Source organism: Colletotrichum scovillei (genome assembly GCF_011075155.1).
Source record: "Colletotrichum scovillei strain TJNH1 chromosome Unknown Contig00005, whole genome shotgun sequence".
Taxonomy (NCBI): domain Eukaryota; kingdom Fungi; phylum Ascomycota; class Sordariomycetes; order Glomerellales; family Glomerellaceae; genus Colletotrichum; species Colletotrichum scovillei.
In genome coordinates, this window is record NW_023336263.1 from 3134588 (window position 1) to 3202653 (window position 68066).

General features: G+C 53.2%; 9 protein-coding genes across 9 annotated transcripts in view; 5 read left to right on the plus strand and 4 right to left on the minus strand.

Annotated features, from left to right (window-relative positions):
* Window positions 1-986: 986 nt before the first annotated feature.
* On the plus strand, window positions 987-6261 carry HER10_EVM0007126 (CDC24 Calponin). Its single transcript, XM_035476692.1, has 4 exons — window positions 987-2863; window positions 2964-3749; window positions 3809-3995; window positions 4051-6261. The coding sequence occupies exons 1-4, from the start codon at window positions 2285-2287 to the stop codon at window positions 5538-5540; spliced, it is 3042 nt and encodes a 1013-aa protein (XP_035334097.1). The 5' UTR covers window positions 987-2284; the 3' UTR covers window positions 5541-6261.
* Window positions 6262-8358: 2097 nt separating this feature from the next.
* Window positions 8359-9279, minus strand: HER10_EVM0010943 (CHCH domain-containing protein). Its single transcript, XM_035480387.1, has 2 exons — window positions 9006-9279; window positions 8359-8838 (listed from the first exon to the last, which is right to left on the minus strand). Exons 1-2 carry the CDS (start codon window positions 9109-9111, stop codon window positions 8672-8674), a joined length of 273 nt encoding a protein of 90 aa, XP_035334380.1. The 5' UTR covers window positions 9112-9279; the 3' UTR covers window positions 8359-8671.
* A 434-nt stretch (window positions 9280-9713) lies between these two features.
* HER10_EVM0003510 (uncharacterized protein) lies at window positions 9714-13890 on the plus strand (the record flags this gene model as incomplete). Its single annotated transcript, XM_035473185.1, has 2 exons — window positions 9714-10943; window positions 10998-13890. Exons 1-2 carry the CDS (start codon window positions 10156-10158, stop codon window positions 13888-13890), a joined length of 3681 nt encoding a protein of 1226 aa, XP_035333852.1. The 5' UTR covers window positions 9714-10155.
* Window positions 13891-14943: 1053 nt separating this feature from the next.
* HER10_EVM0002857 (methyltransferase) lies at window positions 14944-16633 on the plus strand (the record flags this gene model as incomplete). The annotated part of the gene is made up of 9 exons (XM_035472551.1): window positions 14944-15105; window positions 15171-15202; window positions 15275-15360; window positions 15441-15593; window positions 15659-15696; window positions 15752-15789; window positions 15859-15996; window positions 16062-16484; window positions 16579-16633. 9 exons carry the CDS (start codon window positions 14944-14946, stop codon window positions 16631-16633), a joined length of 1125 nt encoding a protein of 374 aa, XP_035333816.1.
* Window positions 16634-17311: 678 nt separating this feature from the next.
* HER10_EVM0003673 (WW domain-containing protein) lies at window positions 17312-19409 on the plus strand. The gene is made up of 3 exons (XM_035473339.1): window positions 17312-17571; window positions 17710-18753; window positions 18826-19409. Exons 1-3 carry the CDS (start codon window positions 17481-17483, stop codon window positions 18972-18974), a joined length of 1284 nt encoding a protein of 427 aa, XP_035333865.1. The 5' UTR covers window positions 17312-17480; the 3' UTR covers window positions 18975-19409.
* A 7610-nt stretch (window positions 19410-27019) lies between these two features.
* On the minus strand, window positions 27020-28565 carry HER10_EVM0007525 (hydantoinase/carbamoylase family amidase; the record flags this gene model as incomplete). Its single annotated transcript, XM_035477079.1, has 4 exons — window positions 27020-27092; window positions 27154-27969; window positions 28037-28354; window positions 28408-28565. The coding sequence occupies 4 exons, from the start codon at window positions 28563-28565 to the stop codon at window positions 27020-27022; spliced, it is 1365 nt and encodes a 454-aa protein (XP_035334124.1).
* A 1390-nt stretch (window positions 28566-29955) lies between these two features.
* Window positions 29956-31890, plus strand: HER10_EVM0000698 (uncharacterized protein). Its single transcript, XM_035470468.1, has 2 exons — window positions 29956-30610; window positions 31084-31890. Exons 1-2 carry the CDS (start codon window positions 30033-30035, stop codon window positions 31340-31342), a joined length of 837 nt encoding a protein of 278 aa, XP_035333666.1. The 5' UTR covers window positions 29956-30032; the 3' UTR covers window positions 31343-31890.
* Window positions 31891-56826: 24936 nt separating this feature from the next.
* Window positions 56827-60350, minus strand: HER10_EVM0007434 (fungal cellulose binding domain-containing protein; the record flags this gene model as incomplete). Its single annotated transcript, XM_035476989.1, has 5 exons — window positions 60043-60350; window positions 59800-59980; window positions 59273-59739; window positions 58818-59147; window positions 56827-56831 (listed from the first exon to the last, which is right to left on the minus strand). Exons 1-5 carry the CDS (start codon window positions 60197-60199, stop codon window positions 56827-56829), a joined length of 1140 nt encoding a protein of 379 aa, XP_035334115.1. The 5' UTR covers window positions 60200-60350.
* Window positions 60351-61087: 737 nt separating this feature from the next.
* The window catches only part of HER10_EVM0002828 (beta-ketoacyl synthase domain-containing protein), an 8405-nt gene continuing 1426 nt past the window's right edge, over window positions 61088-68066 (minus strand). The window contains exons 1-2 of the mRNA XM_035472522.1: window positions 61703-68066; window positions 61088-61641 (exon numbers count right to left, since the gene is read on the minus strand). The exon at window positions 61703-68066 is cut by the window's right edge and continues 1426 nt beyond it. Coding sequence (XP_035333815.1) covers window positions 61592-61641; window positions 61703-68066 — 6414 coding nt within the window. The 3' untranslated portion in view covers window positions 61088-61591. The remainder of the gene's footprint in view (window positions 61642-61702) is intronic.

The following is a 68066-nucleotide window of genomic DNA, read 5'->3' on the forward strand; positions in this document are numbered from 1 at the left end:
GCAGGATGCGGGACACGGGACGGGCAGAATGGAGGATCTGCTCAAGACAGTAGGTAATCAACAATCCACCTCAATCCATATAGTTTGGATAGTGAGTTTTCAGAAAATTGTGTATCGTCGAGTCTGCTTGTGCTGGACTCTGCCCCCCGGTCTATCCGTACCCTCCATTACAAGTTTCCCCTATCTTTGTTCCATCAACCTTCTCGAACAATGCAGTGCCGGCCAAGTAGATGTACGGATGTGTCTAGGTCTTGTGTTCCTCTGCCTCGTGCTCGATAACCCCCCTCCTCTTTGTCAGTCCGAGTGCCCTCCTTCTTGTATGCCTCAAGACTTGTCCACTCCTTGTCTCCAAGGATCTACGGTGTAGACGGTCGCTCTGTCCGTAATAGAGATCTCGATATTCCTCTGTGATGCTGGAGAGTTGTTGAGAGCACAGATGCTGATTCCTGATAGAGGTCTTCCTGGCCAGTGACGCACTCAAAATGTCCCCATTCCTATTCTGATCATTTGTTCCTTCCTTCCCCGTCGAGGCTTGCCCTGCAATACGTATGTACGTACTCTTGCGCCTGAAGGCTGATGGAAGGCTGATGGGATCGCAATACGTACCGGGCGCGCACCACGAGGGCAGGTTCAATCAATAGGAGACGTGGATCTGTCCACTGCGACGGGAGACCAAGCCCAATGTAGACTAGCGCAATCAACCGCTAATTTGAAACGCCCAAAACCTCCATCAGATCAATGCGGCCAACCTGAGGCCGCCTCTCCACCACAGTACCGCGCAGTTGTACCTCTGCTCCCACCTGTGCCTCTTTCTCTCTCTCTCTCTTTTCGCTGGGCCTCTCTCTGCCTTTCCTTCACAGCGGAAGGCTCAAAGGCTCAAAGGACGTGGATCCGAATCTGTCATCCTCACACCTCTCAGCCCAACCAACCCATTCCCACTCACACAACATCCGCCCTCCACTATCCCACCATCCGTACCCATCACCCACCCACCCCCTTGCTCCTGCTGCCAATACCTTACTCTAGGGGCCCAGGCAATAAGCAGAGCACGGGCGACGAGACACTGCACCACATTGGACCGCAACAGCAACTGGAGCTGGGAACTGGGGACTGGAAACCCGACCTGGCTGGCCTGACCTGACCTTTCCCAAGCACCCAAGCAAGTGTTGAAGCAACCACAGAGACTCAGGCGCTTCCACACTCTGTATCCTTAGATCCTAAAGGTACGAATAGTCTCCCCCCCTCTGTCTTTGCCTTTGCGGCTTGCCTGTGCCTGTGCCTCTCGCCTTACCCCCTAAACCTTTGCTTTACTTTCCCCCATGCTGCCGTTCACTACCTAGTACCTAACCCAGCCCCCCTCCAGGTTGAATCAAGACACACCCTCATGCACGCCAACTGCATCAGCCTGCGTCCTGCAACAGCGTCCCCAAATCCAGCGAAAACTCCAACCTCGACTTGCAAATCTCTGTCGGCAACCTAGCACTCCTCAACCGACACTGCCAAACGACGTCCATTTCGCAATACCTCTTGGCCCACGAGGGCTTGTTCGAGATACACGCTATCGCCCACCACTAGTGACACCTAATAGGAGGATCAAGGACCGGACAGGGGTCGAAAAGGCAACTTGTTTCGCCCCGATAGCCCGCATCGCTCCGCACCGCTCCGCAACTTCGACTCGTCGACTCGAAAAACAGACCCGCCCGACCAGCCCAACCTCCCTCCTCCACCGACTCTCGGCGCCGGCACTTCTGTCTCACACACACATACTGCCTTCTATCTCTCTCTCGCACACGCACACGCAAACCCCGTACACGAAGACGTCCCTATTCCTCCTCGTTATCCGCCTGTTCCAAGCCCGGCAAAACACATAGAGGGGGCCCTATTCGATCACCACAAGGGGGGGAAATACTAGAGTCCGAACGCCCATCGCTCAAACCCCTTGTTCTCATTTTCGCCCTCCAAGAACAAACATACCCTTCTCCCGACGACGCCCATCGCCCACGAGAACCTTCCCCGACGCCCACCGCTACATTGTCGCTGCTCCGCCCAAGCACCGATATCCTGAACCCGAGTCCACTCGACCAGACCGACTCTCGAGAACCCCGGTGCCGAATGACGTGACCCTGTCTTCGACATTGGACCACGAACCGCTTCATCGATCCTCCACCGCCTCCCCCCTCGGTCCTCGCACGATTCCCGATCCTCTTCGTTGCCGTCGTCGTTGTAGTCAATCGTCGTGTCCTTACATCCTCTCCCCTCCATTCACCGGATGGGTTAGGACGTCATGGCTCATGCTCCTCTCCTTAGAACAAACACGGCTCCTGTATTCCAGCAATCCAACGGAATTGGCGGCCTACCCAATACCATGAGTAATGCGCCCCGCGCCAGCCAGCTTTCCGGCTCGACAGCGTACACATCCTCTGGCTCTCTCGCCTCCTTCAACAGCGCATCCACGGTGACGCCCCCGCAAAATGGAGGTCCCGTTCAGGCTACGGCCAACATCATCAACCAAAAGGCCGATGCCTCGCGGTCCCTCTACCAGATTTGCATGTCCTTGAAGCAGCGATTATCACAGGTACCCGGCTTCGACCCCTATCTCCAAGAGCTCGACCCCAACGACCCTGTCGAATCACTGTGGGCCCTGTTCCGCACCGGTTATCCGCTACTCGACATTTACAACGCCCTGCAGCCAGAGAAGCCCCTCGAGATCGAAGGCGCAAACGCCAGTGCCAGCGACAGCAAAAAGGCAAAAATTGCCCTCTTCAAATTCATTCAGGCGTGTCTAAAGGATTTGGGTATACCCTCGGCGGAATGCTTCGTCATCAGCGACGTACTAGGAAATGACACGACTGGTTTTGTCAAGGTATGCGAAACGACTGATGGCTCTCCTCCACGGTGACCTTTGCCTCAAGATCACCATCAACCATGTAAATTGAGAATGACCAAGTCTGACCTCGTCCTAGACCACTCAAGTCGTCAACTACGTTCTCGACATCGCTGAGCAACGGGGTCTCCTGCTGCAACTCCAGCCTTATCCCGAAGACGACCTTCCTATGGAACCAGGCTCCAAGCTGAGCTACCGCGATCATATCGTGAAGGAACTGGTAGACACAGAGCGAAAATACGTCCAAGATTTGGAGAACCTCTACGACCTGAAAAGTAGCTTGGAGACTAAGGGAATCATCACTGGCGACACCATTCATCAGATTTTCCTCAACATCAACGCTATCCTGGATTTCCAGCGCCGATTCCTGATCCGTGTCGAGACGACAAACTCCATGCCCAAGACTGTACAGCATTGGGGTGCTCCATTTGTCACCTACGAAGATGCATTCGACATCTACCGTCCCTTCATCGCCAATCAGCGCAAAGCAGCCCAAGTCGCCAATCAGGTCTTTGACCAGATCAAAGCTAGCGGGCATCCCGTGGCCGCAGACTTCAACACCTTGGATGGCTTCCTCCTCAAGCCCATGCAGCGTCTCGTCAAGTACCCTCTGTTGTTGAAGGACTTGATGAAAAAGAGCGAGGACGAGGATATTAAGGCCGATCTGGCAGGCGGCATCGAGTCCGCAGAAAGAGTTCTGTCAAAGGCCAACGAAGAAGTCAACCGAGATCTGTTGGACGAGGCTTTGGACGACTTGCGAAACCGCGTCGACGACTGGAAGAATCATCGCGTGGAGCAGTTTGGCAGGCTACTGATGCATGGTGTTTACACGGTCGTCACAGGGAAGAGCGAGCAAGAAAAGGACGTAAGTATTGCTCTACAAATTTGCTATCCCCAACCAAAAACAAACACTGATTTTCGTAGTACGAAATTTATCTCTTCGAATGCATACTACTTTGCTGCAAGGAAATTTCGGCGAACAAGAGCAGGGACAAGAAGGATAAGACTAGGTCTACCGGGCCCAAGATCAGGAACAAGAACGCGAGACTTCAGTTGAAGGGCAGGATCTTCATGACGAATGTTACTGACATCGTCTCCCTCGCAAAGCCTGGTATGGAAAGGAATCAACCCTAGTCCTCAACGCTCCATTGCTAACCAATCCACAGGATCCTACATTGTCCAAATCTGGTGGAAAGGTGATCCCGGCGTGGAGAACTTCATGATCAAGTACACCAACGAGGAGCAGATGAAGAAATGGGCAGTCGCCTTAGAGGCGCAACGTAAGGAGAATACGCCCAGTAAATCTGCTACGAGTCCCGATTCGGCGGCACCCGACTTTGCCTGGACACGCGAAAACGCTGGCAAGCTCGAGAACCCGTATCTTAACCAGCAAGACGATGACGATGACGAGGAACTGTGGCCACCCGCCTCTGCCCCTGCCCAGTTTCCCATGCCGACTCAGTCTACAGGAGGCAGCATGTTGCCTCGCAACGCATCGAGCACAAGCCTGCGGCAACGCGCCGCAACTAATGAGAGCCTTGCCGGTATGGTGAGGGCTCCGCCTCCTAGATTCCCTCTCCCGCAACCACCGGCGCCTCTCAGTCTTTCGACTCAGGTGCCTGCTCCTGGTGCCTCTTCACCTGGTGCCCGCGGCGGCGACTCGTACTTTTCACCCGTAGCCGATTCACCTGTTTCCTCACGCACGAGCACCGCCAGCAATATGTTCCCTAATCCAGCATACCAATTCCCCAAGTCGCTGACCCCTCAGCCTGGGTGGGAAGATCCCAATCAGAGATACACGGCCCCCGCAATGCCTCGAGCTCCTTCGAGAGACGGTTCTTCGCAGCACAGGAATCCTCGCGGACCGTCTTTGCCGGCAATGGCTTCCAACAGCCAGACTGCAGCACAGCAGCAGCGCAGCAGATCGTACAGCACTCCTGATATCAACGCCCCCGGGAATATTCGTCGCACTCAAGGGGGCACTCCTGTCCCGGCGGTGCCTGGCATCCCGGCGCATCTACACCCTGCCCACGACCAGAATATCCCACGGTCGCAGACCGGCTCGCCCCGGGTGAATGACGTTCCCATCAGGTCAAACACGCAGAGCCCAGGCGCTCAGCGAGAACGCCAGTACGGCCACCAGCAGTCTGGAAGTTACGGTGGCACCATGTCACAGTTCCCCGCTCAGCCAATCTATCCCCGCCAGGGAACGCCAAACTCTGTCCATGACCGGCAGCTCAGCATCGATGCGGCTGCGTCTATGAATGCGATGTTGTCTCCTCCCCTTGGCACCGGCGGGATCATCGGATCTCAGTCAAACCCCCTTGCCAGCCCCGACCTACCGATTCCCACGCAGTTGAAGGTCAAGGTGAACTTTGTCGACAGCGGCAACTACGTCACCCTGGTTGTTGCATTCAACATCACATACCAGTCCTTGATTGACCGCATCGACGCCAAACTTGCGCGGTTCACCAACAGCAGTATCAGTAAGGGCATGCTTAAGCTCCGATACCAGGACGAGGATGGCGACTTCGTCACTATTGCCAGTGACGATGACATTCAGATCGCCTTTATCGAATGGCGCGAGGGAGCCCGCGCCACTGCACCGGGAGGGGTAGGCGAGATTGAGCTGTTCTGCGTTGGAGAAACGGCCTAAGCGCCTCATTTCTATGTCGAAGTAGGTCTTTTGGGAGAACATTGGGACTTTCCCAGGCGCATCATACCCATATACCCACCGGGGGGCATTTCTTTGCATACATGGCGTCCGGAGCAGATTGTTTCACCTCATTTTTATACCTCTCAGCATCGCATCAACAAGCACGTGGCTGCTAGACTACCATACATCACGGGGTTCGTAGCGGCAGCCATTTGCGGTTAAGAAGCATTCGGACTCGCGCACGAGAATTTAGACGGTTCCATCATGACCATACGTTTCCTTGCCCTCAAGGACACGGTCCCCTATGCGGGGATTGTATCCCAAGGCACTCATTCATCGGATCGCTCCTTTTCTTCTTTTTGGAAATACTTGACATCAAACTACCATGGGCGACTCTGGATGTCTCTATGGGGTTCTTCGATATCGAACTCTTCAGGGGCAGATACATCCAGAGCTCCCATCATTTCACTTTCACTTCTTCTCTTGGTTGACTACTCTTTCTGGGATGACTAACCTACTTTCGATCGTTACGACTTTGATGATGGAGGACGAATTTTGATATCTGGCTCTGCCTAAATGGTTGGGTGCGGTTTGGCTGGGTGGCAACTGAGCTGCCATCAGCCAGGAGGGAACGAGAATGTCTGCCACGTCGCTCGCTACAGTTTGGGGATCGGGTTCTTGGCTGGCGCTAGCTAAAGGTTATTCGAACAATGAACAGGCGTTACTGTTCCTTCATGACGATGTCGAGCCTCCCTTGCATGGTGATGTTTGTTTGCTTGTCTTTCTTTTGCACTTCAACTAGGTGCTGAAATCTATGAGATCTGTGATTTTTGACGTGTGATTTGATATATTTCAGAGACGATGATGATCCCAGCTTGTGTGGTATACACAAATTAGCGACGCTCGAGACGAGCTATCTACCTGCTTCTGTAGTGATTGTTGATGTTTGGCTCGATTGCTTTTACTTCTTCTCCCGATTGTGATGGCTTGCCAGTAGAATAGTCTTTGTCTGCGTGTCCTTGTCACGCAAGAAAACTTGGTGGACCCCTGGTCCCTCGGATTGCGGGAATCTATAGATTCTAGTGCCCTGTTGTGATTCATGATGGACTGGTCGATTATTTTCTCAGGGGCGTGACATGTACTGAGAAGAAGAGGACCCCGGAAGGGATGGCAGCATTATCCCCATTTTCTTTTCTCTCGTCTTGTTTGCTTGGGATGATGGAAATAAGATGTTTTCTGCGATTGCCTCCTACCATCCGCGTCGTGACTTAATTAAGTCTGCATAAGATCCGTGCATGTTAACATGATGTCTAGTGACGGGGGCGAAGGCCACGTAACCCAAATACCCTGATCTGTAGGTATATCAGGTTTCTCGAGAGTACGGCGAGGAGGCAAGGAGAATGGGGAGACGGATTCATACTTCTTTGAGAAATCGAGCCAAAGATGAACGTCAGGTAGCTTGAGGAAAGTTAGGGTTCCGCCTTGCGGCCGCCCCTTTCACGATGGAAGTCCACCACATACCTAAGCAAACAATGATAACAGGAAAGAAGCTGAAAACTGACCGCCCCTGCTAGGAACCGCACAGTACGCCCTTCAGCCAATCCGAACATCTGCATAGGTGAAAGACTACTTGGCTGCTTCCTCCTCGTTCCTGTCACTCAAGTGATTCAGGTAAGTTGGCCGAGGGGTTCTTGGGGGAAGACCCGAGTGTGGATCTCAGTCCCCTTGGCTACTGATCTGACACTTAAGTTTTTTGTCCGATTCCCCGTGGAGGACTTTTTTTCTTTTGTATCCTTTGGGGCTTCACTAACGGCCACCCCGACCTCACCTAAAGGTGTGGCACGGAGGATACGTCCCTCGGGTTTCCTCTTCTATCCCTCCTTTCGCCAAACCGTTCGATAGAAGGCGCCCCTTCACGACTTCTGGTCACCTGGCCGTCCTTTGTCTGCCGTAGATGAATGATGTGCCTGTTACCACCACAACAGCGCCTGTTGGGATTGGATCAGACAGTCTGCGATGTGGCTGAGTGGTTGATGCACCAAATAAGTCAGCGAATCCCGCAGGCGTATCGAATACATTGAAGTTTGGTGCTTTGATTAGCTAGCTTGGATGTTTTCTCCTCATGCTTTGGGAACTTCCCATGGTAGCACGCGTGTAATGTCAAGGTTTAGTGTTTATGGAATGAATTAATCGCCCTCGCCATTTGGTTAAGCAATTGCATATTAGCCTTATGACGGTGGTACCTACTTAATGAACTCCCTCTAGAGAGTGCTCTGATCAAACTACCTTCGCGTGTCCAAAGGCCTTTGGTATCTGAGTGCTTCATGAATGAAGTCGCAGCAGGTGACGGCGCTCCTTGTTGCGTTATGAAGGACACTGGTGTCGAAAGCGAGGCTGTGACGATATACTCGGGACTCTGATGCGGGTATGCTTTGGACAGAGGTATGAAGGCCCTCGTTATACGCGTTCCTATGTATTGCGAGAGATTTGAGGGGGAGAGACGGGAATGCAGGTTCTTGGTTTGATGGATATCCGTAAATGTCTTTCCACACCGATTTACTGGATTGGGTACCTTCAAAAACCTCTGGCAAAAATTGGTACGTCTCGGAGATTCAAGTCACGAGGATTATGAAACTGATGAACAGCTGCTCCGGCTATATATCAGGTTAGGTCATGATCCGTGGCTGGTCTTCGAGTCAATTCTACCCGGCGAGATGAAGTAAGAATGGCTGAAGACCGTCGATTCATCAGATCAGATCACAGATGAAGGGAGTCTGCAGGAAAAACATGATGGTAGCGAGTATTCTTTTCTATCCGCCTCGTATGGTACATAGTATACAACGTCGATCCTCTTGAACGCCAAATTCCGTGTGTAATAGTGTGGTTGTACATCTCATATGCCTCAAGCTGTGCCCGATTCACCACTTCCAGACGGATCAAATAACCGTCATCGGCCGAATCCGCCTCTGCTGCTGCCATGGTCGGTTCAGCTGTCGTGAACGTAGCGCCATTGCCCTCGCGATCTCTCCCGGAGTATGCCATTCGGGGAGGACCTCCATCTCCCTATGGTCGGCCCCCCATATTTGCAATAAGTTCGGTGTATGAGCTCTGTCCCCGCCGCGCGACCTGCTTTACTTGCCCTTGGAGTGGGGAATCATCTTGTCGTACATACGGCCGAGGTGGTAGTTGACGGTGGACGAAGGCTCCTTGGGCTTCTTGGGCTGATCCATGCAGCCGCGCAGGGCGTTCTCGAGAGCGGCGCAGCCAGAGGTGTTGTAGCCTGCTGAGGCCCAGCATGCTGTGGAAGAAGGAGTGTCAGTCCATGTAGCGCGAGGGGTTTGATGATGAAGACACTGCGATGTCGTCCAGGGGGCGCTCATCTAGCGACTGGGGTAAGGCAACTCCGTTGATAGGAGAAGATGCCAGAGAGGGGAGTTTAGGAGGGACCATGGTAGGTAGACTTACCAAGAACTGAGGTCATGACCTGCATGCAAGGCTGCTCAACCTTGCCGTTGGGGTTACGAACACGGAGGACCTTGACAGGCGGCAGGCGCATCGGTTTTTGCGGCATGATGGGCAATGTTCGTGTATTTTAACCGGTCAATTATGTCGTCGGGTCGTTTTGAAAGCTGTGCAAGCTATGCGCTTGTCGTTGAACCGTCGGATTCGGTTGTCGAGTGGTGGATCTTTGCGTCCGTCGTCATACACCTCTACCAGGAAAGCTCCCCGTTGCTTCGCAAATGGACGCTATCGCGAAAGCTTTGATGCGGAGCCCCCCAGGAACTTTTTTTCACCAATCACGTGTCTTCAGCCTCGTCGATCCCTTGTAAGATTGTTGATTGGTCAAAAACGCGGTGTGGCGTCTGGATGGTGGGGTAGAACACAGTAGCAGACAGCCGCGCCACCGTGCACAGCGCGCCTGGGATGCCCCCAGAGCTGCGACTGCAAGCGGCACTTGAGGTGTGTGATGGTGTGTGAGAGCCTCGGGTGCTCCCGATTGGCTGCCTTGCCTCGAATGTAAACAAAGAGTGACCTCGAAAGCGTCAAGCGTCCCTTTCCTGCGTTGCCCGTTGCCAGCCCACCACACCGATTTTCACTTAATGGTCCCCTTCCTGCGCAATATCTGCCCTCCTACTCCCCCTTCCCGGTTCTCGATTTAGAAACCTGGAGGTACCTTGAACCTTTTTTCTTCTTTCCCCAATCCATCCTCCAATTTCCGCGCCCAGGAACCACAACCCAATCGCGACACAAGCCGATACCTCACCCAATTCAAGGTATCGTACTTTAACAATCCACGACACAGTCAACACTGCACTACAATCGTCAATCGGTTTCTTTTGAGCCGTTTCCTGGCTTTTCAATCCGGTGGTTGTTCTGCATCCCATCTTCCTCCCACCCCCTGCGCAGTCGCGCTTTGTTTATCTTCTTTTTTCCGCCCCCAAATCGCATCGCGCCTCCGCGGCCACTTTTCCCACGATCACGTCCGAGAGCCTTCCTCCGCGCCGCGTCGCATTGAAGCCATAGCTCCCGCGCTAGATCCCTCCAACACACTTTAACCTCGTCATCCGGTCATCTGGTCAATGTCTCGCAGTCGCCGCCACTATACGGATACGCGATGAATTTTCCAAAGTTGACCTTTAACCCGCCCTCGGGCAACCTCACACCCTCCCCTACCGCGCGCTCCTCCCGCGACCGCACTGCTAGCCCTAAGAGGGCGCCGGCCTGTTTCTCGAACCTTGAGCCCACCCAGGGCCGTACCGCTAATGTCGATATGGCCTTCTCTAACTTCGACTTCACCACGCCAACCAAGGGAGGCGCCGCGCCCATTTCCGCGGCCACAACACAGCCCGCAAGATTCGCTCCGATGTCTTTCACTTCGCCAGTCAAGAAGTTCAGCACAGCTGAGACCCCGAGACTGAAGGCCGGCGCTGCAAGACTTTCAACGACAACGCCGCTGGATGCCCCGACCAAGACCCCATCCCCGAAGAAGGTGTCGTTTGCCGACGCCAGTTTCCAATCCTTGACTGCGTCGACTCCAAAGCTCGCTCGCAATCTCTCTCCGAAGTCGAGTCCTTCGAAGCCTGCCGTCTCCGATTACTCAGTCATGTCAATTACCTCTCCGACAGCATCCCTCGTCTCCAACGATCGGTCCCCGCGCAGCGATTCCGATTCGAATCAACAGCAGGCCGAGTCCGCGGCAGAGGAGGAGGGACATGAAGACGACGATGAGGAGGAGTCTCAAAGAGGTGTAGAGGAGGCTGGCGGGTTCGAGTCCCCTTCAAAGCTCGACATCACCATGGCCGATATCACCATGGTCTCAGACTTCGCCCCGTCGCCCAAGAAGTCTCAGCAGCCGTACACGTTCGCCACTATCGAACTTTCGGAAGCCGCGAAGGAGTTTTCGTATGCCTACCACCTTCCCATTTGTATACCCCCTCACTGACTTGTCCCTTCTAGTACCCCCTTCGCCCCCGAGAGCTACGCCGACTTCGATGTTACGACTGCGCTGGCCCCAGTGCCCAGCTTTGCCCGGCAACGGGCCCGTATTCCCCGCACAAAGCAACGGAAGCCCAGGGGCATTGTGTTCGAGAAGGCCATCGCAAGACAAGTTGCCGAGTCCCTCGCCATGGAAGAGCTCGAGGCCGCCGCCAGCTTCCGGCACATTGCCATGAAGGGCGGTCTGGCGTATGCCCTCTGTCCTCGCAAGAGGCAGAGGGTGGCCGAGCCCACGGCAGAGGACGACTCGGAGCCGTACTGGCTGGAGGACGTGGACGAAAGCGGCGTGATTAACATGATCGAAGCTCGCCGCGTCCTGCGCAACGACCTGAAGGCGCTCCCCGCCGGCCCCTCTGTTCACGAACAGCGCCGCCAATACCATCAGGAGGTGGAGAAGTATGGCGAGCCCATCGTGCCGACCTGTGGGAAGAGAAACTATGACGGTGAGAAGAAGCGAGCCTATAACAATGGCTTGCTGACTCACACCATCATGGCGCCTCTTCTTGCGTTCCCGATGCCAGAGCTGAGCTTCGACTGGGTGCTTGAGACTGCCATTCGCGAATCCAATAGGGTTCATGGTCGCGAGCAGCCCAAGCATCGCAACGTCAGGCAGCCCATTGCCATCTTTGGAGAGTCTGACTTCTCGGTCATTGAAGAAGAGGAGGAGCCTCAAAGCCCGACCGCCAAGCTCCCTCACTTCCCGTCGACGGCGACACACCACTCAAGTTCAAGCCGAAAGACCAGGCTCGCTAGAGGCGCTGCCAATCTGGAGGCTAAGCTTGCCACGCTCCAATCTGTTGTTGAAGAAAGGTCGCCTTCACCTCTGTCGTCCCCCATTCGACCCGGCTTCACCTTTGCGATGCCCTCATTTGCATCGACTCTCGAGGTCACCGAGACGGACCACGAGACAACTGAGGTTGAACACGAGGATGAGCCCGCTGCCGTCGAAGTCGCGAGTCCAATGGTGTTCTTTAAGAACCGCACCGAGACTTCGCCCTTCAAGAAGCGCAAGTCACTGCCCGCTGCACGTCGCCTTTCCTTTTCCGCCCCTCTCCGCCGAGCATCTCTCCCTGCTGCCGGCTCCGCCCAGCTTCCCGTGGTGCAGGATCTTCAAGATCCAGCATCCGGGTCGCTGGTGGGTGCTCCCGATTCGTCGGTTGAGCTCCACGCGGTGCAGAGTCCCCTCGAGGTTGATTCAGCATCTGCGGCGGCTGCCCAAGCTACTCCGGAGAGAACCCCGTCACCGTCTCCTTCGCCAGTCGTTGTCGATGCCAGAGAGAACCCGGACATCTTTGGCTCCTTCCAGGACCACTCTGGATCCCCGATCCAGGCGCTTGCATCTCTCGCTCGCGTGTTTGAGGAGGCCAAGAAAACGGATATGGATGGAAAGGTTGTTGTCAGCAGAGAGGGAGGCCGTCTGATTGTCCGATTTAAGGTTTCGGACGAACATGTTGCCCTCTTCGCCCAAGAGCAAGAACCCGTCGAAGAGCTTGTCGACGCGATTGACTCTGCCACCGAGCCGGCCATTGCTACCGCGTTGTCGCCTATTCGCCTGACCACTGAGGCAGAGGATGAGAAGAAGACAGCAGACGAAGCCAAGATCGAAGCGGAGGAAGAGGAGGTGGCGCATGTGCCCTCACAGACGCCCGCCCCGGTTGAGGAAGACGATGATTCTATGGTCTTACTTAGAGGGTTTTTGACCAGACACAACGCCAGGAAAGCTGCTATGGCTACTCTCCCCGCGCCCGTCGAGCCCGCCGAACCCGCGGTTCTTTCTCCCACTCCAGCGGTTGAACCTATTGCTGCACACTCTTCGCCCGACCCTCTTGCATCCGCTCCCATCCTCATGGCTGCAACTCCAGAGCGCAATCAAAGCATCTGGGCCGATACACCGGCGTTCTCCATCACGTCATCGGCAGATCGATCTCGTTCTGCGAGAAGGGCATCTCCAGCTGTGTCGACCGGACGCCAGCCTCTTGGATCTCTCGATGTTAACAGCCCGAGCCCCAAGAAAGCCAAGCGCAAGGCTGACGAGGTTGACGAACGAGAGGCCTCGCCAGAGAAGCCGCAGCCGAAGCGCCAGCGCAGAGCCAAGGCCGACATTCCAGACGCGAAGAAGGCCACAGGCAAGGCCAGCGACAAGTCCGCCGATGAGGATGAAGTTGCTCCCGTCACGAATGTGCGCACTAGACGTCAGCTTGCCGTCGCGCGTGGAGAGGCTCCGGCAGTTACCAAGATCCCGGTTAGAAACAAGGGAATGAGTAACATTAGAGCTGGAGAGAAGGACCTCGCGGCTTTGACTCGCCAGAATACCCGCAACAATAAGGGAGATGCGATTTCTGCTGAGGAAATGCTCGAGGCGATCAAGACCGCGCCGCCCAAGATAGAGACTCGGGCGGCCGCTGCTGCTGCCAAGAAGAACAATAAGAGTGTTCAGTGGGCAGCTCAGTTGGCTAGAAGCCAGTCCGAAGACCCGTCTACGGCTCCAATTGATTCTGACGAGGCAAGGTCCAGCTCAGCTGAGCTTAGTCCCGACGAGGAGAAGCAGGTCGGAAAGGCGAGAAAGGCCAGGACTTCTACGAGCAAGATCGCTACGACCAAGGCTTCAACCGCCAAAGCTTCGACCTCAAAGGCTGCGACTCCAAAGGCTGCGTCGACCAAGACCGCGCCTGCCAAAGCGACCGCAGCCAAGGCAACAAAGGCAAGCCAGTCCAAGTTGGCTACTGCCCCCAAGACGGAGGGCGCGAAGGTCGCGAAGACTGTGAAGAAGCCCACTGCCGCAGCGAAGAAGGAGCTGGGCCTGAGTGCCAACGGTACACCCGCCAAGCGCAGCGCTCGCACGGCAAAGAAGTGAAGATCTGTCGAGTGAAGATCATTGGCTTCGCTGTTTGAAGGAAGGAATCATGGACGGAGGAATTGCATGGAAGGGGAGGAACGAACAGCATTCGCATCGCATGGGGGACTTTAAAAGAAAAAGCATAGCTATGGGCGTTTGGGATTGTTTGATAGTTTTTGTTGGTTTTTTCTTGACCTTTATTTGCATCATGGCCGCCCGGCGAGGCGAGTGTTTCGATTCTTGTTCTACACCTGTTCTATACCCTATTGCTTCGTTGCGGACAGAGGCGGATGGGACTTTTATTATTATGAATGATGATGACGAACTTGAAATAACTTTCGGATCATTCGTGTTGTGTATTTATGTAATGCGCATTTGGGTGTTTACTGACACACCGCATGTCGCCTTGACTCCGAATGTGGTGTCTGCTCTGCGATACCGTCGACCGGGAACTCGGATCAGGGCCCAAAACGGGTCAAGACCCTTATTCACAGTACAGGGGAAAAAAGAGGGGTAACAACGCCGAACATGCATGGCAATGCCGGTCCCAAGTTCCATTGGACTGGATTCTACGCATTCTGCTGGAAACGCTGGGTGATCTCGGCGGATGTCCTGCAACTCGATGTGAGCGGTGGGAAAACGGGATGCGGACCAGCGAATCCCATCGGGAGGACGTTTGACTCTTCTGCATCCGGTGGCTTTGTCGGTCTATAAGACTGGCTGCGGTCCATTTGGGCCTGCCACGCTTGTCGTTTGGTCCAAGTACGGATAAGGTTCCCTACTGTAAGATGAACCCCTCAGCAAGCCACACACATTGGCAGAGACATGGAAGGGAAGGGGGACCTGGAAACGGGCAGATACAAAAACTGGAGCTCCCCTACCTTACCTTTCAGACGGAGGAAGCCCAGTCTGGTTGATCTTGCGCGTAGTCACGATTTACCTGCCTTGCTTAGAACAGCGATTTCGCAAAACACGGGAGACTACAGCAGCGGCGCGATTCATTAGTGTTAATCTCACGTTTTAACATAGCTACACTCATTTCTTACCCGTGAGACGAAAAAGGCGCACAGCATGGCTGAAGCACCAGGCACACCGCCTCCCACAACCGCACCCGCAGCCGGTGTCGCGTCCCCGGACCCGGCACCGACGACGAGTCCATCGCGAGTCATCCCGGCGGTGGCTATTGAACCAGCCCAGCAGGATGATCCCGTCGAAGCTGATGAGGGGTTTGCGGTGCGTCGCAGCTCAGTCTCCCTTCTTGTAGATTGAGCTGCGGTTTGCTAATTCTCCCGGTGTAGAGCGATAACGACTCTTCGATTGATGATAGAATGTAATGGCTTTCTGGGAATTCCACCACTCCATCTCACCCTTAAAATCTTTTTAACACAAACGAATGAGATAGCTCGAGTTACACCGCGTCCCTATCATCCAGCGTCATCGACTACCCGGAAGAATATGGCCGTCGCTATCATGCATTCAGACCGGGCTGTGAGTCTTCCTTTCTTGCAGCATTATGATGGATATGGAGGGAGACGGACAATATCCAGTCTGCTGACGGGTTTATGTAGCGTATTCTTTCCCGAACGACGAGGTCGAGATGGAGCGCCTCGACATGGCTCATGCCATGATGGTGAGGGCGATTGGAAGCAAGCTCTGGCTGGCGCCGCTGGCCAAGGAGAAGGTCCATCGTATCCTGGATATCGGCACGGGTACTGGAATCTGTACGTCTCCGCGCAAGTTTACGACCATGAAAGCCATGCGTTACTGATAACTTGCGGGGCCGTAGGGGCTGTTGAGATTGGTGACATTTTTGAGAATGCCGAGGTAAGTTTGTGATGAGTTTGATTGGTGATGGCATACTTTGCTAGAAGATGGGCAGGTTATTGGAAACGATCTGAGTGCTATCCAACCAGAGTGGTGCGTCAAGTCTCAACGTGATTCTCCCTCCGATGATTCCAATGCTCACGCTTCTTCTCTGGACTATAGGGTACCCCCGAACGTCAAATTTGAAATTGACGACGTCGAGAGCGAATGGGTCGGCGTCAAGAAGTACGACTTCATCATGTGCCGATACATGGCCGCCTCAATCCAGGACTGGCCGAAGCTGATTGCCAACATTTACGAGTACGTAACCCTCTCCTCTTTCACTCTGACCGAACTCATCCTCATTCTAATGACCCCCTCCACAGCAATCTCAACCCAGGAGGCTGGGCCGAGTTCCAAGACATGAGCACAGAATACTACTCCGACGACGGCAGCTACAAACCCGAACACGCAACCTACGAATGGAACCAGACCTTTGTCGAAACCCTCGACAAGATCGGGCGCGACCCCCGGCCCGGGCCGAAGCTCGAGGGGTGGGTGCGCGGGCACGGCGGGTTCGAGCACGTGGCGCACCACAAGTTCAAGACGCCCATCGGGCCGTGGGCGCGGCACCAGCATTTCAAGGACCAGGGTCTGCTGAACCTGGCGCAGATTCTCGAGGGGCTGGAAGGGTTTTCGTTGAAGTTGCTTTGTGGCGTTTTGGGGAGGAGTAAGGAGGAGGTGTTGGTGCAGCTTGCGGAGGTGAGGAGGGAGTTGAAGACGGGGGTGTTTCATGCTTTGTTGGATTTGTGAGTTGTTATCCTTTCCTTGTTTTCCCTTTCGTTGTTCGATGTGGACGGGGAGTCGAAGATTGTTTGTGGCTAACAAGTTTTGTGCGCGTAGGCATGTGGTGTATGGGCAGAAGCCTGCTCTACCGGCTGCTACGGAGGCGACTTAGTGAGTGTGGAAGTGTCGTCTGAGAGGTTGGGATGTATAGCATCTCTATGTATGGCGTGCAGGCCTGCGAAGTAGACTCTGTTCTTCATGGCTCCTGGTATAGCGACGTAGCATTTTGATGCAAAGGCTTGAATCCTACGCAGATGACGTTGTGTTTGACCTGACTGGCTTCAGCGTGTATTGACTATGCAGGAGCTGGTCCAAGACTAATCTCTCAACCGCTCATCTCATTTCATATCTCAAGAAGCTTACTCTCATTTGAGTTCCTCACAAGTGATCATCGGCTGGGCGAATGAGTGAGCGACTGAGCGCACAGTCTTCAGCCCTATGAGATGAACGGGTGGTCCCGAGTGCCAAGTTCGGACGACGCAATGGAAGCGAGTAAACGTGGAGACCCGAACATGGAATCAAAACATCAGGATGGAACCTGAAAAGAACCTGGAAGCAACCAGAAAAAAGCCCAGAAAAATACCCGCCATCTGCGTTCCGATCTGCCGAAACAAACGGGCAGGAAGCCAATCTGACGTGCAGTCGCACCTGCAGCCCAAGCAATCCCATTACGAATCGCCCGTCACACGGCGCGCACCTTCTTTCCCTTAGGCGCAATTCGATCCCGTCGGGAGGCCCCCTTATTTTCTTACCTCAGCCATTTTCTTTTTTTCTTTTTCTTTTTTTTGCCCCCTACGGCCCAACTCACCTTACCTTACCTTCCTGACCTTGGTCACTTGACCCCGCGACGACACGTCAAGTCCCCCGCCAACCACGTGCGATTCTCTCTCATCCTTCCAACTCCCAACTGTCACTACCGAAAGAAAGAGAAGAAACACAACAGCCTGGAGTGAACAAAAATGTCGCTCTTTGGCAACTTTGACGTCGCGAAGCTGGCATCACAGCTGGGCAACTTCAAGATCCCCGACGACCCAGAGATCATCAACCAAGGTGAGTGAGCGAAATGAGATACTTTGCGACAATCCTCCAACCTCAATCTGCTCTCTGCCCCTCATAAAATCGCAAAACTCCCCACCTTACCTTATCTACAAAAGCACCTCAACAACAAATCCTGACCACACATCACAGGCCACCAGGACTACGGGTACAGCAACTACGGTTCCCACAGCCAAGGCTACGATGGCAGACCACCCGCGGGATATGCCGGTGGTCCGCAGAATGGCGCCGAGGAGTACAAGCGCGAGCACCCCGCCGCCTTCGGCTCCAGTGACCCCACGCGCTCCGCCTACTCCGACCCCGTCTCCGAGGGAAGTGCCATGTCGTCCGTCGCCGCTGGCGTAGCTGCCAGCGCCGCCGCGGGTGCTTACGGTACCGCACCGCAGTATCCCACCCCGCATCCCGGTAGGTATGGTGATTCCACTTCATCTAGCCCGTATCCTCAGCAGCAGCAACAACAGCAAAGCTATGGACGGCCTCCTTCGCCGGGCTATGGAAGGCCCCCTTCACCTAGCTACGGAAGACCGCTTTCGCCGCGACTGCCAGAGGGATGGGTCAAGCGGTTTGACGACAATAGCAGACGATGGTACTACGTCAATCAAGCAACTGGCTCTTCTCAGTGGGAGGCTCCTCCGCCACCGTCGGCCATGTCTCCCCCGCCAATGTCGCCACCAGGCCATGGAGGGTATGGGGAATCATCTCGATATGGAGGACACTCGCCACAGCCGGGATACTCGCCTCAACCTGGCTATGGGGGACATTCACCACAGCCCGGATACGGCGGCCCGCCGCCTCAACCGGGATATGGCGGACCCTCTCCACAACCTGGGTACGGAGGTCACTCTCCACAGCCCGGATACGGAGTTTATGCGGGCAGTGCCGCTGCGGCAGCTGCGGGAGCCGGAGCTGGGTACTATGCAGGACAGCAATACGGACAGAGCCAGCCCCATGGGGGGTACGAGCAGCCTCAACAGTACGGCCAACAGCCACCACAGCAATACGGCCAGCCCTACGGACAGCAGTCTCAACAGCAGTATGGACAGCAGTATGAACAGGGATACGGCAGCGAAGAGAAGAAGAAAAAGAAGAAGAGCGGGAACAGCAACATGTTCCTCGGCGTTGCTGGTGGCCTCGCGGTGGGTGCGCTGGGAGGCGCGCTTATCGCCAATGTTTTGGGTAATGATCAATCACCTCTCCTGGGCCACGGTCGGGACGATTATTAAACGCGAAAACTGACAATTTCAGCAGACTCCGATTCAGACTCTGATCATCACGAGCACCACTACGAGCGTCGTTCTTCGTCTGGGTCCTCGGACCATTATCGCGGTCGTGATGATAGCGATCGGGGGTCTGATAGGGGGGATTATGAGGAGGGCGGCGACTACTATGATGATTAGGTTGATCAAGTACCTCCGTCCGGGCCTCAACCGTCCCTGGAGGAAGACGATGAGCAAGAGGTTCAAGAGCAGACTTACAGGGGTCCAGAGGAGTATCGGGACGATGGCGACGTCGATCATCTCGTGCACACCACCGGGTATGGCGAGGTTGTTTATGATGATATGCAGAGCGCTGAAGATGCCGGCATCGACGTCGACCGTGGTATAATGCACACCACCGGCTATGGCGAGGTTGTCTATGATGATGAGCCGGGCGCTGACGAGGTTCGGAACGACGACAGCTATGCTGGTAACACTTTTGACGACGGATATGGTGATGGTGGCATTTACGACGATGATTATGGCGGCGATGACTATGGCGACGACTATTATGATGATTAGGTTGGTCGAGGATGGATCTTGACTGAGAGCTGCCTTCCATCTAGAAGAATCCTGAGACGTTTGCTACTGAGCATAAATTTTACATTCTTGACTTCAACAGATAGTATGAGAAAAAGTTCCTCCATCTCGCTATGTATGTACATCTCGACCCTGAACAGTGCTAAACTCCATATCAAAATGGGCTTGGTCGGGTGCTATCAGCCAGTCTTCTCTTCCGTGAAAGCCAAGAGATGGCAGAGAGCAACTGACAGCTTGGCAACCTCTTTTCCAGAATTGGAGCATGCCCGGCGGATCAGTCAGTCCTGGGTCCTGGCGCACTCATTTCGTTGCCGTCCTGACTGGGATGTGAATGGCGCACGTTCTCCAAGACGGTCTGCCCTGCCACATCTCGCAAGCATCACGGACCATAGAGCAGCCCTTTACTCAGTAGCGTCGCGAGGCGTAGGTAGTGAGAAAGAGTATCGGCAACCAGTCCCCGACGGAAATATAAGTTCACTGAGGGATGAATCCGAGCCATTAAGTGAGAGTATTTGTACGTCGGAAGGCTCCGTAAATCAGGGCAATGCTCGCAGAGTATCACTCTCGGCGCCGTTGAACCCAAACCGCCGGCAGTTGTAACCTCTGGGGGTGAGCCCTGAAGCCGTGCATCCCGCGGGATCGGACGGCACTGCTTACAGGGCTGTATTGCCTATGCTTATTGTGTAATTGGTATTCGCCCCGTCCGATAACTGTTGCTGGGATGAACTTATCAATTAGAGTTTGAATAACACGTTGAACCGTGAATGTGCCCCCTCCAAGCCTCGCTGCGCGCGACTCAGTACAGAGTTTCCCGTTGTAGCTGGTTTCGGGTACGCGGCTTGTCCGCCGTTGAAGATCGTCACTACGGAGTACTCCGTAATCAGTCTTGATACTTATAGCTGGTCCGAAATCTCTCTGTGGCGCACCTGGTTATTGGAGTATTCCTCAACTGTTGTCAGTCTCTACCTTGCAATCTATATCCTGTCGCAAATACCCTTCCCGCGATTCTTGTACATAATTACCCAAACGGAAACATGAAGTTCCAAGCCGTTCTTTTCGTCAGCTTCCTTCCCTCAGTACTGGGATGGTGGGTATGTTTCAACGTCGAGGGAGTCTGATGACGCACTGTAGCTGACGGATGGGTGTAGAACTGCAGACTTCCTAAGGGTGGTGACCTCGGTACATGCCTTTGGGATGGCGACCTGAAGACGGAGTTGACTTGTGGCCAGGTACAGTTCACTCTATTACTTTTGGACATGATTCTCGCCATCTTTGTCTGGTTTCAATGGGTTGAGTTGCTAACTTTGTGTGATAGGGCCACCCGTGCAAGACACTCGGCAACGGATGTATTCCTATCGGATCGGGAATTGCGAACTGCTCGTAGACAAACAGAGGGTGTGTACTTTTGGGTATGGAACTACCTTAGGTTCAAGAGTTGTTCGAGGTGTTGCTGGGTTCTGGTTTTAGATTAATACGATGATATTGTGGAAAGATTCACTTCCGAGTTCTCACTTGGGCCTCGGCTATGACCATGACTTCATTGATACTTGATCAACAATCCAAATATATGTGCAGACAACAACAAACATGTATATTGCCAGAGTTTTCCAACTCATCTCCAATATCTACGGTATCGGTACACTTCCAAGATCAACCCAGTCATCCCCGCTCAGCATGGCTTCTCTCACCAAACCACCTCTCTGGAAGTAACATCTCGTCTCGCTCAACGCTTGCCCAAGAAGGACCTGGCTTCCATTGGAATCGAAACACGTCGTGGCCATTGTCAGGCACGCAATGTCTGAATCGGAATCGACGGCTTTTAGTGCAGCCGGCTGGGTCAGTTGCCAGCCTGACGCACTGTTGCGAAGAACATTGATGTCGAATGACGCATCGATGAAGAGGATGTAAATGTTCACTCGTTGCAACGCATCGGATTCTCGAGCTATTGAGAAGGCGGCGAACGAACCCCCCTTTGAGATCGTGGGGACTGTGAAACCTACACAAAGATAATAAAACCAGATGTGGTTAGCTTTGTTGTATAGTTGCAAGACTCCTCAGCACCCAGCCGAGACAACAAAAGTCGCAAAACATGTTAATCTGTGACTTGCCTGAAGGCCAAGCGAGAGCATAATTAGCAGCAAGCTCGCTCGAACTGTTGCCGGGAGTGGCAATCGCGAGGCTATTGTTCGAGGCTTGATAAATGATCCCATACGCTCCATGAGCGGCGATCGCACTGAAATTCGAAGACAGCGGAAACAGGGCAAGTTGACTTGTCTCCGCCGCTATAATGCCGAGCTTTCTCACATCCCACGCACTGGCTGGGAAAAAGCCGTCTCCTATCAGGCTGTTCCGAACCTCGAACAAACTTTGATCAGGCCCCTGGTAAGTGATCCAAGGCCAGTATGCGGCCACGCTGCTATTGCTGCCGGTAGAAAGCATCGAGCCTTTGATACTGTCTTCCTCGTAACCGGAGCTAATCGCGTTGTTGATACTCAACCCGAGAAGGCGATTATCGTCATTCGTATAAAACATCTCAACTTGAGGCTAAGAAGAAGCGACACGTTGTTAGTGACAAAAACAGGAAGCGAGTCGCTCGCGGGCCTCGGAGAATTCGATAACCAACGTACCACCGCGCCAGTACCGAACTGGATGATCGTCCCAGCGAGTCGACTTTTACTCGTAGCAAACGAGTTGTATCTCACGGGTGCATGCCAAGAAGTGTTCCCCAGCGTTGACGACGTCGGAACTTCTTCGTATTTCGAGCATCGTACATAGTTGTTGACGTCCTGGTAGAAGAGGAAAATCTCTACCCCGCTGCTTTTCCGCCACCCTGTTACACTTAGTGAAGAGCCCTGCCGTATTGTCTGTGAAGTTGCAATTGGGGAAGGCGAAGGCGAAGCCGAAGCCCCTGTTTGATCCGCTGATGAGGTTTTTGCTGCTCTGCTGCCGAAAACTCCTCCCAGGACGGCGGATAGGATGACAATGAGAAGTGTTACGCCACCCGCTGTAAGCCAAAGACGTCTCCTGCTTCGTTTTGGTTTTGCATCTGGAGGATCCTCGACGTTCGCGATTTGGGTGTATTTCGTCGTCGGGATTGCTTCTTTTCCAGTTTCGTCAAAGGATTGATAGTATGGGTTTCCAGCGACATGGGCATCTGAGTAATTAGTAATGTGTCTTGGCTGCCCGTCCGGTACCAACTCCAGTCCAGGTTGTTCATTGATATCGTTCATACGATCTTGGTCAGTATGTTGATGCTTTTGAGTTATGAGTTAGAAGAAGCCCCCGCTAATACTATTTCGCCTGGGAGAACTCACTGCGGCTGGAAGCATAGTGATATTGTTGACGTCAGAACCGCCACCGGCCGCTGATAATTACAGAAGAGTTTTCAAATAGCAGAAGAAGTCACGATGAAAAGACAAAGGTTGTTATGCACCATATGAAATGGAATCTGTCCGGGTTCCATTACAAAAGCTTACCAGTCTAGGTAGCGGTCAATGACAATCAACTGAAGGCTACAGTGATAAGCACTAGCAGAGCCTAATAAGTGGATGCACTTAGCTATTAGGATATGTTAATCAGGCACAGGAATGTATTTACGTTGTATTCGGGGTTGAGCGAATGATTCGGGGCAGGCATCATGGTTGAATTTGAGTGGGATGCCGGTATGAATGATTTAGATGCCTCATATTTCAAACTCGGGCGGAAGCTCGCGTCAGGCAGAGACATCCATAAGAGCGATGTTAGTGAGTATCTTTGTAGGAACAACCGACAACGTACTTTCAATTCGCGTCGCGCTCAAGGCCGAAGGATCGGGATGCCTGAAAAGCCACTTATACAGGTTCTCACTTTTTCCAAATAGGGACAGTGAAACCTCCTCTGGACTGACTGAAGAGAAGTACGAGTCAGTGTAATGGATACCAAAGGATTATATACCCAGAGTACTCCGTACATGGGACTTGATTTCGCGTAGCCCGTAGAAGCTGCGGGACCGAACAGTATGTCCATGTCGAAATCTCCGCGCGGAGGACCCTCCGGGCGGGATCGCCAAAAGTTCTCGATATTCCCAGTTCCTTTCTACTTCATATGAACCTCCCCGAAGAATTACCATTAAGTGAAATCGGTAAAGCTGAACTATTAAGACTTTCAAGTGAGAATGTTTGCAGGAGTTTGAGTGATAGATTCCGGGTGGAATCAAAACATTGACAGTTCTTGAAGCTTTCTCTATCTCAAAGCGTACTAAATGATAACAATTTCGAGAGGATTCTGCGGTCTCAAGGCGCTGAATTAAAGAAGCAATCAATTAGCAAAGGTAATTCCAGCCTTAAGAAGTGTCGAAACGTAGCCTCCTCTGGAGCCGGCCAGCCAGCCAGATGATACATTACGAGTGAATGGGTCATGTTTAGCCAAGGCCGTAATCGGAAACATGAGCACAGAGTGACCCAGATAAACCACATGAGATCTCCCAGGTTCACAATGGGCAGCTGGAAGCTGACCATACTTATGCTACGCTGCAGCAGCCACCATTGATAGGTCGAATGCCGAGAAATCGGGAGTAGCAGAGGGTGTGCTCGCAATCGGCAAAGAAATGGCGAAACGATGGGAGCTTTTCAGTGGATCAAACGGCATCCTTGCTTACCACTCTCACGAGGACTTGCGTGCTACATGTTTGATTGAACACTATGAAGTCATGATATACTATTGCTGGGAGCAACTACGACTCGCTTTCAAAGTCTATTAACGGTGAATGCGACCCCGCGACGACGAGATTATAGATTATTCTGAATACAACTTTGATCGGCGTTTTCAGAGAGAGACTAGTAGCTTGTCTATAGGGCTCTCTCGAGGGCCATAGAGTTCAGGATGGGTATTGACGAACCCCTAGTACCTAAGCTGTAACTGGTTCATCATGCACTGATCATGCTGCTTCCCCTACATAGTGTTGGGGAAGGTACTTTCCGAGACCGAGTTTGCAGCCACGTTGACAAGCTCACAAGGCGGTTTGTCAGATTCCCCCAGTCATTTTAAATCAACAGCTACTGGTTGGACATGAGTTTATCTTCGCCCACCACCATTTCAAGAGCCCGCTGCTTATTGCAGCTTGGAAATGCCAGCCTGCATGAGCAAAGGCAGCCTTCAACACATCCAGCGTCAGAATCTTCACCTATACTCTCATAATAGACGAACATTCCTGCATTATGATCTCATTGCATGCGGCGCAGGAAGCTGCAGTTTGGCAAGGCAGCCAGTTCGCCTGTGTGCATGGAATGCAGATATATAGACTATTGAGAACCTTCTTGACTTGGTGCCTTACTGCTTGCCCAGGGATATATCGAGAGGCACGCGGACGCAAGATTCTCAGTGCAACTGCCACCTCTTATCTCAAGGCAAAATGGCCCCTTGCACAGAATACGCCGATAAGATGACCGACCCTGATATCATGGGATTCGGCGTAAGCCTGCCTCTCCATATGAACTTGACTCATTGCTTACGCAAAGAAGGTTCTCCTATCCTTCATTTTCCCAGTCTTAGCGTCCCATGTTATCATGAGCATGGCTTATATCACTCGGAAGGCAAACCCAGAGCAATTCACATACATGGATTCTCTGATACACGAAAGACTAGCTGCACACGAATCGAAAATATATCACTTACGTGGCTTGAAATACGAGCAACTTCTCCTCACATTGAGCGATCAGCTTTCAGTTACCAGTCTTGCACTTCTGGTAGCTTTGTACACTCAAATACGCAGCCTATCGTCATTTTCGTTTTCTGTGGGCGTAACGCTTGCCTTCTTGTCGTTTGCGGTTCACACAAATTGCCTTGTTGGTCTGACACCGTATTTGAGATCACGTAAACGACAGGCAAACTTGCGCGTGGGATTCTTGACACTGCTAGTCTTCTGTCTTTTGATTAGCAACATGCTCACTTATTTCGTATCCAATAATTACTGGATCGAAATCCTCGCTTGCGCATTAAGAAACGCAGAGCCCAACGCGTTGTCAGCATACTCTGCGATCGCGTCGGTTTGGTTCTTCATCAAAAACTACTACGATGCTCTTTCGCGCTTTTATGGATTATATCCCGCAGCTGATGGGTTTCTACGCCTTATATGCATCACCAAGGGGTCACGGAATGAATTCAGGAGTCTGCTTCATCACAGGGCGCAGAAAGAATTCAAAAGCCAAGAGAAAATGCTCGAGAAACTATCTGATGAGCACTCAACCCAAGTTAATACACTACTAATAGTGGTCAGAGTCTTATCGGAGGATCTTCTAAGCTCCATATTCTGGAAACTCTTTCAAGATATGGCATTCACAGTGTATTTGCTGTGCAGTTTGATTTCCGCGGTCCGTGATGTTGGAGAAGACGAAAGGAAATCTCTACTGGAACCCAAATTCGGACAGATTTTGCCTCTCATTCTCTTCTCTGTCTTTATCATCAACGTACTTGACGCCAGAGGTGATGTGCCTTCTCTTGAAAACTAGATGGTGCTTGACTAACGCGACCTCAGGAGAAACAGAAAGCGTCGCGATCAATGAGCTTTCCGGAAATTCGCTAGAATTGGCTGAACCACAGAACGCTCTCACTTCCTCGATAACAGAAGGGCCCGCTCCCATCGACGAGTTGTCAAATACTGCTGAATCAACCTGCCTCCAACGCGCTTTGCTTACAGACGGAGAAGCACCCTTGACAAATCGTGTCGTGAGGCGTTGGACGACCGGGCTTAGACAGACGGCCGGCAGAGACCACCTGGGGACGACAGGGCGATTTAGTTTTACCGATCTGCAGAATTTCAGGATATCGACGTCTAACAGGGCAATGACATCTTTGATGGAGTCAGGGGCTGATGTAAGTTGCTTTGGCTTTTATAACGTATTGTATTTTCCCTCCTTTAGGCTTGAGAAATCTCCACGTGAAACACATCGTAGCTGACATGACCATGGTCTGTCTACCTTGAAGCCGACCAATATCGACTTGAACACTGAGGACGAAAATGCTATCAAAGCAAAACTCATGTTACAAAGCATCAGGCTTGAGCTAGCACAAAAGGCAGCAGCAAAATCACCGTGGTGTGCTTGGGTGGTTTTGTGGGCCGCGATAGTCGTACTGGTTGGGTTTTTGGTGCTGTGTGTGTTTTATGGTCCGTGGGTGAGCATGGCGACCTTGGCCATCATTCTCATCTGGTTATTTTGTTACGTTATCTTGGCCCTATGGGATATGCGCAGTATCAGAATCGGAAGAATTACAGCGGGAAATCTTGCAATGGCCAGAGCAAATGCTTCGGAGAGACGACAACATGGGGTGTCATAAAGCCAACATTGAATGGGCCAACATCATAAACACGCTGTCATTGAATCACAACTATATTCTGTATTATTATCATTCCATTTTGGAATACAGATGTGCCACAATATTAAATCAATAAGACTTATATTGTTCTAGTTGTGCTCAACTAACGTATCTGTGACAAGCTTGCTTCATCGTCACGTCCGATTTCGTAACGCGTTCGCTGGTTCAAGACCTGGTTGGTCTTTTGCTAAGTGGGAAGTTAGGTCGTTTGTATTTAACTCATCCATATTCATCGCTCTTTGCTCTTGAGAGCTCGACGCATCGCGCGTTCTGGCTGCAGCTGGCACCGTGGGCATTCATGGAAGCTTCCTTGCTCTCATATTGTCGTAAATGATGACGGAATCGAGGAGAGTCTGGGTCCCCAAAGCACTGGAATGGAAGAGATGATTAGAATAGCGCCTAGCAGCAACGCTTGTAGATCATGACTTACCAATCCTCCGGAGTGCAATATTCCTCTGGATGATGACTGATACCGTCTTTGCAGGGTACAAATATCATCGTTGTTGGACAATGCTTGCTCGTGTTCACACTATCGTGCGTCGCGCCGCTCGTCATACGAAGCCAGCCATCGTGTCCCACGATACCATTCGCTGCTGTCTCGACGGCCCACACGCAGTCCTCATCAAAAGTGGCGGCTGGCGAATCCACATCGATGCTCCAGCTGAGCTCCACGCCATTCTCGCGTGAGATCTCCTGGAAGGAGGCGAGACATTGTTCTTGGACCTCACAGATGGTCTTGTCATCAGGATGGCGAATATCCAGTGTGAACGTTGCCTGTGAAGCAACTGCGTTGATCGATGATCCTGGAGGAACCTTGATGATTCCTGTGGTTACGAAAGCCCCGGATTTCTGGGCCAGCTCGTTCGAGGTCGCAATCATCTTCGCCGCAGCTAGTAGCGGATCTCTTCTTGCCGAATAAGGCGTCGTACCCGAATGTGCAGTCCTACCAACTACGGTAAAAGTGAGCCATCTGCAGGCTTGCGCGCCTCGAACAACTCCAATCTTTCTCCCTCTGGATTCCAACAAAGGACCTTGTTCGATATGTAGTTCGAAGTGCGCCCCTAGCGGGTAACCATGAGTTGCCGAACACGGGGCTTTCCCTAGGTATCCGTGTCTCTCGAGTTCTGACTTCATTGTGATGGAGGGATCTGAAACATCTCTCAGATCCCAAGCCCTTTGTATTGGTATATCTCCTGCCCAGACTTTGGAGGAGACTGTTGTGCCTGGAAACCTTGCGCCTTCCTCACTATGGGGTTAAGTCAGCCAATCTCAAACCATGAGGGGCTCGACGGGCGGAAGCTGTATTTGCGTACTTTGTCCAGTTGATGACCCCAATATCGAACTTAGACTGATAGCCATTCTCTTTCATCGTTCTAAGTGCTTCGATACCGGCAACGACCCCTAGTATGCCATCGTATCTACCGCCTTGGGGTTGGGTATCCAAATGGCTGCCCATTGCAGTAATGGGTAGTTTTGAGCCCAGAGATCCTCTTTGCCTAGCAAAAATGTTGCCCATCTGATCAACTTGAACATCGCAACCCAATCTCTGCGTCTCTTCTATGAACCATCGTCTCGCGGCGGCATCTTCATCTGAGAGAGTCAGCCGGGCCATTCCGGTTTCATTCGGGCCTCTGGTGAGTTGTCAGCAACTTGAGAAGCTTTTTCGTAGAGACTTAAGACTCACCTGCCATATCTATGAGCCGCTCCCCATTGGCAGGTATGGTGAATTGTTTCTTCAAGACGATCGGAGTTGATTTTAAGACCTGACAAGCCTTGGGAAAAGGTTGACGACTGGCGCACGAAACGAAGTGACTGGAGCGCCGATAGCCTTCTTGGGAACATCCTGTCGAGATAAATTGACATGCGTTTTCCATGTGTTCAACTCGGTAGACAAAGCATGCCGTTTTGTGGTTTGGACGACGATCACCGGGCTACCACTCGGGTAAAAGCCGTTATCTCGGAAGCGGTGCCGACAATCTGTGTGAGGGGTAGGTATCACGCCCCCCGGCAGTGGATTTCGGTGACAGCTTCACCGACTGACGCGATAGCAGACATTGGGCAATAACAGAATATATGGGCAGAGTGACCGAGTTCCTTCTCTCAACCCATTTTCGAAAAGTTTATCCAGTCTTGCCGACATAATAGTCTTTGATGACATAGGAAACATGCTAGTTCCTCTTTTTCGTTGACCATTAGTAACCTCAAGTCTGGCCAACCCGTCAAACCGCATCGTGACAAAGGACACGTCCATAATTGAAAATGGTAATTGAAAGGTTCTATAAATATGGTTCTGTATTTGCGTAGTTGCATTGGCGTAAATATTGAGCTTGCGTGCATGCACACAGTTAATCAAGCATCAGCGGAGTATTTGCCTTTAGCCTTGCATATTGATAAGGCTTCCTTATTGGACCGTCTCTTTTCGGTTTCTTCTGGCTGGAATGTCACGATGAAGCCTATTTATTACACGCTTCAACTTGACTTTATACCCATTCTAATGGATACTTCCAGTCCTCTCAACGCAACATCAAACTGCTTCTGGCTTTGATGTAAGCCCGAAACGGCCATTCTGGGCTGCAGGTCTTCAACACACCAACAACAAAGCAAAGCAAATTAAAATAGATGCATAAGCAATCAATGCCAGTTCGCCTGGCTCTCTATCTTCGGCTGAATTGATTATAAAAAACAAAAATTGAATCATCCGCGTGATGCATCCGCCGGTAATCGAAACCGGGTCCCTTGCTAATCCGAACTGGAATGGAAGGCAAGGATGATAACCACTACACTACAGATGCGGATGTGGTGATGATCCACCCGCTACGTTCAGTGTCCATGTACCAACATCGCTTACGATGACCGCCGAAGTGCGTCTCACGAGCGGCTGTATGCTGCAGACGCAATTTTGAATCATTGAATTTTACGAGACTTTCAAGTCTCGCATCGTATCGCGTCAAATTTGGACGCGTTTTGGACGCGTTGGCCCGGTTTTGGCTCTTGAGTGCGCTCTTTGATGAGGTGCCTGAACGAAGGATTACTGAACTATAATTATATTCAGGCCATCATAACACGAAGGCAACAAAAGCATAAGGTGTTCTTCTCAGTTAGTTCATTCAACAGTGGGTGATGGTGCTTGTCGATTCTGCTTACAGAGTATCCTTGGCGCTTAGGCAGACATGTCCGTAACCTCTAGTTGTCGATCGCTTACTATGGTCTGACTTCTCCCCAAACCCAAACCCTATAACAATTTGCAACGAGCACCATCAGTCCGAAGGCACCCAAGTCGGCGCATCTGAGCAGATCACCACCTTTAAAATGGGTCTGACGGACACGCCTCCTCCTCACGTCCCCTCGTGGGTCGTGCCAGCCTCCGGGGCCCTTCTCATCACAGGCGCCATCTTCTGGGATATGTGCTACGTGCTCATGTCAATCCGCTCCCACAGAACAAAATCATACGGCATGCCCCTCTTCGCCCTCGCGCTGAACCTCTCCTGGGAACTTATCTACGCAGTTCGCGTCGCCGAACACCCTTTCGAACGTCTCGGCTTCCTCGTCTGGCTACTTCTTGACGTGCCGCTCGTCTACACGACCCTCAAGAACGCGAAACACGAGTGGCGCCACGCGCCGCTTGTCGCGAACAATATCGGCGCTTTCCTTGCGATCATGGTAGCCCTTGGGTGCGCGGGGAACTATGCCGTCGCCGACTGGTGGCTGTCGGCGCCCGGTACCGGGTACGGAGACAAGAGTGGCAAGTGGTGGGCCGGACGGGAGGGATTCGATTGTACGGAGCTCGCGTTCTGGACGGCTGGTCTGGCGCAGTTCGCCCTTGGGACGGGATGTCTTGCCATGTTGCTCGTCAGGGGTCACTCTGGGGGCGCGAGCTATGCGATCTGGTGAGTGTTTTCCGTTTGTCTGGGCCTCCTTCGCTGTCTTTGCCTCATCCGATCGGGGGGGCGGGTTGGTTTCTCTCGTCTGGTGAGAAAACATCCATGTGTGATGAGGGTCACCGACGTGTTGGGTCAAAACATCTCACTGTATGCCGTTTTTGCGTCGTTTCCCCTGTCACCGGTGTGCGATATTCTCACACCCGCTTACTCTTCTCGTTCATCCTCCAAACGTGTCATCTTGACGCGTGTTGATGCCACCCCAAAAGAGCTATCCGCAGGCCATGGGTTCGAATGCTGTGCCGCTAGAGTTGCTCTGACGTGTGGGGTCTCTTTCCCGGTTCTCGTTTTCATCGTCCCTCTCATTCCGTCGTATTTGAACGGTCATGTTTGTTCAGTCAGAACAAGCACCCGCTGCATTCGGTGAGAGGGGGGTTTGGGTCATATGAGCAGACATCTTATGCTGATCACTTGTTCGACAGGTTCTGTAGGGCACTTGGCACCCTCACCGGTTGGATTGGCTCAACCGGTCTGCTCTGGTGGTATTGGCCAGAGGCCCATGGCTTCTTCGTCAATCCCATGAGCATCTTCCTCATGACGACGTGTTTGGCTTGCGATACCGCGTATCCATTCATTCTCGCAGAAGTGCGGAGAAGTGAGCAGATCCTCTCGGACGGCAGGCTTGTTTCTGGAATACCGGTCAAGAAGTCAGCCGCGCCAATAACGAAGAAAAGGTTATGAGTTCGGGAATAACATGGAGGATCGCGATCCTCGTCGATGAAGTGTTCTTGGCCCGGGTTTCCGGCAAGCAGCATCACTTACTCATCGTCTGCCACTATGCTAGACTGGGACCCTTGATCAAGACAACGATAGAAATTTGGTCGAACCGTAGAAATCTCAAGATGGCTTGCGGGCGTTCGAGACCCTTTGGCACCCGATACAGGTAGCCCCGGCCGCACAGACTCCAGACGCCCGTTATCTGTCACCGATGCAGATCTACTGGCCGGCTTGTAAACCGCGATGAGCACCAACAACATCGTGTGTGCCACGCAACTCAAGACCCGGGGTCCTGGAAACTGGCTCAACCACCATTGGAGGAAACCAAGGTGTGGCGGCTTGGCTGCGAGGAGAAAATGTACAGAAGCTCCAACAGATTGCGGAAACTGTGGGATTTTAGCAGGGGTCTTTGCGTTTTGGTGGCTGCAAAATGATCCATCTCATTGTTGGGCTTTGGATGCTTGCTGTGTTGGTTGTTGGTTGGCGGCACTTACATGAGATGAGCGGGATAATGTCTGTATTAAGACGATGACCGCAGCGGAACGAGGTGACATCGGGGAGTCGGTCATAGGTCCGAACTTTTTTCATACTCAGATGGGAATTTGTTGGATTCCCCAATTTCATGTGCCTCTTGATCGTCAACGATTCCCGTCACCCCTTGATTGTGTCAGCATCCCGATCTCGTCGGAGTATAATTTAGCACATGCATCGAATCAACTGACAGTTCACCTTGCAGACGTGTGCAGGTATGACTCCACATCAACAAAACATGACGGTGTGTTCGTACGATAGATGCAGCAACCTGGACTGCAGACTTGTCAAGCCTGCATAAATGCTAGAGCAAAACAGACGGCGGCTTGCAGCGAACCACCCGCAGAGCACACCTTCTATCACGTCACACAAGCCAGCTATCACAAAATGCATCGAATCAAGTAATGTTGGAGACCAAATTCTGCATGGATCTTCCGGGCTCCTAGCAGCGTGCTCGTCTAGACAGCCAACGGGAGACAGCGCAAGTGAGCTTCACGGCAGTATTCAACGCCAAGTGACCGAGAAGCAAGCGCCCGGCCAGCCAATCTCGTAATGCCATTTCCGCCTTTTTGTAGCTGTTGTCTGGGCTGTATGGGCTGAATTAGCCTGCATATGCTGGGAACGAATGATTCGTATCTTGTTCGCTTCGAATAAACCTCCGTTCTCACAGATTTGTATACTTCCCTGGTCTGAAGACGGGGATATAGCCTAACCAGTGGGGGTGTTAGAATAGAATATGATAACCAATATGAGCTTGCACCTCACAGATAGTCATGGGCGGTCGTCGCAGACAAGAAGCTGGAGAGTAAACCGTCTTCTGTATCTCATAAATGACCGGCATTTTAGATGCCCTAGCAAGTTTGGTGAGAAAGCGGACCCGGCTCGACGTTGTATTGTTTGGCTTATGTCAAATTGACCAAATCTATGGATAGACAAAGCAATGTACGTGTGAAACAGTATCAATACGATGTTGGTCTCGTTCTTGCGCAAAGCCGTGTCCTTTACACTATTTCCCCATTCACGATGCCGTTGGCGGAGCGGGATGTTGTTCCATTTCGGCCCCATGCTATAGGGCTGAGTTCGCCGGTCGGTCCGGCTCATCGCCCGGGCAAAGTTTACTCTTCGGCTACGAGGCCGGCTGCATGACTTGGGTTTCATGGGACTTTCACGCTGGGGAATCGGGATTGTGATTACATTACAGCCGCAGGCCCACGCATTGAAGGAATTGTACCTCACCTGTCGACCCTTTTCCTTCAGGCGGTAGTAAACACATTCCGTAATTGACGGTAAGCCACGTTAAATATCAAAGCCAGCGGAGAGTGAGGTGGAAGCTGATACACCTGATCCTTGTCCAATGTTCCTGAGCACTGTGCAAGTTCACGACATTTGGGCTGTACGGATACTTCGCAAGTATGAATACATGCGTCCTTAGCCAGGGGCGCCTCTATTGCATATCCTTCCGGACGTGTCAAAGATGTGAAGAGTCTGGCAGGGCTGGGAGACCCAGTACGGCCCTTTTCAAAAGCTCCCTTCAATCTGGAAAGTGGAGGACGGGGGCAATGGGCATATCCGTATCCATAGACCAGTGGCGGGATTGACGCCCAAACACCCACCCAAAACGTGCAAACTCTATATGTAGCACCCTGGCCGGAACTCGTCACATGAGCAATGACACCTGCGAGTCGCTCTGCGGAGACAGTTTCTCGAATGCAACGAGGAAACTCGTTGTTTGTCCCCGTTGCATTCGGTGCGGCCTCGACGTTGCGGCCCCCCTAGCAGAGTAGGCAGGATCAGCATATTGGACAGGGTGCTCTGAGCGGGTCGAACGGGGGGTTTGAGTCACATCAGCAATATTCAGGACCCTCCTGACAGCTGCAAGACATCAATTCAGGGCAGACAAGGCCCCTAAAGCGGTTCTTGATGACCGGGGGGAATGGAGGCCATGGCGGTTCAGCAACGAAGAGTAGTGGTCGAGGCCTCGGGGATGAGGGGTTCTATGAAGCAGGATTAGTTACGCTTGGGCGTTGGAGATGAAGAGTGAATGAGGTTGAGCGGGAGTCTCCGACTGTCGAGCGGTCGAGCCCCGGTGGATTGCTGTCAGTTGGAGTCCACTCGTATCGGCTGCCCTGGCGTGCCTGGCTGAGATTCATGTGAGTACTGCGTAGGCTTGCAAAAGTTCCGGCTATGCTATACTCAACTGGACCCGTAGAGTTTGAGGAGATTTGCTCGCTGGGCAGGGATAAGAAACGGCTTGCCTGTAGCAGTGTCAAAGCCTTTGATGCCTGGTGATGGATTGAGGCAGGGCAGACATTGTGAATGTCTGGCTGGACGGCTGATTCATTTGAGGCCCAACGTTGGTGCAAGGAAGCTAGGTGCCATTTATGCATTCTGCTGGGTGCATCTTATGTACTCCGCAGAGCTTCCCTAAGTTGGAGACTTCAATAGGCATTGCACCGCTTTGGTACGGATGGTCTATTCACGCATTCAGTTATACGGTTACTCTCTTCCCATCACCATGAAAAGCATGTTCGGTCTCACCGCCAGCCGGACCATCCTCCTGACCGCCTGAGCGTCAACTTGAAAGGCACGCGGCGGTCGTATTGCTCATTTTCCAAGTTCGACACGTCATCTCCCTCACCGACTACCACCGACTATGTTGCTGGCGGATTGCCGATCTCCATGCCTCTGCTGCTGCTGCGCCATTCCAAGGGTAGAACATCAACCGCAGTATTGGGGGTACTCATGAAGTGGCAGAAGTATGAATGCACAAACGAGATCTTTTATCCGCACGCAGACAGATATGAATACACGGTAATATTAATAACCTTCAGTTGTCATTGTGGAGCAGCGAGACAACAATGCAATGGCCCCTGGCGTTCCCGTTTGTTAATTGAACCGTTTCCTCGCTGCCAGTAGTCGCCGGACGAGCCACCGTGCGCTTGTCAGAATCCTAAATCCTCCCGGAGACCGATCCTTGTTCGGGGAACATGATTGACACTTGCCCGGGACTTAAGGCACTAATTGAGTCGAAGTAACCGAAGTACAGATACATATCACTCGGGCGAGCTCCGGGCACGTGTTTCTGTCTGTTGATGGTTGTTGTAGGGGCACGTTTGCATAACAGAATCAACAGGGTGGCCGAACTATGGCAACATGCGCGGCGACGGCTCCGTGCCCGCTGCGCTCGGTACCAAGGCCTGCCCGTCTCAAATTACCGCGGGATGGACGGGCTACACCAGACAATTCCCTCTCAAAAGAGCTTTGCGTACATGCGGCGTATCGCTCGCCGAAGTTAGGTGACTGAAGATGACAAATGAATGTCGACCATCTGGGGGGTTTGGAACTCGCAGAGCCGCCATCGAACTGTACGGAGTACCTAGGAAGGACATCTTGGGAGGGTGTGCAGAGCTGGGTTCGTTACTCCCGGGATGTTGACGGTCGTACAGTTCAGCGGGCATGAATGAGCGTGGCCGACATTCCCCTAGTTAACATTCACCCGGATCAGTACACCTCGCCTGGCCTCGCTCGTCCAATTTTTGGATGGTTTGGAGTAGCCCGGAGTTAGAGGGATGCCTCGGTGAGCAAGCTTTGCCAGTGGAAACCCTCCATGCTCTCATGCTACCCCTCAACAACGATCCTTCGACAAGTCAGATATCTTAGACCGAAGCGCTGCTAATGTAGACCCCGGTTCTTCGGAGACTCGGTCGGTCGCAAAGTCCCTCTGAAGAAGGTCGGAATGGCCTTACGCCAACCCCCAAGAAGCCAGAGTCCGGGAACAAAATGAAGCTCAGATTCTTTATTTCGTAACTAGCACCTAGGTATCCCATCCTTTCGCATGTGTCGGCAACTAGGGTACTGTGGCCCCCAATAGAGATGGGGCTCCCGGTACGTTTTGAGTGACAACTATCCACTGAACGTTTTGTCTGCAACACCACGCGACGGGGCGTCTCGGGATGTGGATGTCGCTGGCGACATGCGGCTTGTCTGGCTCGTCACCTTGAAATTTGCAGAAATATCCGTTAGTCGGATGACTAGAACCGCATTGCCCACTAACATTTCGGCAACGGTGGAGACCTGGGGTTCGGAGGCAACAGACCGTTGAGGAAGCTCGGCACGACGACAATATGACGAAGGGCCGATCAGCCAGCTCGGGATCGTTCTTCTCCAGTTAGAATATCTGCGGGGGTTTGTGGGCTTGCGGTCTTGGACACTTGGACAGACCGACAGAGCCTTGCCATCTAATAAGCGGTCTACAAAGATGGACCATAGAGATCCCGTCTCGAGTTGGAAACCACCTTGCACCGAACTACATTTCAAATACACAGTGACACAAGTGCTTCAAAGGCCCCGCACCGGTCAATCAAACGAGTGCTCGGGAGAACTTGAGAAGGGGAGGGAGGGGTCGAGAGTGAGGATGAGGGCGAGGGGGGAACGAAGCCCAGGGATGCCGATGAGTGAGTGTCCAGTCCAGGAAGCTTGCCCGTCGCAACCTTTTCGGGGGTGGCTTGCTGGTTTGCACTTCGGCCTAGATGGCGCAGCCAAAGTCAATCAGGTGACGGGCGACCACAAGAATCGTTTCAATGGGGAGGATCCCGCGCAAACCACCAAATGCAGAGACCCGGGACCAGACACGCCGAAACCAGTCGAGGTGCCAAAGGACCATCTCACACTTCCTCTCTTGGCAGGTTGTTATCGCGGCCAGGTCAGAGGAAAGATGCTGTCACGGCACGCCACTCAAGATATCACCAGTGTCATGATATCGACTTTGCCCGGCTAATCTTATCATAATTATCTTCAGCAATTAGGCGCATCCGGAGACGCTCTGTTCATCTGGGGGGGCTTTACCCTTCGAGAAGGTGACAAGAAGGCTGGTGACGGCAGATAAGCAGCCTTCAGATCTACTAGGGGATATGATATGTGACAGGCGCGAAGAGCAAGCAGGCCACCACGGGGGAAGAGGTAGAGAAAGAGGGGGGCAGATGCGACAATCTCGGCCTGTGAGGGTTACCCCTCGAGCTCTACATAGCTTGCACACATGGCTAAGTTGCCATAGGCTATGACTGAGGGACAAACTCTTTCCAACGGCCCAAGCATCCAGATGAAGGACGACATCCCTGAAATTTACGAACAAAACCACTCATCATCCCGAGTCGCTCACTTTGCTTGCGTGCTTGCGAGTTGCGACATGTAAGGTTTTCATTTGCTGAGCCTGTATCCGTACCGGTCAATTTCTGACGACAAGATGACAGTCTCACCCCGGCATCTCATCTTACTTTAACTGCCGTTGCGACGTGAATGTGAGATGGGATGGGATGCAACGGCCCTGTCCGTCCAATGGCCATAGCTCCATGCAGCAGCGCATTCTCAGGGAAGGGTGTGAAGAGCTTCAGCAGTCTGAAAGTCAGTTTCCTCAGCTCAACCGGCGGAAACCGAGCGTCAAGTACGGGAACACAGGTCTAAATAGGTATCTTGAGTTGCACCCTACCCTCCTCTCAACACCACGATATCCGGTAGTGCTTGACTGCTACGTGAGCTCGTGTGCTTGGAAAGACACGAAAAAGTGTATTCTACCCAAGCTTTCGAAGAAGGCGCCACTAGCTTTTGCCCCACAGACGTGCAATGCACTGTTGATCCGGCGCGAATGCAATCAAAATGCGGCCTCAAGAACTGGCCAACAACCATGAATGTACTTTACACGGTCTTACAATATGGCAAACACCCCATTTTTAGCCCACCCTTTCTTTTCGCTCACTCTGGGGGGGCCGATGATGCCTCATGACGACCGAGTTGCAGGACCTAAAAAACCGTTTGCTTGCTGCGACGCGCAGCTTCTTTGACACCCGCATGCTGCTTGACAACGGATTTATCCAGCGTAGCCGGCTTGGCGTCGAATCAATCTGCAAACGATGAAGAGGGTGAGAGACTTCTCCGTACAGAGGGAGGAGACAAGATCCACACCTTCACCGGTCACCCAAGTTGAGCAGGTTGCGATATTGATCGCCCGGCGTGGCAGTTAGAACTTGGGCTAGGCTAGATTGCCATGTTTTTGAGTGCCATGTGGTTCGCCTCTGCGGGCTACGCCGGACGGCGCCGTTGGGCCAACCGATGAAGCCTTTCATTGCCAATGTCGCTTGGCTGAAGACCGTTAGAGTGGCCTGAACCGGCGTGTGCTGCCAGAAGTTCACAACCGAACTTGACAGAGGCCATCTTGAAAGGCCGAGTATTTCGTACAGTCCCGAGAGACTAGACTGGAAATCGGGACGAAGCGTGTGTTAGTGTTGATGCCCCATCGTCATGAGTGGGCATACCGAATGTTTCAATGCTCAGGCTCACTCTCACTCTCAGTCTCATGCTCATACTCATAGTGAGCGAGCTCACATGCACACTTTCCTGTAGAACATACGGACTCTCACCCCTCACCCCCCTAAGCACTTCTCACATATCCCACGCAGACACGCGCGCGCCTCATATGTACCTCGAATAACTGATGTGCCATGCCGACGCCCAAGACATCTTCGAAAGCCCTGCACCAAACGCCCCGCGGCTCACAAGACAACTTAACGAGAGCGCCAGAGACAACATACAGCGTCGCACAGCGCCCAACAGGTACGCCAATGAGGGGCCCGTCGTGCCTGATGGGGTCTCGCATTTGCGTCGCAGCGCATCATCAAATGTATCCGTACATGACGTGTAGCCAGAAATATCGTTATCGTATCTGTGATGCTTCTTCTCTGCTGTACAATTGCGCTGGATGGTGCCCGACCCATTTTCTCCCATCAGCTGAGCTGCGATGCGATGCACGGCATCCCAACTGCCAGCAGCCGCATTCACTTGAATGAGAGGCAGCCCATTGTCCCATGGTCCTGTGTGCCCAACTTGGTCTCTGGCGTGGAATCGTCAATGCCCACTTACACCCCACGACGCAAAACCTCACCTCACACCGTTCATCAATGTCGTCGACGGGGGCCAGCGCGCGGGAGGCACTTCGAAACACCTTCAGATGACCATCTGGTATACCCCGTTGTGCATACTAACTGCCACTAGCCCCCACCCCCTCCCTCTCCCTTCTTGATCCCACGTTCTCCCACGTCGGGCAGGTCGAGCTGTTCCAAGTTCCGAACCACCAAAAGACAGCCACCACGCTACTGCTTGAGAAAAGCGTGGTGGCTTGCGGGACCCTAGATGCCCAAATACGTGCCACGAGCGAACCTGGATTCGGTATCTATAGACGGGGAGGGGAGGTCTTCTTTTCTGTGACGGAATCGACAAATCTGAAGGGTCCCACGAAACCTCCTCTCACCCCACGCCAACAACCCCGTCTGATGCCGTGGGAGTCGCTCCTTCGTCCGGGACCCTGGCACTCCCACTCGTTCTACACCTGATCCCTCACCGAGGACGTCTAGTCTGTAATATCGGTCAGTCCAGAGTGGGCGGCATCGGGCCGCAAAGGGATGGCTGACGGCCATCAGTGTCAAGTATCGTCTGCGTGGTGTGTGTGCGTGTGTGTGTGCCATTGATTCCATCACCGCCCGCTCAAACGAAAACTGCCCGCCGCTTGTTTCTTAGCAACCCAAATTCGACCCGTTTGCTCACGATCAAACGCAAGGCCCGGACAGCGCAACAGAACCCAAAATTGCCCGACATCACCACCTCGCTATCCTGTATCCCCTATCACTTGTCTCATTTCCCACCGGTCCCCTTGTCCATAAGCTCGGTCTGCCTTTCTCACGCTCTGCCCGGCACATCGTAACACGACAACCAACGAGAGGACGGCGGACCACTGCAGTGCAGCTTCACCGGTCAATCCTCCTCGCGCGTACATGCCTCCCCTCCCCTTGCACACACATGTAGACGGACAGACACACACACACACACTCTCTCTCTCTCTCTAAGTCGCTCACTCACACACACCCTCGCTCCTCTCTCCGGTCCCTCCCACACGTTACAGCACTAAGCACATCAAGCACCAACCCTGTGACGTGTGTGTACTTCGTAGTGGTCGAGCTAACCAGAAGAGCCCCTCTCCACTCTTCCCTGTCAAGCTCTGTCGTGTCTCGCCTTGCAATGAATGGTAAATGGCCCATGAGTACCTATTAGTCCAGTCCCACTCGTGAATCATCCCCTCATAATTAGCACGCTTTATTTCACGAACCATGTAACCCTCGTTGCGTGTACCAAAGCGGTGAAATTTGCCCAGCCAGAGTTGCTCGGTACATGGAGACCCTGTTTTGCTCTGGTTCCTCTCGGGCCCGGGCGTGTTTGGCCGTGTCATCTCATGTTCGAGGATGGATTTCGAAGAGGGACGGCCATGGAGAGTCACTGGATGGGCTAGATGGTATGGCGTCGGTTGTGGATGTACTTGTGTGTACTTGCGGAGGCATGTGTGCAAGGCGGTTGAACACTGCAGAATGTCGGCTACTGCACGCACTTTGAACCTTTTCCTGCGCTTTCTTCCGTAGTGTGTAATCCCTCGAAAAGTATCACGGAAACCCACATTCTGCGAGGTACAAAGCCGCGCCTTGGGAAGCATCCGGGGCACATGAACACGAGAGACATGGAGCTTTCGCTAAAAGAGGCAGGGGTTTAATGAGGAGTGAACACGCAAGTAGTGTAAAGTAGGTATCTAAGTTTTCTCAATTCTCTCTTTTTTTCTGGTATCAGCGCTACTGCGCCGTTTGTGCTGTGCTGCCAAAGTGCACCCGTCTGTCTGGTGAAAAATGTGTGACAAGGTATTGGTGGGTATGTAAGTACGGGAAAAGTGTTTGCGCTCTCTTCCCTCTACACCACCATCCGAAATGGTGATGGGTGGAGGGAATTGAAAGAGGCCATAAGCAAAAGTAACTAAAAAGATGTGTATGCAAACTCCCGTTACCCAGTCCGCCATGTGGTAGCAGGATAAACGATGAAAAACATGCTGGTGCCTTATCCCAAAAACTCCAATTCACTTTCCCTTGCTTTCCAATCAGAAACACGCCGAAATCAAGAACGAAATGAAACCATCGCCGGATGAAAATGCTGCCAAGTGTCTGCGATTAAAGACCGTTGAGTGCTTTTGTCGCAGCGCATGTGAGTGAGAGAGTGAGAGTGAGAGTGAGGTAGGTTGTGTGGAGGTGATAAAAGTCGGGAGCCGAGACAAACGCGGGCCACGTCGGCTAATGCACGACCTGACCGACCTTGAGCAGACAGAGGAAAGACTGAGCGAGAGATGCCGTGATGGAGGGTAGACGGTCTCGTCTCGTCATGCTTGACCGGGGAGAGCCGCCGCTAGCCCGGTGCCGTGGTCGGCGTAGGCGCCCGAATAAAGTTGAATAGTCCGCGACGCCGTCTCTTCTTTTGCTTCCCACCCTTGCGGACCTTCCCGTCCAAATAACCCATGGTTCCGCACTCTCTCCGCGTGCTGCTGATCCTCGTGCCCACACAAAGTTGCTGTTGCTGTTGCTGGCTGTGTGTGACGGTCTGTTTTTCTGTGTTGTTTTCCCGCCTGTTGGTGCCCTCTCCTCCTCCTACTGAGAAAAATAAAGGAAATTGTTGAAATGCTCGTTTCCGTGTCAGCGCCGTAACTTCCTGTCCGCAATGCTCGAATTCGCAAACGCCGTGAGTGAGATGCAGGTTTGCACCTTGCTGTGTTTTCTTTTTTCCCGAAAGAATCTCCCTCTTCCCTCCCCTCTTTCAATGATGATAAAATATTCCTCCTCTTACAGCGTGAGCCATGCAAATGTGTTGCTTGGCTCATCATGTGGTATCAGCGTGGTCGAGACCCCTCATCCGTCCCCCTCTTACTGCGTGTATGCAGCCATCATCCCTCCACCGGTCCTGTCGAGGCCATGCAGACGGGAATTCAAATTGGAGACGGCGTCGAATTTCTTGGTAAAAGGGCCCGTCCATTTGGACAAAATGTCGCGGAAGGCTGCCTTAGCGCGATGCAGCATCGTCGATGTGCCCAAGCCAAGGTTGGTGATGGCCCCGGAGCCAAATACACCGGTACCGTGTAATTGTCGTCTCTCGAACCAGGCCGCCGCTCCCTTTGACCAGGGCCATGCTTGGCGGGTTGGTTGTGTGGCTGTGTGACGCGACTCTTCCTCGAGGTTGCCAAGTATCAAAAAATGGTTGAAGATAAAAAAAAAAAAATTGGTATAGGCGAAATTTTTGACGAAATTGTCTTGCACAATCCTTCTCTCATCCCATCTCTTTGGTGTTGTACTTTGTCCCAAGAGGCCGGAGGGACAGAGCCAAAGCGCTCGTAGGAGAATGTGAGATGTGATAAGAGGAGAGGACGTGCCGCAGACTGGATCTGCACCCCGGGCGTGGGCCTTTCTGGATCGGAATGTTGTCTAAAAAATGGTGGATAAAGGGAATGATGAAAAAGGGTCTCGTCGGTTTGGTTCGGCGATGGCCTTATAATCCAACTGGCGCGTTATTGCGTCTGATCATGCTCTCCCACACGATCGGTGCTGAAGGCTTGCATTCGCCTACGATGAGACACATGTTAGCTCCAAAGTCTAGAACGGAAGTGCAGTGTAGTAAGGGCAGAAGGGAAAAGAAAGCTGAGAGAATAACCGCATCAACCGCCACACGGGAGAAGGGTTGCTGCTGCTGCTGTGTCTGTGATCGATGTTTTGGGTTGCTCTGTGATCTCTGGCTCTGAGAGAGGAGGGCGAACAGGGAGATTGGGCGGGCCAAATTTCCTTGCCATGCACCCCCATACCAGTCCCAATTCCAGGTGCTTGGAGTTTGAGTGGAGTTGGAGACACAATCCCATTTCCGTGGCAGCAGACAGACACAGCAGAAGCACGCACCCCTGCCCGGCGTGGATGAATGAGGGATGATCGACTCCAAGAGCAAAGAAAGATGAAGGACGGCGTTGCCGTGGAGAGAGAAGAGGACATACCACAAACTTCATCGCCCCTGTTTTTGATGCACGTCAGTATATTGTCCAAGAGCAGAGTCAGAGAGGAAGGGCGAGGAAGAATGACTCGGTTTCACCCGTCAAGATCTGCAAGAGGGCGCCATGGTGAAGGGAAAAAGAAATGACAGCGGACGTACCTATACTCGAAATGTGTCACGCACGGGGGGCAGCGTCGTTGTGTGCGAGTGTAGACTGGGCACCACCGCGAGACGATCCAGCGGACGTGGCCGCAGTGAAATTCTCTCTGTGAGGCACCAAAAAGTCAATCCAAAGTCCTGGCATGAATAGCAAGTATCCATCATCGTCGAGAAGATGCGTTGTTTGTTGGTCGAGACGTACTTGAGTGTAGTTGCACATTGCTGCTGCTTCTGTGTGTTGTGTTTTTCGTGGGACGTGGTGACCGGAGGTAGATCCGAAGGGACAAGAAAAAAACCCAGGCGGCGGGTATTAGTCGAAATGGGTTGAGTACGGTGTAAACCAGTGGCGGCGGGGATCCGAGTCGTACAGTCAGGGGTGTGTGGTGGCCAGCAGATACGGGCTTTGGCGAGAAAGGTTCAAGCAAGAGTTGGTAGACGAAAACAACAAGGAGGGAGAAGTCGTGGTGGGAAAAGATCGATATAGAGCTGGAAATACGGTGAAGCCGTCGTCAAAGTCGAGAAAAGGGTGGGCGCGTTTGTATTTAAAGGTCGGGGCGAAGTGTTGTCAAGAGTGTGGATTCGGATGGGGAACAAGGCGAGGAGTGTGAAGAGCGTGTGAGAGAGGTGCTTGGAGGTTCTGTATATAGATGGCCTGGTGCTTGGAGACTATGATGGATGGAGTCAGTGGGTGACGCTCAGGGAGTCCCACGCAAAGAATGTACCTGGGATTATGCAAGGTCAGGGCCATACAAGTACCGCTACGTCGGAGGTATATGTAAGGTAAACGGGACGAAGGGGGGGGTGAGTGGGAGGGCCAGACCAAAGACAGACAGACAGACAGACTGAGGGAGAAGGAAGAGCGCGAGACAAGTGAGAGTAGACGTAGGAAGAGACAAACACGGAGCCACTGATGTGCCTGAGTCCTAGGTAGCAAGCCAGAGCCGGCGGGGGGGACCAAAAGGCAGACCAGACTGACGGGCAGCAAGCATCATGGTCCCAGAATTATGATTGCCCCCTTGGCCCTTGCTCTTTGGCTCGCCGGGCTCCAGAAAGGTTAGAAACCCAGGCCGTGGGCCACTGGAACTTGGTGCCATGGAGGTGGCTTGTGAGTGAGTGAGAGAGAAGAGAATGGACGGACGGATCGGGCAGAAAGATACAATTGATGCGGCAGGCCGAAAAGGAAGGGTGCGCGCAGTGTTCAGGCTCTTCCTCGTCGCCCATCCCTCAGACTCAGGCCCGGTCCGAGGGGGTGTGCGTAGGTTTTTGGGCCGTCCTGGGGGGAGTGTGGTGCCCGAGTCCCCTCCTCCTCGTAGGAATAGTGTATCCGTATGGATACATACATGGACGCACAGTTCGAGTCGCACACGCTGCCGCTGCACAGCACTGAATATGTTGTCTGTCTGTTCGTCGGTCACACGTATGGGGTAGGTAGACTGGCCCAAAGCCCAAGCAAGGAACCTACACAGCGAGAGACATGGGCAACTTCCCACCCGCCCAGGTACGCATACCAGACCGGCGGCGCGCAGTACCTACGTAACTATCCCTGTTTCCTCGACTCTTGTGGCTCCGTTTTCTCATCGGCCTGGGCTCGTTTGGTTTGGTGGCTAAACGTCTTCCCTTCGCGCCGGTGTGCGTACGTGCTGCTTTGCAATCTTTGCCTCCATGCCGCCAGCCATTGATGCTCTCAGCGTCATGGTTTGTGGAAAAGGAAAAGGGGACGGAAAACCCACTGGATGGACCGTACTATTCTACTGGTGGCCGGCCGGGCACCACGGGTAGCCAAACAAACCATAACGACGCTTGAGTTGGCTTTCCACGCCAGACGTACATGGCTTGCCATAGGGCAGTTTTGCCCAAAATTGGCTCTCGAGACTAGTTGGCGCCAGGGGTGATCCTTCTTCACGGACGGCAAGACTCCCAGAGATAGCGAAACAGGCACCGGCTCGTCCCCAAAAACTACTTTGCCCTCCTCGAGCTTCTATTCGATGACAGCGCAAGATTTGAGGAGGAGGGCCACGCAAAAGGGGGGGAGGACTAGGGTGATGGAGGACCAGCGAGCCAGAAGACAGCTGTTGAGCTGCTTGACGTGTGTACTTTGGACGGTTGGTGATCCTTGGCCACCATCGAGTAGCTGACGCTAAACACCAAGCCATACCAGAAGCAGGAGGGCAGAGAAAGAGAGTTTTCTCACAGTGAGTAAACTAACCATCTTGGGAGATTTGGTCGGGGATGTTGCACGCTAGTGCGTCTTCACAGCTCTTCTCTCTCTCGACAAGGTGCCTTGCCTTGCGATGGGCTGGCTGTTGCCTCTCTACGGAGTGCGGATACGCTCTTTCTCTGTCGTCTCCTTGACCAGGTCTTTCTTCACCAATTACGAATCAGAAATGGGTCCCCAGACACATGACTTTCGAGCTCCCGGCAGGGATTATGGAAGCAAGAGAACGTGCGCTTCTCACTGCGTGCCATCAGTGATCAAGGCCCAGAAACCGCTGGGACATCCACCGGGGACCCTCCCCCTTGTGCAGGGGTTCTGGGTATGAGTCGTCACTGAACGCGGTAGAGCTGAGAAACGAGACGATCAAGGGGTGCAGGAGGAGGGCAAGAACGCGTTCACTCAGAGACGAAAGCCAGATTGAAATGTAACTGAGGGGGGCAACAATGCAGCTTCCCTGATCTTATTCTCGTCACCTGGGCTGGGAACTTAGGACCTTCGATGCTACAGAGCCGGACAGGGGCAATGACGAGACCCAAAGGTTAAGGGTACGGTCCTCTTGTGCATGGCCCTAGAGCCCGGTACATTGTACATTTGACAAGACAACTCCCCGCACTCGCGTCGAGGACGTGAAAGAAGGAGGCAGTTCTGACAGAGAAAGAGAAAGCGATGCAGCACAGCAAGGGTAGATGCAGAACGCAATGCTGGCGCAGCCGCGCGGTGCCGACGCAGGGCTTGGCTTCACGCACGAACGGTACTGACAAGAACGGTTCGACAGTCGACGTCGAGCAACGGGCAGTTCAGACATATCCCCTGGCAGAATCCGTACGGATAGGTGCCGGAGGTGGTGTAATGCGCTACTCGAGTCAAGGCAGCGTTTTCCACGTCTAATGAGACTCTGGAGTCTATCCGTAGAGCCCAGTCCTCTCTGGAACGGGCATCATGGCTGCAGTGTGACAGCTGAACGCTTTCCGAGAACGACTTAGTGACTCTGGGGCAGACATTCAAGCTAGTTGCCTCACTTTCACCACGATGAGATGAGAGAGAGAAGTTCATTTAAAGATTTCAGTTGCAAAACAGACGTTGTTCTTGGCTTGACTGAGGTCAAGAAATATTCCGCAAAATGTAACAAGAAGCACGGGAACTTGAAAGTATCTGCCCAGACCACCCAGTCTCTGGATCTCGCACCGTCGCATGCAATGGGCATATACCGGGGTTCAAACTTATGCATGTCTTTGTGCGTCCGCAGTTCTGGCAGGGCCTGGGGGGGCATAAGGTAAGTACATCCCCATCCATATTATGCCTCGGCAGTCCACAACAAGTCCAAGGCTCATGGGCGTGCGGCGTGCCAGCCTACCAGACCATGTCAGGTCACTTTTTCTCATGTATTCATTTATTTCATTTCTTCAACCAGATCGATGGGCGAGAGTTTGGGACACAGCCCATCGGTCTGCACGTGGCCTAGCCCCTGTCTTGCGGAGATCATTCAGAATTCGTTTGTCAAGGCGAAACGACGGAGAGGCGCATCCCAATGCCATTTCGTACCATATTACTCGCCCTGACCAGCCAGCACTCAAAGCAGTCTGCAGTATCCGTACATAACTGCGTGAGCCATGTCTTTTCCTGAGCTCCAGCTACCTCTCAAGGTGCCGACGCTAGTGAGAACGTGGATCTTCCGATGCAGAGGCCATCATTTCCGACGAGATTGATAAGGTCACCGCCTCTTTTATGTGAATGCACTGACGACATTTTCCTAGTAAATGTATGCTGTTTTCTTTGGTTTAATATCGTATCCATCTTTTCGTCTCCGTTTTCCCCATCCAGGGTCTTTTGAGAGCTAGCAGTTAGTACGGATAGTTACAACTCGCAACTTGCAGCTGTTCGCGTGGCGTCGTCCACCCACTTCGTGCCCGTATCAGAGAACTTCCAGCTGATAAAGTGGCTCTATGTGGCTCTCCACTGCGGACATGGGACTCCCGCTAGGCGTTCCCAGACGGGTTGACTATTGTCCCATTCTCGGAGACGTTTCAAATTCGCCTTGTCTTTGTGTGTGTGTGTGTGTGTGTGTGCTCGTCTTCGCTCCGCAGCCTCCGCAAGCTGGCGTTTTCCCGACGGGGCTATCCTTTCACCACGTGGAAAATGTCATTCGATTCAACGGGGAAGCCACTGGTCGACGGTTTCTCCCCTTCCACTACTCATCAACCGGCGCAGCCCTTTCCGTCAGCCCCGGCCGCTTGCCGCCCGGCCCCGTCACCGGTAGTATCGCGGATGGATGGTAGCGCCTCGTGTTTAGCAAGGAGCTCGCCCGTTCAAACCCGTTGAGGACGTGATGGGTGTTCCCTTTCGCCAGACCGATGAAGATAGTTTGATGTCTGACCCACCACCGGTCAACAAGTCGAATGAAGGCAAAGGGGGGGACGACCAGTCGTTCTCTTTACATCCCACAGCAACCTAATTATCGCTTGGCCCTTCGGGTTCGTCTCGAGAAGTCTCGACTCTTGATAGATTCGCGCAAGAGTGATGCGCTTGACTCATCATACCTGTCACCGGTTGATGCCGGCTCTGCTGAAGGCATCCATCCGTACGGAATAACGATTTGGGAGGGGGAAGCAATATTAGGTGACTATTTTGCCCATGTTCCATCCACCCTGGACCGGATCGACCGTGCACTGCCTGCCAAATGCTGCAATGGAAATCTCCAACGATCCAAACCACCACCCCCTTCCCCTTCCTTCACCCTCACCCTCACCCATCCCCCTCGCAAAGCTTGAGCCCGCAGCAAGTTAACCTCATTATGCTTTTTGACTTTTTCGGCGATCTCGCCGATGCCGCAAAGAAGACGGCAGCACGACGTCAGTTTGCCTGCCCCGAGAGCAAAAGAGCCATGGCGGCCAAGTGTCGACAAGAGCTCAATGCTGCGGTCCGGGTCGGGGCCCGTGGTTTTCCGCCTGCGTTGCTTCCTCGGGGACGACGATACTTTGTTGATTCGGTCTTGGCTGGAGATGTACTCCAAGATTTGTGACAGAGAGCCGCGGCTCGACATACCTGCTGCGCTGCGTTTCTCCGACGCTGTCTTCTCCGAGCGGATCCGACGTTTCTCTAAGCGCCAAATTCATACCAAGACTTTTTCTTCTATCAGGATCGACAATGGGCAGTGCTTCACGTGAGACGTAGGTCTCAGTGTGGCCCGGGTGCGTTTTTCGCTTTGACCTGAGCATGAACTCTGTGCCTCAGTGACATGACGATGCCCGCGAACTCATCTCTGCTGCACGTCAACGCTTTGATGTTATGACATATCTGCACTCCCAATGTCGCTTCGTCGTCTTGCAATTGATAGGCGCCGGTCTCGACAGAGGAGGTGAGGCGGAAGAAAGTCAGCTGTTCTCTCGGCATGTCGGACGAATTGCTTCTAGTCTTCGCCCGATGATGAGATCGAATGTTAGTGACTTCAAGCTACGACCGATATGTATGACCGGTGTGCCGTAAACGCCCAGAACCCGATGCCTTGTGTGATAACTTCAGTAAGCTCATATGCGAGGAAACCGTTCTTTTCCATATGTCCGAGCCAACCGGTGAAATTCAAGAAGCCTTCCAGAGTACAAGACCACTAAGCATTCAACGGCCGAGTGAAGATGGCAGGCCCTTGGGCCTATCCCCGGCCCCTGGGCAGTTTAAACTTTCGAGGGGACCAGTGGTGCGGGCGTCTTGCAAATCCTCTTGACCGCAAAGAGGACTCGATGAAGGCCCTACTCCACACCGGTCAAGCTGCGTCCAGGGGTTTGTGGCCCGCTAAAGACTGTCACGAGCGTGGCCCTGTCGGGGACGTAGGTTGTGAGATTGACCGCTGGACGAGTCAGGCGAGGGGAGGCCCTTGTTCTGACCTGCTGAAGAAGTTGACATCCCAGGCAGAGGTTTCTAGCTCGCTTCTAGCGCGTGGGAGGAGCGGGTTGAAGAACCAAAGACACGAAAGACCCGGTTACCTTACGTTACTGATGTGTTAGGGTAGCGAAATCCTGTAAAATCCTGTCCCCTAATCATAATCAACCCCATCCTGTGATGCAGATATCCTGCCGGCATCACACTACTGCACAATAGACAGGGCGGGATAGTCCAAAATAGCCGACGCTGCTATCAAAGTATCGAACCAAACTTTTTGATGATTTTGAAACATGCTCCCACTGGCACGCAGGGAGGCATTTTCACCCTCATACCGCGCTCTGCGATGGCCTCATCGGTGGCCTCCTCCTTTTCTTTTCGATAGCTCGGTGCTGATCCAGCGGTCAACTCCGGGGTGGGACACGAAGCAGCCGATCATTCGTTCTTCTCACGTTGGGCGGCCGGAGGGCGTACCCGTGCAGATACACCATCATGCTACTATTTTCAAATGGGTTGCGTGTGTGACGGTGTGTCCATTCTCTCTGCCTCTGGTGCCCTGCCTGAGCGTGGATTTCGCTTGATGGGTAGCGCCGTGGATCACGACCGGCGGTTCCGTCCCTTTGGTGCAGAGTTTTCTCTCTCCTCCTCTCTCTCAGCTGGCAGCTGGCGATGGCGTCCGTCATCTGGGTCAAGACTCGGAAGTGAGCAGGGAATCAGCGCCATTCGTCATCTCTTCCCTACAGAATACCCATTCATTCCCCCCTCGTAGAAACTCCACGACAGGGTCAAATCTCGCCTGCCGCCCCGGCAGCTATATTCAGGGCAGCAAAAAGTCCCAGCAGCCTGGCTCGTCTGGCATATGTGGCTGACGCCAGTACCGTTCTATCCCAGTGCTCCGAGCCGCTAGGCCAATCAACGCGTGATCCGCTGGGCTGTCTCGGGGGTTCCCAATGGCACGGTTCCGGAATCTGATTCGTAAAAGAATTGCAGGCTCTATTTCCGATATGGGCTCTTTTTTGCCCTGGGGGTGGAATGGGAGAGGGGCTCTCATCAAACACCATAGCCGGGCTCCATTCCTGTCCGGTCGCTGTACTCCGTAACGTGAAATGATTGAGGCGCGACGTTGGCTTCATCTTGCTGTTTTGCTGAAGGGGCAAAGCGGTCGAGCGAGAATGGGGGCGGTGACAGCAATGGAGATTTGACGTGGCCGATCGCGATGTGGATGTGCGTCAACACATCAGTCACCCCTTGACCCGCTGGCCTCGGGATGTGCAGTGCTGTTCGATGGGAGATATGCCACGAATGACTGAGGTATGCGGGAGATGTAGTCCAGACTCCACGAGCGCTAGAAACAAGTTTTCTTTCCCCAGGTCAACCTCCTTGCTACGCCAGCTGGGCTGGATCGTCAAAGTCTATGTTCTTTCCAAGAAGCTGGCCCGGGAGTTTCGTCCGTTCCTCGTTCGGGCCCATCCCGACGTCCTCCGTTCAAAAGACCGTGTGTTCGGAAGCAAATAAGCGGCGAGCTTGCGACTGTACAGAGTACGGATACTCGTACATCATCCCACCGCGCAGTGTGATAGAAAAGACGGCTTTGTGACTCGACCGAATTGCCGTCAACTGAGTCATTGCACAGCAAGCCCAGCCGGGAAAAAAAGAAACCATGTATGCGGGTTGATTACTTTCCCATCTCTCGCTTTCGCGCCGGCACGCTGGTTCGCCTGAACGGTTCGTCCCACCGCCCGCTGCCGTCCGCATCTGTCTGGTCTGCCACTGTGGGGAGAGCTATCTAGAAAGAGAAGAGTGTGTGTGACTCTATGATCATTAATGACACCGCCCGGCGGGAATATTGCCCCAGATGTGCCATTCTGCCGGCAGGATACATCATTCACACACCCTTGAACAGGCCGCTGAAACGCTGTCCTCGTACCGAACCTGCGAGAGAGGCGGACCTCTCCGATCTGTGCCTCGCCGCTGTCTCTGTTGATTGGTGAACTTGGTTATGCGCGAATATACATCGGGATCATATCGACCGACGCATCAAAGTTGATTGGTTTTGACCGGGTGCATTGCACCGAGATCGTCGTTTCGATCCTGTCGGTACCCAGGCGATGCAGACTGCAGCTTGCTGAAGAATGACAGGGGCTTAAGGGGTGGGTAAGGTAGGAGTACGAATCCTACCGTCCTCTGGCCTGGACTTTGAGGCCTTGACCGGTGATGCAGCAACGAGACCTCGCTAGACTTCTAACATGCCATAATATACCACTATCGGGCTCCGAGTATTGTCGAGGGTGTGCTTGAGGTCGCTCCAAAGGAAATGTATTCCCGTTCTAGATTGTTGAAGGATGCAGCCGCCCCGGCACGGCACAACTTCTCAGGTATCTCTATGTCTCCTCGGCCCAGGTCTTGTGATTGAAGCATTCGCGCACCACCCCGTTTGTGATCCACGGCAGTCGAACGGCACTCAATCTCTTCACGCCAGATCTCTCCACCGTATCCCTCGGCTGAAGGATCGACCCACGCTGCCTTACGTTCGGGTCGCAGCTCCATCCAAGGCAGATACAGCAATGATAGGCGGTATCTACACCACACTAGAGCAAGTTTACAACATGCGGGCAATACGCCTCCGCTTTCTAAGACTTTGGTGTACATAGCTCAAAGTCCCTGAAGATCTCTCAACTCCACAGCCAGATGGATGGGGGCCCGAAGCTTGAAAATAGAGTAGTGATGCCCAACGTCTTTGGGCTGAGGAGGAGACGTGAATCAGAAGGTTGGGGACGGCGAGATTGAAAGACCCATCTTGGAGGCGAACTCCCTTTGTCTGATTGCAAGAGCAATACGGGGTCTCTGGAACCATGGGCATAAGATGGAAGTCTCCTATCCTGTGGAGGCTATGCTGTTTGACATGTTCCATCTTTGTCTGAAGATCGGGTCAAGGGATGGGTAGCTCTCACAGCCTAAGCTCTTGAATGTGCATGCGATATAAGTTGGACTGTGTAGCTATCTTTGTGCATGTGCCGCTTCTTGCATTCGACCTCTTTCCCGATGAAACGAAATGGGTGAGTTCGGTCCCTCATCGACCTGACAGGTGACTGTTGGAGAGGTTGGGTTGCGATGTCTCCGGGCCGATGCCTAGGCTGCCGTTTTCGGCTTCGTCGCGATTCGTATGAAGTCTTGGCCGATTAAGAGGTGATTACTCCGTACGGACAGATCGATACATCTGAGAAGTTAGTTTGCCTTTCTCGGTCTCGTGCGTATTGTGTGATCTGGATCGTGAGTTTGGGTTTTGCAAAAAGGGGCTCCCGGTGCGCTCGCCGAACCGGCGAGGACGCCGACATGAACCAAACGAGATGACAATCACAAGACCTGTCCCAACTGAACATGGAACCTAAAATCCGGGATACCTAATTTGTTAATACGATGGTGTGCGATAGAATCGACCATTGCAACCCTCCCGCCGGAAGCAAATATCGGCAGTATTCTAAGCCTCATTTATCGGCCTCAACTCCGGCGGACTGGCAGCCATTCTCAAGTCCCGTTCATCCTGGCTTCGATATTCCCATCCCAGACGATTCAGTGCATGCCGATAAAGAGTCTGGTGTCACGGCACACCATATTGAGCAACCGTTATCTCTAGACTCAAGAGAAGGTCTATTTGAAAGCTTACCGTTGGAAACCAACTCCGAAGATTCGTCAGAATGCATGCAGCCCTCGGCCGCGGGTTTCAAGATCACGAAATTCAGGTTGAGGCCTGTCGTGTCCTCAACTAGATAGAGAGCACATCGCTCTTCGCATATAGTCCCATGTCGAGCTTTCCGAAGCGTCCCGTCTAGCAACCGTTCGCTTGCATAAGCCCATCGTGAAGCCCCGCAAAGAAAGACGTGCAGAAACTCAATACCGGAGACAGCGCTAAAGAGGAAGACATAGGACAGTCAGACGCGGGTCTTGACGAAACGGATTCCTTTTGCTTAAGACCTCAAGACTGCACAACATGACCGAGTCCTTCTGTCTAGCTCCCGTTGGCAGATCGTTTAAGCCGGTTGAATCTTAATTCCACAGCCGCCAGACCTAGGAGGCCAGACACGGGAGGGCATAAGTCAACCGTGTTTCTGTCTTCCCCCTCATTCAAAATGAGTCATCTTGACTAGAGCTACGAAATTTCCCGACGCCGAAGTCCATCCCGAGTATGACCACGCATTCGGTGTCAATACTCATGTAAAGCTGGGCGATCCGTCACGGATGCTATCAAGCCATTTCATCCAATCTGGATAGTCGTTCGAGAAGTCCTCTTGCGCGTCCCTCGTTGGCTCGAGACTCTCACAGCGACAGTGCATACAAACCCCTTGCACGAGAACTTGCTCTTGACGTGATAAAGACAATGTGCTCAATAACCCCGAGACTGGGATCCATACGCCGCCTGATGATGACCTTAGATACCAAGGAAAATTGATCCTGTTCGATCAATAGGTGCAAGCCGAAGCCAAGGTCCGCGGCTATGGCCAGGGCAAAAAATGCGTATTATAGTGATGGACCCTTGAACGAGACACTGGCGGACATATACCATCGCTTGAGGAGTTTAAGCGTGATACCAGCCTTTCTTTCTCCCAGATCAGCGATGTGCTAGACAATTAGCAACCCCGTAGTCTGCTGGCTTATGTCACAAAGACTCGCATCGGCCTACCTAGCTGAGAAGTGCTTCGCAATTCCTTCAATAGGGCTTGTTCATGCACGCAATTGGCAAAACCTATTCTTCATCTTGTCTATACGGATGTCTCGAGGTTCTGCGCGAGCTACTACGCTCTCGTAACTAAACTTGGCAACGCGTTATTGTTCTGGCTAAAGGACTTTGTTTTCCTAAAAGAAAACACATAACAAAACCGGCAGAATTTGTATTACTGTAATGGAGAAGTCGATCAAATTATTTTGGCTCCGTGGATACGAGGCTCTCAAGACTTGATAATTGTCATCATGCTGCAGCCCTATGGTTCTTCGTCGTTTTGCTGAAACCCGCCCAACACATCTAGCCCATGCCATATGATCAGCATCTGATTCATCTGTTCCATATGATAACCGAGTTTCACCGACTTAGATCCATTGCAGGAGACCAAAAGGCGTAATTGAAGAGCGTAGAGACCTGGCCTAGGTACGTAGTGCTGCCGATCCTTGACATGAAGACAGTGATCTAAGATGCGGTTGGACTATGGCCCGTCAACAGAACATGTAAGGCACTTGTAGGGTGCGCTGAGTTGGTCTCTGGTTTTGGCTTTGTCTATAGAGCTAGGAAGAAACCGCGAGAAACCGTCTCGACTATTACGTAGTTTGTTCTTCCCAAGATCGGGTTCTGATTTTTTGAGCCATAGCCAACGCAGCTTTGGCATGGCCTCATCTACCAGACGCGGCCATAACTTGAGCAGCATGTTCCTCAATTAGAGTTCATACAGCCTCTTAGACATATACATGGCTCCGTTGAGAGGGTTGTGGTAGTAAGGGGATGTTTCTTTGAATCCCTCTGAAGCATACAGTCTAATCGCAGCGTGCATCTTGGTCATGGTGTCGAGCAGAGCCTCGTCGTAACCTTGCTCCTCCGCGCGCCGCAGTACCTCACGGACCAAAAGTCTGGCCACTTGGTTGCCTCTCGCCTCCGGGTAAACGAACAATCGTTTGATTTCGCAGTATCGAGCGTGGGGTCGACGGTTCAGGAGATAACGTGACTCGAGACGTAGAGGTCGCATCGCAATGCACCCGAGGATATTTCTGCTTATCGAGTCTACGGCAAGAAGTAGTGCGCCGGATGGAGGTGAGTATTTTCCAGGCAGATCGTTGAGCTCTTCGGCATAATTTTGGAAAGAGATATCTTCGTCCAGCCATTCTGTGTACGCTTCAAAGCATTTCCTGGCGGCAGTCATATCAGCTGCGCCTGCCGCTTGTCGAAGAATAACCGGCATCGGTACATCTTGGATGGCAGAATTCTGCATCATGGCTGGAGGATCTGATATCTTTTGGTAATTAAAGGCAGACAGTGTTGACTGATGATAGGTGTTGACTTTAGAATCAATGACTCAAAGGGTTTGGCGACCCTTTTGTCCTGTCAAGCAAGGCTTATCTTAAGGATGCCTATTGTGTAAAGACGACCAAATCGTAGTGGGCCTGGGCATATGCATTGCCGATGCGAGCCGCTAGAACGATCTAGACAGCTCTGACATTGGCTGACGGCCCATGTTACAGGAAAGCGGAATGCTGCTTTGGTTATGCGGAACATACATGTACGCTGAACGACTTTCAGTCCGACATCGGTCCTCCAGGCAGGGAATTGGCCAAGGCTTCCCAAGCGCTGCGGCTCATCTACGTGATGCCCACCTGTTGTCAATCCAATACTAGGACTGGATCAACTAGAAACTTCTTGCGAATAGAAAGGATGTAGTGAAATTTTGGAGAAACTAGTGATTCAAACACAACGCAATATTACGAGGCGAGTGAAACAATTGTGGACGCTATCAAGTGTGCTGAGTGGAACAAAATATTCCGGTACCTAGGTTATCAACGTTGTCGTCATTACGATAGATGATAGGCGAGTTGAGTGCATGTTATGACAACAATCTTGGCTAGCTATCTTTAGATATTTCACATGGCCATGGTTTTAGTAGCGACTTTAAAAATGCTTGCGAACTATTAGTCCCCATGATATTCGCTCCTGTCTCGCCACCCATGATATGTATGAACATTGACTTGCAGCCATGTTTATACGAATTTCTAGACAGTATTAATAGCACTTGTTTATAAATTGCACCATATTGTCTATAGATTCTGTGGAACAAGCGTCAAATCTGGGCAACCAGCCTTTCTCCATCGCTCAGAGGTCAGGTGGCAGTGGCTCAGTCTGAGGACAGGCTAACATCTTTTTTTGAGCTTCTTTCGGCGACATCGCGATAACAAGTTTTTGAGTTTCGAACAGAGCTTAAACATTCGATCAAACGAATCGAATTTTCCCTACATGGTTGATGGCTAGTCGCTTTTGAGTTTCCGTATAGATGACGTGCCTATCAGGCAGCAAAGTCTGGTGAGTGGGTAGGTTACCTTTAGATGAAAACCTGACAGGCTGTGAATCACTTGATTTATCAACTAGATCCAAATATCACAAGGTTACAATCTCAGAAATGGTGCCTTCTTCATAATACCAATATCACTGTAAGACCTTCCTCGAACCATTGATGTTCTGAGAAGGGCCCTACTCACGCCTTCTGGCTTAAATGCAACCGAAAGGTCGGCCCTGCTAACGTATATATATACCAAGAGCATTATATCATAACACCAGTTCCAAGATTGAACTCAGTAGTTGAAGAGAGCCGTGATATGTAAACTGATTTCCGAGGTGGTCTGAGGTTGCTGCGCTTGATGGCCCAGATAGTACCAAAGCAGGTTCGACATATGGGACGGACAATTTGGCCTCAGAATAGATCCACGAGAGACGGCAAAGGCCACAATTCAAGCATCAAGTACTATCGATATTATGAATAAGGTCTTCATGAGCTCGGCCGAAGCCCTCGGACGTCGGTAGAGTGAGTGTGAAGGAGATGTAAAGACGGAGTCTAGATCCACCCGGTCGGCTGTGAGACAGTACCGAGATCTACGTTATGTTGTCAATAGCGCCCGCGTCTCGGGCCCGGCCGAGCTGCGAGTAAACCAATCTCCACTTAGTATTGCCCCTCCTCTAGGGTGACTTTGGCCCTCAAGCCCTCCAAGATGGCGAAGAGATCACTCAAAACCTTCATAGACTTAATGCTACCTCACATTAGGCTTCTAAAAATACTTCAAAAACATACAAGAAGCAAACAACTCGTGAAAGAACGAGGCGTCTTCCGTGAGCCTTCTACGTCAGTTGATGCCGTTGAGGGTGCTGGTGAACATCCGTACCGTACGGAGCGGAGGATCCATTGACCTCCGGAAGGCCGACGGACTTTTCGCTTGCGATGCCGGCGTCCCGGATGACACACAAACTTGCTGCAACCCGCTCCGCACGGCTTACGCAGTCCGGTTAGTGTCTCTCAAGCCAGCCAGTCAAACCAGTACCGCCCGCCGCCCCATTCAGCCCTACACGAAAGCTTGTCGCGCGGGAAAGAAAGCTTGAGGCCAATTGTGCCACCGCGACGCGAGATGAACTCGTTAGTCTGGAGCCCGTTAGCTGGGAGGCATGGTCATCGGCCGCGCGCGGCTTACCTTCTAATGCCGAGCGCGGCGCACTGGAACGAGACGAGGGGTGGTTTTGGTTTGCTTACTACGCAAAAGACTGCATGCTCAGCGTCTCGCAGTGGCGCCGCCGCTAAGTATCTAAGTGTGTAAGACGGATACTTGAGGAGGACAATGTATGTCGAGGTAACTTGCCGGCCCTGGAATGTTGAACGATGCGGTTGGTCACAATGTTTGTCTGGCTTTCTTTGTTCAACTGTCGAACAGTATATAACTGTCTCGGTCCCAGACATCGTCTCAACTTTTCTAAACCCTCAAGTCAGTATTTAAGCAGCGTATTACCAACTTTGTCTTCTTCATCAAACAGTCTCAGAGGTCGAGTCCATCAATCACACCCATACACAATGCACGCAGCCCTCGTCAACACCTGGGGCTCACCCCCGACCTACACAACCGTCCCGGACCTCCCAGAACCATCCCCAACACAAATCCGCCTCCGCGTCCTCGCAACAGGCGTCCACCGCCTCGTCCTCTCTCGCGCCTCGGGTAGACACTACACCGCTTCCACACTTCCTCACCTCCCCGGCGCAGACGGCGTAGGCGAGGACCCGACCACCGGCCAGCGCTACTTCTTCGCCGCCCTCGCGACGGGCACCTTTGCTGAATTCGTCAACGTCGAGCGAGCCGCTGCATCACCGCTCCCAGAGGGCGCTGACGCTGCTGTCGTCGCTGCTTACATGAATCCCGTCATGAGTAGCTGGATGGCGCTGTCTGCGCGTGCGGCGCCGCAGCAGAAGGGCTTCTCTGTCGCGATTCTGGGGGTGACGAGTGCTAGCGGGCGCGTGGCTGTTGATGTTGCTCGTGCCAAGGGCGCGGGACGGATTGTCGGTATTGCGAGAAATGCTGCTGCCATGGAGGAGATTCCGATTGACGAGCGGATCGTTCTGAATGGTGAGGAGACGGACTGGTCGAAGCTAGGCGAGGTGGATGTTGTGCTGGATTACGTCTATGGAAGCCCTGTGGTGGAACTTCTCAAGGCCTTGCCCAAGTCGGAGAGGGAGGTGCAGTATGTACACATTGGCTCCGTGTCTGGCGACGGGGACATTACTCTCCCTGGAGCCATCTTGCGAGGGAAGAGGGTCGCGCTCCGTGGTGCTGGGCCGGGCAGCTGGCTCATGAGGGAGTATGCGAGCGAGCTTGGTGGAATGGTTGGTGTGACTGCTGGGTTGAAGGGCAAGGAAGTCAAGGTGATTGCAATGAAGGATGTTGAGAAGGGATGGAGCGAGGCGGGACTGGGCAAGACGCGTGTTGTTTTTGTGAGCGATGATCTTGTGAAGTCATCTTGATCGTTGACGAACTATGAGCACCGAGATGGAGTTTAAGATACCTTACTTAGATTGTCAAGTTGATATCTCTATGTTAGCCAAGATATTCAATACGCGTCACAAATCTGGGCAATTCTCATCGCAGTCGGTGCAGCTTAGATTCACTATCTAGACAACTACCTTCTCTGCCAGCTACACAAAACCAAGCCCAATCATGCTACATCTTTCGTCAGAACACAAGCAGGTAATGCCATTGAAGAGGACAACTCACAAGTGAACCACGGCGAACCTACAGCCGCCGCAACAGCCTGCGCCACAAGTTTCTGGATCTGCACGCCGGGGTGGTAGTCGTTGAACCACAAGCAACTCACGCCATCAGCATTGTAGCACGTGGCGTCGGGAGCGCCGTAAGCAGTCGGGTTGTTGATGGCCTTGTCGAACGCGGGCGTGGTATCGACAACCCAAGACGTGATGCCGGAGTTCTTGGCCTTGAAGGCGGCGAGGTTGCTGGTGATGAGGTCGTTGTACTGCTTGATGGCAGCGGCGAGCTGGGCGTTGGAGTCGGCGCCGTTGGCGAGCATGAGGGGAGTCTTCTGGGTTGCTGTGAAGATGAGGTTGTTAGTTTGGTATGTGATCTCTGCGATTGGTGCTTTGTATGACCAGCCATGTCGGACTTTCTGGTCATCCTCCCGAATAAAGGGGACAGGGAAAGGGGACGAAACTCACGCGGAACACCAAGCAACACAAACTTCCTCACCCCGGCATCATACAAGATCTGCAACTGATCAAAATACCGCCCCAAAACCTGAACCAACAATGTCTCCCGATTCGAAAGCCAAAACGCGTTTCCCACATCGTTGACGCCCATCCACACACCGACCAGGGTATTATCCGCCGTCCACGGCGCCCAGCTCGGCTTGGACGCCAGACTGCGCGAGAACTCGGCCACCTGGTCGATGAAGCTGAGAACCGTGGTGGCGTAGGGCGCGATAAGGCTCGCATCCGTGGTGGCGCCGCCGTAGGCTAGGTTGTAGGAGTAGGTCATGGAGGCGTTGAACTGGGTGACCATGAAGCCGACCCAGTCGAGGCCGCCTGATGCGGTCCAGCCGGGTAGGTCTGGGTTGCCGAGGGGGTTTTGGGGGTTGGGTTTTGTGGAGTTGATGTTGAAGCCTGTCTGGGAGTAGGAGTCTCCGCTGTTTGCCTTGGTGAGCTTCGTTTCTCTTGCCGTGGAATATGCATGCGGTGTGACTTACAAGGTGATGAAATACTTTGGCCCGGATGGAGACGGGACGGAGGTGGCCGTTGACGTCGGGGCGCGGGAGGAAGAGGTGGAGCGGACGGAGGTGGTGGTTGTCACGGCGCGGGTGGTCGAGGCCGGGACGCTGGTGGCTTTGGTCGAGGAGACGGCCGGCGCCGTTCCGGGAACACATTGGTCTACAGCCAGTCAACTTTAGGTGTCCAGCATTCTCTGCTCTCCCAACGTGGGGTTTACTCACAATACCAAGCATTCTGGGAGGAGCAATACGCCCCAGAAGCGCAGCTGGTTGAGCCGGTCCATCCTGTACCGCCGCATTGTCCCCAGACGGGAGCTTGCGCGTTGGCGGTGAGGGCTAAGCCGGCGGCGACGAGGACGGATGCCGTGATGCGAGCCATTGTCGTTGTGGATTGTGATTCCAGAGGGAACAGACCAACCTAGAAAAGCCAAGAACTCAAGGGACGGGCAACAAGGTAGGTCGTCTTTATATAGACGCGAAATTTACTTCTTCTCTCGTGGTTGCTACATCACCCCATCCCGCTTTCAGTGTCTCTGGTGGGAACCTCCATCCGTGAACCCAGTCCAAACCGGGAAGTTGGTCGAGCGGTGCTTCCGAAGCCACGAGCTCTCAAAGACTCGTCTGAATCCGAGGGGGTTCCCTACAGTCATTGGCGGGAAAAGGATCGACGGCATCTAGGGGACCCCTCCCCTCTGTCCCCGTTCGTGCGGAGATTCATCTCGTACCTGGGAAGAAACAGCAAACTCGCAGGACCCAGGTCCGCGGTTCGCTTTGGTAAACAACCAGACTATACGAGCAAAGTGTCAAACATTGAAAGAAGGAGGGGGGGAAAGCTTGAGAAGCACACCTTGACAAGCGTGACAAGATGAAAGTGGATCATGGTGGGCCGGCAGGCCGGGTGGTAGCGTGGTTGCTGATGCGGGGACGCGGAGGGAGGGCATCCCCGACCCAAAAGAGGCAACGGGTGGGCTCCACATTGGATGTCACGGCCGGATGAGCGGGATCTTCTTGGAGGCTGGGGTTCGGACGGTCGTCTTGTCAGGTTTCTAGCCCGAATGTTTAAATTGCAATATGTGGGTTCGTAAAGCTTAAGAGTTCTGGGGATGAAATGTTTTGATTCTTGATTCACCTTGGTGGGCTATTCCCGCTCCGTTTCTTAACACTCATTACCTGCTCATCTCAAAAGTGAGTGTGAAGAACGCCTTGTGTAGAATAGATAGACTTCATAATTGAGAACGGGAAACACTCAACACGACTTCAAGATGGGGGGAACGCCAAGGTCAAGAACACAAGTCTTTCAAGTGACTTTAACTGACAGCTATAGATATTCGTAGGGACAGTGGTATATCTCAAAAATCAAATAACCAAACCAAACATGAAGCAAAAACAAACGACTTGGACAGGGCAAGTCACCGACCAAAAATCCAGTAGATCCCAACCCCAAATTCTTTTCCCATCCAACATCGAAAAAGCCTTCCTTCCCGCCCAATACACCAAATCATACAAACAAATACAAAAAGATATCATGGCTAAAACAGACTTGACAAAGGAACACACAATTTTTCCCCAACCGCGTCATCAAATCCATCCATCCACCGACACCGAAGCTGAAATGCAACACAAAAGCAAAAGCAAAAGCAAACGTGAAATGTAGCGCAGACATGATGGTACATAACATATGCTCAGAGGAGGTATCGTAAGAAGATTTCACAGCCCTTCTTGGTTCCCCTCTCGCTCTCGGGTCTAGCCCGTAGAATATAGTATCTGCATTTTATGCCTTGTTCTTCTCCTTGACGTAGCCATCGGCGACTTCAAGACACACTAGAATCAACAGGTTAGTCAAAGATTACCAGAAGATAGGTAGAATGGGAGAGAGACTCACACTTTGCAACGCTCGCGCTGCCCAGAATCTTCATCACAGAAACATCCCGCTCAATCACCTTCCAAAACCATCCCCTCACCTCCACAGCAACAAGCGAGTCCATACCCAGCTCGCCAACGCTGTGCTCTCCCTTGACACTACCCTCGCCCTGTCCGAGTACAACTTCAAGGTACCGCGCAAAGCCCTCAGTCAGCACGGCCGCGACCTCTTCGGCACCGCCCTCGACGGCCTTGATCTTCTCCTTGAGACTCTGCTTGCCCTGGCCCTCACCCTCGGCACCCTCATCGTCATCTTCAAAGGTGAAGTGCGAGAAGCGCGGGTCAATCTGCCAGTGCAACTTATCCTCGCGGTTGGCGTTGTACCGGCTGAGACCAGTCGTAATGTCGTAGATCTGGCCATCGAGGGGGCGGCCCGCGACAATTGCCTCGAGGAACATGTGGTGAATATCGCGCTCCGAGATGGGCGGGTAGCCGTCCTTCTCGAGGAACGCGTAGATGTCGGTGCGCTCGCGGTGGAGCAGACCAAGGCCGTAAATGACACCAATGTTAAGGACCGAACCTGCCAGGCCGCGGATGCGACGGTTGGCGGCGAGACCGTTCATGTACATGTTGGCAGCGGCGTAGTTGGATTGTCCGCCGTGGCCACCAGGTGCCGCGAACGACGAAGTCATGATGAAGAACTCCATGTCAGCCTCGCAGAAGATTTCATCGAGGTTGCTCGAGCCAACAGTCTTGGGACGCATGACCCTGTTCCAGGTCTCTACATCCATCTGCGCGAACACGCGATCGTCGAGAACCATGGCGCCATTGATGACACCAGCAACAGGTGGCATCTCCTGCGCCAGCCTCTGCTTGAACGCCCGCACGCTCTCGATGCTGGTGACGTCGAGCCTCTCGATGCGCACCTCGCACCCCTTGGCGCTGAGGTCGTCGATCCACTGAGGCTGCATATTGGGGTTGCGGCTGGCGAGGACGATGTGGCGCGCGCCGTGCTCGAAGAAGAGATTGCACAGACTCTGACCCATGTCGCGCGTCAAGCCGACGAGGACGTAGGTCTTGTACGGGCGAAGGAGCTGCGTGCCAAAGAGGGGCTTGGCGATGTGCTGCACCTCGCGCTCGGCGCGCCAGTCGAGGATCTGGAAGGGCTTGCTGCTGCCGGTGTGGTCGAGGAGTTGGGGTACGGAGATGGATTCCAGAGCCGGGAAGCTGAAGCGGCCGTTCATGCTTCTGACGTTGGTGATTGCCTTTCCGATGGCTGTCTCCCAGAGATGCTCAATGTCCATGGAGTCACCAAGGGCGACGACGTGCTCAGAGGTCAGGAGAGAGAAGCGAGAGTGGTACTCGCAGTTCTCGGGAAGGCAGTCGAGGATGGTCTCGGAAAGCTCGCTGCCCTCGGGGAGGAAGTCGATCACGGAAGCACCATCGGCAGGGAAGAGTGCCTTGAGCTCGCGGTTGCTGGCATAAGGGTGAATGTAGCGTTGACCATAGGACTTGCGCTTTGATCCCGTGGTGGTGCAGGCAATAACGTTCGCACCCTTTGCCTCAAAGACCTCCTTCATACACTCCAAGAGAGCGGCATCGGGCTCCAGGAGAAGCACAGTCTGCTCCATCATGTCTTCGGCGACGGACAAGGCCACGAGATATCTCAGGACGAGACCCAGGAGGAGCTTGGGCTCAATGTTGCTACTGCTGAGCTGGAAGACGCAAGAGTTGGGAACGGTGACGTAGGACGAGTTCGACTTGGTCATGGCAAGGCACAGCTCGCCTGATGTGACCTCCTTGCCAATGCAGACATGAGAGGCGTACTTGAGTCCAAAGTTGATGACCTCAACTGAGCTGTACTTGACTTGAATGACGCTCTGGTCAGGAATTGCCACGGCGTCATCGATGTCGGTCTCCTCGACAATGTTGGCAGTGTAGACGGCCGAGCCATCGCCAGACTGAGCAGGGACAACCTCGACGCATTGCTTCAAAGTGTTGACCTCGTCAGCCACAAGTCGGCGAGGGCAGTTGACACGGTCATTGCCTTCCTTCCAGGGAAGAAGACGAGGGATGAGCCTCTTGCCATGCTCCATAAAGATCTCGTTCTCGTGAGACCACAGCAACTTGCCGTCCTGAGCAGCACTGCGCAGCGTCTTCATGCTGAGACGGAGGAAGGTCTCGGCGACAAGATCGCTCGAATCACGGCGGGAGTCGAGATCAAGCATCTGGAGCTTCAGACTGGGAATCTCGGCAAGCATGGAGCGACAGAAGCCAAAAGTAGCCGCGTGCTCAGGGTTGCCGGCGCGCGAGTTCATGGTGACCCAGAGAACTACCTTCTCAGGCGCCATCAAGGCCCGGAAGAGATCGAGACGCTCAGGCGTCATGGAGCTCATCATGGGCTCATCCAAATCCGCGAGGAAGATGACGGAGCTGATCTCGTTGAAGATGGCAGGCTGGAGAGAGTCCAAGTCGGCGATGATGTCGATGCTGCTGCATAACGGGTCCAGCTTCTGATGCACCTCGTCAGACAGGTCGGCCGTGTTCTCCTGGGCACCGATGATGAGGGTGTGGCCCATAACCTTGGGAACAGAGCTGTTGAGGGGGCTGAGAGCAGCCTGCTTGATGTCCGACTCGGCCTGTCTGACGATGAGAGAGAAGTCAGGAGCGAAGAATTGCTCGGCGTTCTTGGAGACGCGCGCAAAGCCGCACTCGTCGAGAAGGTCAGGCCACTCGGGAGGAGTAAGCGGCAGATCAGCCTGTCTCCTCACGCCAAAGGCACGACGGAGTCTGTCACGAAGGGGGCTCATCGACTCGTGGATGAGAATGAGGAAACCACCAGGCTTCATGAGGCTCTGAACCTGCTTGAGCTTGGCACGCTGCTCAGCGCCCTTGACAATCGAAGTCGTCAGGACGACCATGTCAAACGGCTGGAGAGACGAGTTGTCTTCGTTGTCAAGGATCTTGGTGTGCTCAGTGTCAATCTTCTTCTTGATCGCGTCAGACGAGACCCTCGCCATGAGGTCCGGCTCAGTGTCGTTGCCCAACGTGTAGGAAACGAATGAGCCCTTGAAGCCGTCAATGACATGCTTCGTGAGCGCAGTCTCGGGGTCAGTCAAACCAAGCACTCGCATGCGAGGGTATCGGTGAGCGAGCTGGGAGACGACGCGGCTGACATGGGAGCGGAAGCGATGAAGCTGCTTGGCTTCCTGGATGATGGTCGAGAGCATTGCAGGGAGCACATCGGGGATGTTCTCACCGAGCAGCCGGATGAAGCTGAGGGCGTGGTGGAAGGGGGACTGCAGGATGTAGGCATCTAGTGTCTCGGCAGTGTCCTGTTGCCAGGGGCTGGGAGTAGCCTCCGACGGTCGAGCCTTGGGAGGCGACATGGGAGTGGCCGGCGGGGTGAAGAAGACGGGCGAAGACGAGAGGTCCTTGAGCGAGTCGTCGTGGATGTAGAAGCGCGCGACTCTCTCGCAGGCCTCGAGCAATATGCGCTCCGTAGCAACGTCCTCTTGGCTAAGGTCGGCAGCAATGATCTCGTACTCAGGATCCAGATCGCACACGGTGGTGAGGTAGAGTTCCTTGTCATCCTCAGGCTTAGAGTTGGCAAAGGAAGCGACCATGAGGCCCTCAACCTGAATCTCCATCTCGCCATCGGGGTTGTAGATGCTCATGTCACCCACAAACTTGGTCGTCGCGGTCTTAGTGCGAGGAATCTCCTGGGTGATGACCGAGTCGACAACGAGGGATGCGTTGTCCGCAGGCTTGCCATCGCAGAGAGCGAGGTTGAACCGAATCTTCTCGATGCTCCTGGGGAGGAAAGAAGTCCAAAGAGACTTGTCACCGGGCGAAGCCACGGCGGCAAACACGGAGTGGAAGCAGCTGTCCAGGGTGGCAGGGCTGACGCCGAGTCCGGTAGTGTCGGTGTTGTGGAACTTCTGAAGCGTAGCCGAGCAGAAGTTGTATCTGCGGTCAATACTCTGCAGAGCGCGGAAGGGGCCAGTGTAATCCAAGCCAATGTCCAACATCATCTGATAGAAGGAGTCGGTGTCGGCAGGAAGCGTCTCAGCCATGGAGGGATCGCGTGTTGGAAGAGCATCTTCTGATGGCTCGCCGAGGTAGATGCGCAGATTGCCAGTGAAGTTCTTCTGCATAGGAGTGACGCCATCGGCGTAGCATGATGTGATGGTGAAGACACCCTCGATAATCTTGCCAGCTAAGCGGCCCTTAGTGGAAGGGGGCGCGATGCTCAACGACACCAAGATTTCGACACCGTAAGTGTTAGCCTCCAGGGAGATACCGCTCATGAACTCAAGATCCGTGAGCTCAACAACTGAAGCCTCACGGCCATTGAGAACAGCCTTTGTGGCATCCAGTGCAAGTACGCAGTAGGCAGAGGCAGGAAGCAGAGCCTGGCCTTGGAATTTGTGGTGCTGGATCCAAGGGACAGTCTCAAGCTTAAGGATGTTGCGCCATCTCAGCTCAAACTCCGTGTCATCGCGAGTACGAACACCGAGAAGCTCATGGGGTCCCTTCTCGCGGAACTGGTACTGGTGGGCGATGCGGGACTCGCGGAAGTGCATTTGGCTGTGGTCCCACGGGTAAGAAGGCAAATCCATCCTCGAAGACGAGAGACCAGGCTGAGAAGACTGTGCGACAAGAAGCTTCCAATCGATGGCGTCGGTGCCAAAGTAGTTCCAGGTGAAGCCCAGGAACTCGGCAAAGGCGTGTCTGTCATCCTTCTTGCGGTCAAGCAGGCCCGCATACGACAGAGCTCCACCAGTGGAAGCTTTGACGGTCTGCTGGACGGGACCCTTGAGCGCGGGGTGAGGACCAACCTCGACGGCACTGGCAAAGGGACCCTGGGAGCTGAGAGCAAGATCAATGGCCTCGTAGAAGGAGACGGCCTTGACCATGTTGTCCTTCCAGTAAGGGCCCTTGAGCTCCTCGATGCTTGGCTCTGTGCCATCAGCATACACACTGGAGATCCAGACGGTCGAGTTGCGCTGTCTCGGCTCAATGCCGCAACCAGCCAAGTCTTCCATGTACTGAGCTGCCGGTCTCTCCATGTGAGCAGAGTGGTAAGCAGTGTCGACGACGAGAAGACGAGCAAACTTCTTCTCCTCGGTCAACTCAGCCTGGAGCGCCTTGACCGTGTCAATATCTCCAGAAAGAGTGACACTGGTCGGTGCATTGCTAGCAGCGACCCAGATACGATCCTTGATGTCGTCCCGAGCGCAGAGAGCCGACGCCTCAGCGCGGGTCATACCAACAGCCATCATCATGCCCCTCTGGCCATCCTTGCCGCCGGCAAGGTGAGCAGACATACCCCTGTAGTATGAGATGAGCATGGCATCGCGGGCGCTAAGCACGCCGGCGGCATAGGCAGCGCCGATCTCACCGGATGAGTGACCGACGACGGTGTGGAAGGAGACATTGATGCTGCCGAGGAGGTCGATGAGGGCAATCTGCACCGCAGTGCAGAGAGGCTGGGAAAGAGCGGCAATGTTGATGCGGGAGGCATCCTCCTGATGGATGAGCTCCTCAATGAGGGACCACGTGGGCGGGTGGGGGCAAGCCTTGAGAACCTTCTCGAGGTTCTCAATGGTGTTCCTGTAGACGCTGCTTGAGTGAAAGAGCTTGCGGCCCATGCCGGACCACTGCGCTCCCTGACCAGTGAAAATACCGAGAATCTTGACTTCGCCGCCGTCGAGCTTGGCGCGAACACCAAGCTCAGGATTGGAAGAAGACCCGGCCTTGGAGAGAAGGTTGTCGAGGGCGGCAATGACTCCATCGCGGGAGTCCGCGCTGATGGCGGTGCGGTAGGTCAGGGCCGAACGATGGGCGTACAGGTTGTAAGCGACCTCATCGGCCGACTTGTCAGTCGATACCATGAAGTCACGAAGGGCCTGGGTCACAGCAACCAGAGACTTCTGTGACTTGGCAGAGATGACTAGAGGAAGGCCGACAGCGGGGGCTTCGGCATCATAGGGTGTGGTGGTGAGCGGCGAGACTGGTGCCTCCAGTGCCGGAGCGAAGTGCTTCGCGACTTCATCGTGGATGCTAGGCTCGTACTTCTCGAGGATGGCATGAGAGTTGGTGCCGCCGAAGCCGAAGGAGTTGACGCTTCCTCGGAGGGGCTGGCCAGTCGGGGCCTGGGGCCAAGGGACGACATCGACAGGGATGCGGAGGTGTCCGTAGAACGGCTTCACGCTAGGGTTGAGGGTGTTGAGATGCAGGTTGGGTGGAATGCAGTTGTTGATCATGGAGTGGGCCACTTTAAGTAGACCAGCTAGACCCGCGGCGCCTTCCGTGTGGCCGATGACCGTCTTGATGGATCCGACTACAAGCTTCGTATCGTCACTCTCGGCAGTAGTCTTGGC

What these genes read in the sequence shown, in the direction of transcription:
- HER10_EVM0007126 (XM_035476692.1), top strand. Translation starts at nt 2,285, where the DNA reads ATGGCTCATGCTCCTCTCCTTAGAACAAACACGGCTCCTGTATTCCAG. An exon ending in ACACGACTGGTTTTGTCAAG is followed by an intron (nt 2,864 to 2,963) that starts GTATGCGAAACG and finishes ACCTCGTCCTAG; the next exon opens with ACCACTCAAGTCGTCAACTA. An exon ending in AGAGCGAGCAAGAAAAGGAC is followed by an intron (nt 3,750 to 3,808) that starts GTAAGTATTGCT and finishes TGATTTTCGTAG; the next exon opens with TACGAAATTTATCTCTTCGA.
- HER10_EVM0010943 (XM_035480387.1), bottom strand. Translation starts at nt 9,111, where the DNA reads ATGCCGCAAAAACCGATGCGCCTGCCGCCTGTCAAGGTCCTCCGTGTT. An exon ending in GGTCATGACCTCAGTTCTTG is followed by an intron (nt 8,839 to 9,005) that starts GTAAGTCTACCT and finishes CTTCTTCCACAG; the next exon opens with CATGCTGGGCCTCAGCAGGC.
- HER10_EVM0003673 (XM_035473339.1), top strand. Translation starts at nt 17,481, where the DNA reads ATGTCGCTCTTTGGCAACTTTGACGTCGCGAAGCTGGCATCACAGCTG. An exon ending in CCCAGAGATCATCAACCAAG is followed by an intron (nt 17,572 to 17,709) that starts GTGAGTGAGCGA and finishes CACACATCACAG; the next exon opens with GCCACCAGGACTACGGGTAC. An exon ending in GCTTATCGCCAATGTTTTGG is followed by an intron (nt 18,754 to 18,825) that starts GTAATGATCAAT and finishes CAATTTCAGCAG; the next exon opens with ACTCCGATTCAGACTCTGAT.
- HER10_EVM0000698 (XM_035470468.1), top strand. Translation starts at nt 30,033, where the DNA reads ATGGGTCTGACGGACACGCCTCCTCCTCACGTCCCCTCGTGGGTCGTG. An exon ending in GGCGCGAGCTATGCGATCTG is followed by an intron (nt 30,611 to 31,083) that starts GTGAGTGTTTTC and finishes CTTGTTCGACAG; the next exon opens with GTTCTGTAGGGCACTTGGCA.